Source organism: Triticum urartu, chromosome 2A (assembly GCF_056163025.1).
Source record: "Triticum urartu cultivar PI428250 chromosome 2A, HENAU_Tu73, whole genome shotgun sequence".
In the NCBI taxonomy this organism is placed as follows: Eukaryota; Viridiplantae; Streptophyta; class Magnoliopsida; order Poales; family Poaceae; genus Triticum; species Triticum urartu.
Window position 1 is genome coordinate 374,389,735 of NC_141874.1, and position 72,089 is coordinate 374,461,823.

Sequence of the window (72,089 nt, forward strand, 5' to 3'; positions counted from 1 at the left end):
AATTAAGCTTGGGGATGCTGATAAGTCTCCAATGTATCTATAATTTATGAAGTATTCGTGCTGTTATCTTATCATTCTTGGATGTTTTACAATCATTTTATAGCAACTTTATATCATTTTTTGGGACTAACCTATTGACCCAGTGCCCAGTGCCAGCTGCTGTATTTTTGCTTGTTTTTTACATCGCAGAAAATCAATATCAAACGGAGTCCAAACACCGCGAAACTTTTTGGAGATTTTTTATGGACCGGAAGGAACCCAATGGGGCAGAGCTGCACCTGGGGGTGCCCCGAGGGGGGCACAACCCACCAGGGGGCGCCAGGGCCCCCTGGCGCGCCCAGGTGGGTTGTGCCCACCTCGGTGGCCGCCCATACCCCTTCTTTGCACTATAAATTCTCAAATATTCCGAAACCCTTAGGGGTTGACCTATATCAGAAGTTTCACCGACGCAGGGCTCCGTAGCCACCAAAAACAAATCTAGACCCATTCCGGCACCCTACCGGAGGGGGGAATCATCTCCGGTGGCCATCTTCATCATCCCGGCGGCCACCACGATGAGGAGGGAGTAGTCCACCCTTGGGGCTGAGGGTTTGTACCAGTAGCTATGTGTTTAATCTCTCTCTCTCTCTCTCATGTTCTTGAGATGTCACGATCTTGATGTATCACGGGCTTTGTTAATATAGTCGGATCATATGGTGTTTTCCCCTCTCTATCCTGTTGTGATGAATTGAGTTTTTCCCTTTGAGATCTCGTTGTTATCGGATTGAATACTTTTATGGATTTGAGAACACTTGATATAAGTCTTGCAATTGAATACTCATGGTGACAATGGGGTATCGTATTGATTCACTTGCTATATGTTTTGGCACTCAACTTGCGGATTGCCGCGGTGACCTTGGGGTAATCTATGCATAGGGGTTGATGCACGTTCTTGTCTTTGTTTCTCTAGTAGAAATCTTGGGGCACTCTTTGTAGTTCTTTGTGTGGATTGAGTATTATGAATATGAATATGCTTTGGTGTTATTCTAGTATGAATTCTAGGGTAGATAGAACGGAAAAAATAGCTTAGCGTTATTTTAGTACGAACTCTTGAATAGATCGAATGGAAAGAATAGCTTTGAGGTGGTTTAGTACCCTACAAACAATTCCTATCTTTTGTTCTCCGCTAATAGGAACTTGGGAGTGATTCTTCGTTACTCTTTGAGGGATAATCATATGATCCCACTATGTTAGCATTGTTGAGAGATTGCCCTAGCGAAAGTACAGACCATAGGCCTTGTTTTTAAGCATTGCAACACCGTTTTTGTGCCCGTTTGCTATTTGCTACCTTGTTGTTTTTATTTATTCAGATTATAAAAATACATTTCTACCATTCATATTACACTTTTATCACCATCTCTTCGCCGAACTAGTGCACTTATACAATTTGCCATTGTATTGGGTGTGTTGGGGACACAAGAGATTTCTTGTATTTGGTTGCAGGGTCGTTTGAGAGAGACCATCTTCATCCTACACCTCTCACAGATTGATAAACCTTAGGTCATCCACCTGAGGGAAAATTGCTACTGTCGTACAAAACTCTGCGCTTGGAGGCCCAACACGTGTCTACAAGAATAAAGTTGCGTACTAGACATCAACTGCCCAAACCGCAAAAAAGCATGCCGACCCACCCCCTCCCGCAGGACCTTTTGCCCCGATCCACCCGATCCACCCGACCACCTCCCACTTGTGGCCATCGCCCCTGGCGCATCACCCGCCGCCGCTCCTCCCCCCGGCCGGACGTGCCTCCAGGCGCCGCGAGATCCCAGCACCGCCGCGCGTCGCTGGATCACCGGAATCCCGCGCGCTGCCATCGCCCACATGTATGCCCCGGGACCAATCCCACCACCACACGTCGGTGCGCGGTCTGTCGGATCTCCTAGACGCCGCTGCTACTCCTCACCGCCCCGCCAACCTCGTCCTCATCCGGCAGCCCTGCCGGCCGTCTTCTCCCACGGCCATGCGCCGTCCTCCTCCCATGTCCCCCGATCCACTGTCGGCCTTCTCCCACAGCCCCACCCAATCCACTGTCATGCGCGGCACCAAGGCTGGGAGGTACCCCATGCATCTGCAAGCTACTGCAGTTGGTCGTCGCCACCTCATCTACTCGCCGCTTCCATACGTGAGCACAACTGGAGAGCCCATGTACCTTCTATATCCGCCCACACATCCTCATGCTTTGCCTCCTCTCTCTGATTAGTTGACCTTCTCACGAGCGCCACCTCGACCTTCCCTGGACCAGCTAATTTTTAACTTCATGGTACGGATGTGTTCTTGTTTTGATTTGTATCCACTTGTAGGAACTAAACATGTATGCATGTGTTCTCCTTTTGATCAGTATCTACTGCTATCTAAATCTTATTATCTAGGTGCCAAAAAAATGTGCGCCTAGACGCCACCCCCGTGGTCGAACTCCTGTCTCCGCTTGGCTCCGTCCACAGCAGCACACCAACTCCCTCGCCATCCACCTGCCTGTGTTCATATTCTACAGGTGACCTTCTCTCCTCACGCTTACTGACCTTCCTCCTCCTGCCGCTTCCTCCTCTCCTTTAGGATGATTGAACTCTGTCGCATGGAGTAGTAGAACCGCTGGCGTGTCCTACTCTCATTCCTTATTTGTGCATCTTGGCTTTTGGCGATGCCATGATGAGAAACCAACCCGTCCAATTTTTGGATGGGGGATCACACAGTGGGTTTTGAGGGGTACTGAAGTTCAGAGTGAACATGGATTAAGGTTCAGAGATGTGTTTTTCAGTACATTCAGAGAGGGTTTCCCCACAGTTTTTCATTTCTTAGCCTCTTCATGATTTATCAGATAATTTCCGAGACTAACATTCCATTGTAGCTTATATTCTCATGTGTGTACGATTTTTTTGATCAAGTATACTCTGCATCCTTGAAAATACTCGAACCTAATCATAACTTGGTTAAGTCTTTGATATAGCGGAAAATTTTATAGCCAAACATATTGCTATCTGAAAATTATTATCTTTGTGTGAATAAGTTTTAACCCTATGCAGAAAAAATCTACGCAAAGCTCCACACAGGAAATTCTTGATCCCTAGACCAGTTCGATCAATTAGATGTGTGCAGAAAATATTACATGTAGTTCTTTGGGTTCCCTGCTTTCATTTTGGTAAAACTATTGATGAAAAAATGTACCTATACAGAAATGATGGTTCAGTTCAAGAAAAATGGATGTTTTCTAATTTTGCAGTCTAAAGTTTCTTTGTGTTTTTTTACAGCAGTTTGGATTGTATTTATATAGAAGAATAAAAAACAACAGCAACTGCACTGGAGCAGCAGGACGACACATCCTCCCAGCGATGGCACAGCAGCACATTCGCCGTCTGTGCACATGTGTGTGCAGTGCATTGAGGGAGCACTCCCTTGTTGCTATTCTGCACCTACGCCTCCCCATGGATCCCGTTCTCTTCTCTCCTTTTTGCTGTGAGTTTGTAAATTGAAGATCAGTCATAACAGGGGAAGAAAAAGCTTTAGAGAGTTTTTCGTAAAAAATCAGAGATGTTATTCAGATTGTGATTGACTTTTCGTACATGTTTATGCTAGTTTGTGCTCGTCTGTACTCTTTTTTTCTTACTATGTTTCAGAATTTGGTTTGAAGAAGTATGTGCATGTCGACAGAGACAATCTATACAAAGAAGTTCAAATATTATTGCCCCGCAGGTTCATGTCTTCACAAGATGTACCACTATTTTCTTCTCACCCAAAAAGTGTGTGTTTAGTTCTTTTTCTATCTCTTTTTGCCCACGGGTTTGTAATAATGTTGTGGATGCTCTAGCGATGCACATGTCGAAGATGGTGCATGTGTCCCAAGTCGTATGGCCGGGCTCTGCTCCAAACTTTATCCGGGACTTGATTGCCAGCGATCTTGCTGGGCACAGTGGTTAATTGAAATGAAATTTCATAGTTCAAAAAAGTGTGTTTTTTCAGCAAAACAAACAGATCCAATACCCCGAAGAAATTTGAGGGAAAAATATATAAAGTCCAAAGAGGTTGAGGACATAAGGGTTTCTATAGCGATTTTTTTATTCCTATGCGAAGTCCAGAGAGGTTGGTGAAGAGCATTTCATTCCCGTATACTCCCTGTTTTGAAAGAAATGAAGTTCAAATTGTTTAACTTTTACAAAAGACTGAGATACTTTTCTTGTCACTATGAGAATAAAAGGAAGAAGTTCAAATTAAAATAAATAGAGCAGCTCAAAATTTATAGGGAAAATAGATTTTCCCCATTTCTACAAAAAAGCTAGAGGTTCAAATTTAAATAACCGAGAAGTTCATTGTTTTTTTACAATACCAAGAAGGTCAAAATAAAAAAACCGAGCATCTGAAAAAGTTTATAAAACAGATTTTCCCTATTTTCAAAAGAGTCTTGAACGGTTCGATATTTATTACATAACTATGACTCTTCGTGTTACTAATGAAAAACACCAAGATTCATAATTAAAAAAATGAAGCTGGTTGAGGTTTATTAAAAAAACTCAAAATTTCCTCAATACTAAAGATTAAAATCAAGAAGTTCAATTTAAAAAAAACAAAGTAGTTCAATGTTTATAATAAACTTAGGTTCTCTCGTCAATAGAGAATAAAACCAAGAAGTTCAATTTGAAAAACCGAAGCAATTTGATATTTATTAGAAAAATCGGATTTTTCTAGTTACTAAAGAATAATACCAATAAGTTCAATCTCAAATAACGAAGAAGTTCAATGTACCTAAAAACCTCCAATTTTTCACATTTCTAAAAAGACACAATGAAGTTCAAATAAAAAAGGTAGAGCGGTTCAATGTCTATAAAAAACTCAGATATTTTCACGTTACCGAGAGAAGTTCAGATTGATAACTCCTAGAAGTTCACATACTATGCGGTGTGCATTTGTATGAAAAAAGAATGAAAAGATAAAGGCTAAAAGTTTTGTTGCTAGAAGTTCACGTGCTCGACGAGGGAAAGTTGGAAATTACTACCCACTTTATGCACACATAATTCTCTCTCCCATTTGTGTCTATGTTTTTACAAATAAATCAAAATTTAAAAAAATGTGGAGGGGGTCCAATATTTATGACAAAACTAGAATATTTTGATGCTAAAAGAAATAAACCAAGAAGTCCAAATTACAAAATAGAGAAGTTCGGTATTTATAAAGAAACTCAGATTTTCCTTGTTAGTAAAGAATAAAAACGACGAACTTGAAATTAAAATAGAGGAGTAGTTCGATGTATACAACTCAAATTATTGCCGTGTCTAATAAAAATAAAACTATGAAGTGCAATTTACAAAAAAATGATGCTTATTTAAAAACATATTTCCTTTCTAAGAATATGACTAAGAAGTTGAAATTAATATAACAGAGAAGTTCGAAGTATATAAAAAACTCAGATTTGTTGCAAGAAGTTCACGTGCACCTCCGTGCACGGTTCAGAATTTATATTGCGGGATATCCAACCTCCAATTACAAGTTTTAAAATGGCAAAAAATGATGTCCGACCTTAAGTTGTGTGTAATTCAACGTATATACAAAAATGTGACAGAAGTTCATAGTGAAAACAACGAGAAGTGCAAGTACGGCAATGAATGCATTTCAGGTGAGAATAAAAGTATAGAAAAATAAAATCTTAAAAGGTTTGTTGAAAGAAGTTCAAGTGCTATGTCAGGGGAAGTTCAAAAAATCTTATGAGAGAGGTTCACCTTGTATTTACATGTTCAAAAACACAAAAAATAAATTGTTTTTTGTATTTTAAAAGTAATTCTCTCAATCCACAAAGAAGTCTAGTTATTATTTGGGAGCAACTTGATTTCAAAAAGAAAATAAACAAAATCAAATTATAAAAACGGAAAAAGTTCATGTACTACATGGTCCGTGTTTAACATGAAAAATGAATAAAAAAGCATGGTCCAAATTTCTTGTTGCTATAAGTTCAAGTCCTCGGTCGGAGAAAGTTAAAAATTTATTGTGAGAGAGGTTTGTACAAAAGGAATATCATTTGTGTAACACTGACAAATGGATGAGAAAATTACAAACGAAAATATGTCACAGAAGTTCAACGCGAAAACAGTAGGAAGTTCAACTACTACACTGAATGAATTTCAGATGAAAAACTTTTAAAATCGTCGCGAGTATGAAAAAATGATCAAGACAGGAAAGTTGCGTGTTTACAACAGCTTTCCGTTGGTATATCACTTGCTCAATTTTGTTGAGTGAATGGACAACTACAAGAAAAAAAAGCACGTGAAAAACAGAGTGAAGTCCAAGTAGACATGCTTACAAGTTCAAGTTCTTCACGCGGTGCATGATCTTGTTGTTTTCAAAATTACTTGAAAACTGCCAGGAATCAGAGAAAACCATCAACATGAAAAAGTTTTGCATTTTCCGTAACTTTTCAACGTTAAATTCTTTGCCCCATTCCGATAAAGTTTGTAGAAATTATGGTGAAAATACGTTTTAGCCATTCCCAATATTGACTTAAAATCGTAAAGAATTGGGAGAAACAATATATACCAAAAAGTTTCGCATTTGTTCAATCTTTCCAATGCCATATCATTTGCTGCATTCGGACGTACAGTTAAAAAATTAACTCGAAAATACGAACTAGGTGGAACTTGTACCGTTTTTCTAAATTACTCTTAAACCGTTCAAAATTAGAAAACACTTTCAACATGAAAAAGTAGCATATTTTCATAAGCTTCCCAATGCAATATTATTTGCCTCAATTGGACTACCCGTTTAGAAATGCCATCGAAAATACAAACTCGGCTGTTCGGTTTGCGAAATTTTACGATTTCTGAAATTACTCTTTAACCATAGGGAATTAGAAAAAACTTTCAACATGTGGAAGGAGTGGTTTTGCAACAGCTTTCCAACATCATATTATTTGCCTCATTCCGATAAACAGTTTAGAAATGCGATCAAAAATACGATTCACATTTTTTGTATGAAGAAAAAACAGTTTTCGAAACTGCTCTTGAACCGCTTATATTTTGCCAAAACATTTAATTGGGTCATGATACTCGTGTCCATAGCTTTACAAACGGTATATCGCAAGCCCCATTTGGGCAATGTTTGCGGAAGTTCAACCTAGCACCGGGGGAAGTTCAGGTTGAACAATTCAGGCAGTAAAATTGCAACAGACACAAGTTCATCACGACCCGAGAGCAAAATCCGCCAATGAGCGAGATTTCTATTTAAAAGGGGCATTTAGTTGAAAAAAACCGTGTCCATGTTACACTTACATCACATAGAACACGATTGATCAGACTAATTTGCACGGGGTCACACGGTTGGGAAGATAGCCCGAAGGTCGGGTTCGTACAGAGGGAAGTTCTGGCTGTGTAACTCAGGAAGTTCAGGTTGTGATAAGAATAATATTCTGATCCCGTGATCAGAATAGTGTTTATATATATTTACTAGTACATATGCCCCTGCGTTGCAACAGTCTCCTCATCTCTGTTGTAACATCCCCAAAGGGTGTGGCAGCCTCAATGAGCACGTGACCCCTCCCTCCTACCACTCTACCGAACAATTCAACATAGGGGAATGCAACATCCAAAAGATGCCACTTGACGATGAGGAGACCAGGTCTTCCTCTGACTCCGGCCTCCATCTATCATAACAACCACCTGATGTTGCGTCATGTCATCATCTAAATAGTGCCATCCAAAATCATCTTTTTTGTATACTGGTCAAAAAGGGCATGATTTAGGTACGTAATCCCGAAACATGAGCTCACAAGTGGACCTAAAGACAACATGTGAAGAAACTTGAAGAAACTTCAATGCTAGTCCTTCACAAAGTTGAAAGAACTGTTGGATAGTTCATAGTGGACCTAAAGTATGGTTCTTGTAAAGATTTTGAAATACAAATAATATATGAGTAACACAAAAATATGAACATTATTAGAAGGTAGAATATAGCATCAAAAGGATTAAAAAATATGAGACAATATACTGTTCTCCAAGCTGAATGCAATAACCATCAATTTTACAAATATACACCCAACCTTGAGCATTGTATCAAAGAAATAATTCATAGTGTTCCAATAAAGGAATTTTTCCCACTTATAATATGCACCTATAACTTGATTGTTGTTCATCATAAAACATGTTCCTATGTTAGCATGCCTGCATGAATCTATGTTAGCATGCTTGTATCAACCTCTGTTAGCATGCCCAAATCACTGAATTATGTTGTGACCTTTAATTTTTCTAAAGAACCTGACATGACTTCTCTGAAATCTTCTTAATTAAGCTACAATCTACCATGACCAAATTAGGATCTTAATTAATTATTAGACTGAAGCGAGTTAGCTTCTTTGTTTCAATGACAAAATATATTATGGTGTTTTGCTAAATGAGTATATGGCAGGCAAGCTATTATCTAAACCAAAGAGGGTAAAATAAAATCTCCTATAACTAAATTCTAAATCCCATCACATTTTTTAGTTACTTCTCTAAATACTAACTAATATTACTACTCAAGTATTACCTTGTTCTCTCCTGGAAAAAAGTGGTTGTTGCAAAATCAGAACAAATAACCGCAGATTGCAAACGACAGAACTTACCCTGCCCTCATATTCTATCTACAGGCACAGAACACAAAATATCTTGTGAATTACATGCCACATGTATTGTAAAGAGGCCTCATTAAGTTGAATTTGTGAGTCGTGGCTTCTAAGCCCTCGCCATATCTGAAATGGAGATGCATATACATAGAAATCATGCCAAGATAGGTGTATGGCAGGGCAGCTGTTACCTCGTTCATACTGCAAATGGTCCAATTATATTCACTAGATCTTGTAGCACATCGGCCAAATAGTGCAATATAAAAACTCAATTTGCATGTATACTGAAGCAAAGCATGCACATTGAGTGTTGTACGGAGGAGCATCGGGAGGCTTTCAGTAAACCAATAGAAGAAATTCTGCATTTTTAGACCCTAGTCACAACCTGGATCTTAACAACACAGAAGAAGCCCAACTTTATCTGCTTTATTGCTATCCAGAAAAGCAAGAATGTGAATTAGCATGTCACCATTGCCTGAAATAACTTGATTACAAATAGAATTTGCAGATCCATCATCTATTACATTAGTCTGCAAAATATCCGTCTCATGAGAAGAGATTCATACATGTCCTTAAATACCAGTGAAAAAATAGTGTGATATTAAAAAATAGCGAGGCCTTCAAAATATGCTAGCACGCTATATCGCAGTATAGGGTCGTATTGGCCAGACAATGTGCATTGATTTATTTAGCAAGATATTTCTCAGAATGATATAGCATACTATTTGTGATGCTATGGCATGCTAGTTTTTTCACTGTTAAATCCTAAGGTCAGTCGGATGATATGTGATGATCAATTATAGAAATGCATACAACATCAACAATTGGTTTTAAGTTCTGAAGACTCAAAATCACGAGTCAATATGGTTAATCATATAATAAGATTGGAAGAGATCAAGAGAGTTAGGTAAATTATTTCATTTGCAAAAAAAGAAAGATGAGTATATTATACAGTATTATTATACAAGGATTAACCTATGGTTGTTTGTGTAACTCTCAGAGCTTTCCAAAGTAGTGTACATGGGAGCATGAGGCATTGGCGGGTGATACGTCTCCGTCGTATCTATAATTTTTGATTGTTCCATGCCAATATTATTCAACTTTCATATACTTTTGGCAACTTTTTATACTATTTTTGGGACTAACATATTGATCCAGTGCCCAGTGCCAGTTCCTGTTTGTTGCATGTTTTTTGTTTCGTAGAATACCCATATCAAACGGAGTCCAAACGGAATAAAAACTGACGGAGATTTTTTTGGGAATATATATGATCTTTGGGAAGAAGAATCCGCGCGAGACGATGCTCGAGGGGCCCACGAGGTAGGGGGGCGCGCCCTGGGGAGGCAAGCGCGCCCCTGACCCTCGTGGCCACCCTGTAAGGCGATTGATGCCCTTCTTTCACCGCAAGAAAGCTAATTTCCGGATAGAGATCGTGTCAAAATTTTAGCCCAATCGGAGTTACGGATCTCCGGGAATATAAGAAATGGTGAAAGGGAAGAATCAGAGAATGCAAAAACAGAGAGAGACAGAGAGACATACCCAATCTCGGAGGGGCTCTCGCCCCTCCCATGCCACGGAGGCCATGGACCAGAGGGGAAACTCTTCTCCCATCTAGGGAGGAGGTCAAGGAAGAAGAAGAAGGAGGGGGGCTCTCTCCCCCTTGCTTCCGGTGGCACTGGAGTGCCATTGGGGGCCATCATCAGCACCGCGATCTACACCAACACCTCCGCCATCTTCACCAACATATCCATCACTTTCCCCCCTCTATCTACAGCGGTCCACTCTCCCGCAACCCGTTGTACCCTCTACTTGAACATGGTGCTTTATGCTTCATATTATTATCCAATGATGTGTTGCCATCCTATGATGTCTGAGTAGATTTTCGTTGTCCTATCGGTGGTTGATGAATTGCTATGATTGATTTAATTTTCTTGTGGTTATGTTGCTGTCCTTTGGTGCCCATCATATGATTGCGCGCGTGGATCACACCATAGGGTTAGTTGTATGTTGATAGGACTATGTATTGGAGGGCAAGAGTGACAGAAGCTTCAACCTAGTATAGAAATTGATGCATACGGGATTGAAGGGGGACCAATATATCTTAATGATATGGTTGGGTTTTACCTTAATGAACATTAGTAGTTGCGGATGCTTGCTAATAGTTCCAATCATAAGTTCATAGAATTCCAAGTCAGGGATGACATGCTAGCAGTGGCCTCTCCCACATAATACTTGCTATCGGTCTAGTAAAGTAGTCAATTGCTTAGGGGCAATTTTGCAACTCCTACCACCACTTTTCCACACTCGCTATATTTACTTTATTGTTTCTTTATCTAAACAGCCCCTACCTTTTATTTACGTACTCTTTATTATCTTGCAAACCTATCCAACAACACCTACAAAGTACTTCTAGTTTCATACTTGTTCTAGGTAAAGCGAACGTCAAGCATGCGTAGAGTTGTATCAGTGGTCGATAGAACTTGAGGGAATATTTGTTCTACCTTTAGCTCCTCATTGGGTTCGACACTCTTACTTATCGAAAACTATTGCGATCCCCTATACTTGTGGGTTATCAAGACCTTTTTCTGGCGCCGTTGCTGGGGAGCAATAGCGTGGGGTGAATATTCTCGTGTGTGCTTGTTTGCTTTATCACTAAGTAATTTTTATTTGCTGTTCTTAGTTGTTCTTTATCTTTAGTTATGGATATGGAACACGAAATACCAAAAAAATTAGGTGTACTTTCTGCTCTTGGAGATGGGGAACCTCCTAAAACCCTCGATGCTGGTTATGTGAAAGATATTATGTACTACTTTAATAATCCCGAGAAAACCCCATTTAATTATGTAATGGGAGTAACGTTGGATCAACATGAATACTTTAGGGATTATCGCTTGACACATAAAGGGAAACTATTATGGGATCAAATTCATATATTGAAGTGGTATGCTTGGCAATTATGCGTGAGTTATGATTATACTTGTTGCTCTAGGATGAAGGCTCCACACCTTCCCTTTTCATGCAAATTTAATGATAATAAAACCTTAGCTTCTTATGCTAGAGGTATATACGATTACTAGGATGTGGAACAAATAGAAGAATTTGTTGCTTTTATGGGTGCTTATGAAATTGAATCTATGTGTAAGAGTTTGAAGATTTTGATGATGCTATTTATAGATCTGAAAATTTAGCTATCCTGAAATATTGTTATGAGAATTATGAATACAATTACGAAATTAATGCGCTTATTAAGAAAGTCTCCGTTGTCCAAGAAGAGGCTAATATTTTGTAGGAGTCTATGGAAGAAGAAATTGATGAAACTATGAGCTCATTGGATGAAAAAGATGAGGAAGAGAGCGAAGAACAAAAGGAGGAAGAGCGGATTGATCACCCGTTCCCACCTTCTAATGAGAGTAACTCTTCAACTCATACATTGTTTAATTCCCCTTCGTGCTTACCGAAGGATGATTGCTATGATGACTGTTATGATCCCTTGGATTCTTTTGAAATATCCCTTTTTGATGATGCTTGTGGCTAAGATGCCAATATGAATTATGTTTATAGAGATGAACTTGCTATAGTTCCTTATGTTAAACATGAAATTGTTGCTATTGTACCCACGCATGATAGTCCTATTATCTTTTTGAATTCTCCCAACTACACTATATCGGAGAAGTTTGCCCTTATTAAGGATTATATTGATGGGTTGCCTTTTACCGTTACACATGATGATTTTGATGAATATAATATGCATGTGCTTTATGCTCCTACTTGCAATTATTATGAGAGAGGAACTATATCTCCACCTCTCTATGTTTCCAATATGATAAAATTGCAAGAAACTATTTATACTATGCATTGGCCTTTACTATGTGTGCATGAATTGTTCTTTTATGACATGCCGATGCATAGGAAGATAGTTAGACTTCATTGTTACATGATATATATTACTTTGTTCTCACTACTAAATTATAAACCATTTTTAATTAAAATTGGCTTTGATATACCTTGGGATCCGGGTGGATTCATTACTTGAGCACTATATGCCTAGCTTAATGGCTTTAAAGAAAGCGCTGCCAGGGAGACAACCCGGAAGTTTTAGGGAGTCATTTATTTCTGTTGAGTGCTTTCATATAGTTTTAAAACAACAAAAATAAAGAGGGGAACCCAAAAATTTTTCAAAAAGGAAAGCGAAAGTGAGAAAGACAAGCATTGTTGAAGTGGGAGCTAGCCTTGAACTTTGTCCATGCTCACGGAAACTTTGTGAATCTTGATTATAGAAAATTTTCAATAAAAATAATTATCCCCTTGTACAATTCCATTGGATCATAAAAATAATGTGCCAAGGTTTGCCTTTAGGATGTTTACATTTGCTTGATGGTTTGTACGGTGCAGGACAGAAACTTTGGCTGTAGTGCGCGATTTTACATTTTATCTGGAACGTCAAATGGTTCTGATTCTTTTTGCACTGTCTTCCTACACAAATTTTTTATTTTTCGTAATTTTGGTCGAATTTTTCAAGTATCATAAGTATGGTGAATGTTCAAATTATTACAGACTGTTCTGTTTTAGACAGATTCTGTTTTTGATGCATAGTTTGCTTGTTTTGATGAAACTATCGATTCATATTAGTGGATTAAGCCATGAAAAAGTTATATTACATTATACACAATGCAAAAACAAAATATGAATTGGTTTGCAACAGTACTTAGAGTAGTCATTTGCTTCATTCTACTAACGGATCTTACCGAGTTTTCTGTTGAAGTTTTGTGTGGATGAAGTGTTCGATGATTGAGAAGGTTTCGATGTGAGAAGAAGGAAGAGAGGCAAGAGCTCAAGATTGGGGTGCCCGAGGCACCCCAAGTAAATATTCAAGGAGACTCAAGCGTCTAAGCTTGGAGATGCTGGGAAGGCATCCCCTCTTTCTTCAACAAGTATCAGTATGTTTTCCGATTCGTTTCGTTCATGCGATATGTGCAATCTTGGAGCTTCTTTTGCATTTAGTTTTCATTTTTATTTTATGCACCATGCTGGTATGAGATAGTCCTTGTTTGATTTATATAATGCTCTTTGCACTTCACTTATATATTTTGAGTATGGCTTTATAGAATGCTTCATGTGCTTCACTTATATCATTTGGAGTTTGGATTGCCTGTTTCTCTTCACTTAGACAACCGCCATTTGTAGAATGCTCTTTTGCTTCACTTATATTTGTTAGAGCGTGGGCATATCCTTTGTAGAAAGAATTAAACTCTCTTGCTTCACTTATATCTATTTAGAGAGATGACAGGAACTGGTCATTCACATGGTTAGTCATAAAATCCTACATAAACTTTTAGATAACTGAATATGATATGTTTGATACCTTGCAATAGTTTTGCGATATAAAGATGGTGATATTAGAGTCATGCTAGTGGGTAGTTGTGGATTGTAGAAATACTTGTGTTGAAGTTTGTGATTCCCGTAGCATGCACGTATGGTGAACCGTTATGTGATGAAGTCGGAGCATGATTTATTCATTGATTGTCTTCCTTATGAGTGGCGGTTGGGGACGAGCGATGGTTTTTTCCTACCAATCTATCCCCCTAGGAGCATGTGCGTAGTACTTTGTTTCGATAACTAATAGATTTTTGCAAGAAGTATGTGAGTTCTTTATGACTAATGTTGAGTCCATGGATTATACGCACTCTCACCCTTCCACCATTGCCAGCCTCTCTAGTACCGCGCAACTTTCGCCGGTACCATAAACCCACCATATACCTTCCTCAAAACAGCCACCATAGCTACCTATCATGGCATTTCCATAGCCATTCCGAGATATATTGCCATGCAACTTCCATCATCATCATATACATGACTTGAGCATTCATTGTCATATTGCTTTGCATGATCGTAAGATAGCTAGCATGATGTTTTCATGGCTTGTCCGTTTTTGATGTCATTGCTATGCTAGATCATTGCACATCCTGGTACACTGCCGGAGGCATTCATATAGAGTCATATCTTTGTTCTAGTATCGAGTTGTAATATTGAGTTGTAAGTAAATAAAAGTGTGATGATCATCATTATTAGAGCATTACCCCAGTGAGGAAAGGATGATGGAGACTATGATTCCCCCACGGTCGGGATGAGACTCCGGACTTTAAAAATAAATAAAAGAGGCCAAAGAGGCCCAAATAAAAAAAGAGGCCAAAGAAGCCCAGCAAAAAAAAACAAAAACAAAAAAATGAGAGGAAAAGAGAGAGGGGCAATATTACTATCCTTTTACCACACTTGTGCTTCAAAGTAGCACCATGTTCTTCATATAGAGAGTCTCTTGAGTTATCACTTTCATATATTAGTGGGAATTTTCATAGAACTTGGCTTGTATATTCCGATGATGGGCTTCCTCAAATGCCCGAGGTCTTCATGAGCAAGCAAGTTGGATGCACACCCACTTAGTTTCATTTTGAGCTTTCATACACTTATAGCTCTAGTGCATCCCTTGCATGGGAATCCCTACTCACTCACATTGATATCTATTGATGGGCATCTCCATAGCCCGTTGATACGCCTAGTTGATGTGAGACTATCTTCTCCTTTTTGTCTTCTCCACAACCACCATTCTATTCCACCTATAGTGCTATGTCCATGGCTCACACTCATGTATTACGTGAAAATTCAAAAGGTTTGAGAACGTCAAAAGTATGAAACAATTGCTTGGCTTGTCATCGTGGTTGTGCATGATGTGAGTATTTTGTGTGGTGAAGATGGAGCATAGCCAGACTATATGATTTTGTAGGGATAACTTTCTTTGGCCTTGTTATTTTGAAAAGACATGATTGCTTTATTAGTGGGCTTGAAGTATTATTGTTTTTATGTCAAATGATAGACTATTGCTTTGAATCACTCGTGTCTTAATATTCATGCCATGATTAGACATATGATCAAGATTATGCTAGGTAGCATTCCACACCAAAAATTATCTTTTTATCATTTACCTACTCGAGGACGAGCAGGTATTAAGCTTGGGGATGCTGATACGTCTCCGTCGTATCTATAATTTTTTATTGTTCCATGCCAATATTATTCAACTTTCATATACTTTTGGAACTTTTTATACTATTTTTGGGACTAACATATTGATCCAGTGCCCAGTGCCAGTTCCTGTTTGTTGCATGTTTTTTGTTTCACAGAATACCCATATCAAACGGAGTCCAAATGAAATAAAAACTGACGGAGATTTTTTTGGAATATATATGATTTTTGGGAAGAAGAATCCATGCGAGATGATGCTCGAGGGGCCCATGAGGTAGGGGGCGCGCCCTGGGGAGGCAGGCGTGCCCCTGACCCTCATGGCCACCCCGTAATGTGGTTGATGCCCTTCTTTCGCCGCAAGAAAGCTAATTTTCGGATAGAGATCGTGTCAAAATTTCAGCCCAATCGGAGTTACGGATCTCCGGGAATATAAGAAATGGTGAAAGGGAAGAATCAGAGAACGCATAAACAGAGAGAGACAGAGAGACAGATCCAATCTCGAAGGGGCTCTCGCCCCTCCCGTGCCATGGAGGCCATGGACCAGAGGGGAAACCCTTCTCCCATCTAGGGAGGAGGTCAAGGAAGAAGAAGAAGGAGGGGGGCTCTCTCCCCCTCGCTTCCGGTGGCACCGGAGTGCCACCGGGGGCCATCATCATCACCGCGATCTACACCAACACCTCCGCCATCTTCACCAACATCTCCATCACTTTCCCCCCTCTATGTACAGCGGTCCACTCTCTCGCAACCCGCTGTACCCTCTACTTGAACATGGTGCTTTATGCTTCATATTATTATCCAATGATGTGTTGCCATCCTATGATGTCTGAGTAGATTTTCGTTGTCCTATCGGTGGTTGATGAAATGCTATGATTGATTTAATTTGCTTGTGGTTATGTTGCTGTCCTTTGGTGCCCATCATATGATTGCGCGCGTGGATCACACCATAGGGTTAGTTGTATGTTGATAGGACTATGTATTGGAGGGCAAGAGTGACAGAAGCTTCAGCCTAGCATAGAAATTGATGCATACGGGATTGAAGGGGGACCAATATATCTTAATGATATGGTTGGGTTTTACCTTAATGAACATTAGTAGTTGCGGATGCTTGCTAATAGTTCCAATCATAAGTGCATAGAATTCCAAGTCAGGGATGACATGCTAGCAGTGGCCTCTCCCACATAATACTTGCTATCGGTCTAGTAAAGTAGTCAATTGCTTAGGGGCAATTTCGCAACTCCTACCACCACTTTTCCACACTCGCTATATTTACTTTATTATTTCTTTATCTAAACAGCCCCTACCTTTTATTTACGTACTCTTTATTATCTTGCAAACCTATCCAACAACACCTACAAAGTACTTCTAGTTTCATACTTGTTCTAGGTAAAGCGAACGTCAAGCGTGCGTAGAGTTGTATCTGTGGTCGATAGAACTTGAGGGAATATTTGTTCTACCTTTAGATCCTCATTGGGTACGACACTCTTACTTATCGAAAACTGTTGCGATCCCCTGTACTTGTCGGTTATCAGCGGGACCTATCAAAACATCGTTGCATGGCCCAGTTCGTATGGGTCTCATCTTACTCCTACCGCCGGCTCCTGGTTAAATGGGTATTGCATCCGGGAGTTGATGACCCACAAGTGTTGGGGATCTATCATAGCCTTTTCGATAAGTAAGAGTGTCGAACCCAACGAGGAGCAGAAGGAAATGATAAGTAGTTTTCAGTAAGGTATTCTCTGCAAGCACTGCAATTATCGGTAACAGATAGTTTCGTGATAAGGTAATTTGGAACAAGTAGCAAGTAATAAAAGTAAATAAGGTGCAGCAAGATGGCCCAATCCTTTTTGTAGCAAAGGACAAGCCTGGACAAAGTCTTATATGAAGTAAAGCGCTCCCGAGGACACATGGGAATTATCGTCAAGCTAGTTTTCATCACGTTCATATCATTCGCATTCGGTACTTTGATAATTTGATATGTGGGTGGACCGGTGCTTGGGTAATACCCTTACTTGGAAAAGCATCCCACTTATGATTAACCCCAATTGCAAGCATCCGCAACTACAACAGAAGTATTAAGGTAAACCTAACCATAGCATGAAACATATGGATCCAAATCAGCCCCTTACGAAGCAACGCATAAACTAGGGTTTAAGCTTCTGTCACTCTAGCAACCCATCATCTACTTATTACTTCCCAATGCCTCCCTCTAGGCCCAAACAATGGTTAAGTGTCATGTCGTCGACGTTCACATGACACCACTAGAGGGATGACAACATACATCTCATCAAAATACCGAACGAATACCAAATTCACATGACTACTTATAGCAAGACTTCTCCCATGTCCTCAGGAACAAACGTAACTACTCACAAAGAATATTCATGTTCATAATCAGAGGGGTATTAATATGCATAATGGATCTGAACATATGATCTTCCACCAAGTAAACCAACTAGCATCAACTACAAGGAGTAATCAACACTACTAGCAACCCACAAGTACCAATATGAGGTTTGGATACAAAGATTGGATACAAGAGATGAAATAGGGTTTGAGATGAGATGGTGCTGGTGAAGATGTTGATGGAGATTGACCCCCTCCTGATGAGATGATCATTGGTGATGACGATGGTGATGATTCCCCCCTCCCGGGGGGAAGTTTCCCCGGCAGAACAGCTCTGCCGGAGCCCTAGATTGGTTCCGCCAAGGTTTCGCCTCGTGGCGGCGGAGTTTCTTCCCGAAAGCTTGCTTATAATTTTTTCCTCGATGAAAGACTCCATACAGCCAAAGATGGGCATCAGAGGGCCACCAGGGGGCCCACGAGGAAGGGGGCGCGCCCCCACCCTCGTGGATGGTGGGTGGCCCCCCTCTGGTACTTCCTTTGCTCAGTATTTTTTATATATTCTAAATATAACTCCTGTGGAGTTTTAGGACTTTTGGAGATGTGTAGAATAGGTCTCTAGTATTTGCTCCTTTTCCAGCCCAGAATTCCAGCTGCCGGCATTCCCCCTCTTCATGTAAACCTTGTAAAATAAGAGAGAATAGGCATAAGTATTGTGACATAATGTGTAATAACACCCCATAATGCGATAATTGTCGATATAAAAACATGATGCAAAATGGTTGTATCAACTCCGCCAAGCTTAGACCTCGCTTTTTCCTCAAGCGAAAGCCGAAATCGAAAAATATGTCCGCATGTTTAGAGATAGAGGTGTCGATAAAATAAAATACGGACATGAGGGCATCATGATCATTCTTAGAACAGCAACATATAAATATATACACACACACACACATATATACATATACATATATATATATATATATTCTCATATGATTTCCCATTCTAAAGTAACAATTCATTCACATACTCAAGTATGAATCAGAAACTTCATTGAAAACTAACAAACTATAATTTCAGTCATTGAAGCAATTGCAATTTATCATAACATAGGAAAGATTCAATATAAGAGCTTCTCAGCAAGTACACATACTCAACCATCTTTTAATCTTTCATAATTGCTAACGCTCACGCGATATTTATGGTTATGAAGTTTTAATCGGACACAGAGAAAGACAGGGGATTATAGTTTTGCCTCCCAACGTTTTACCTCAAGGGTAATGTCAACAATAATAGTTCATGAAAACCCACATCCAATTAGCCATATATATCAGGATCCTTCCAACACATTGTGCTTGCCAAAGGGTAAAATGTAAAAAAGGAAAGGTGAATATCATCATGACTCTTTGCATGAAGTATAAGACAAGAATAAAAGATAGGCCCTTCGCAGAGGGCAGCAAAGGTTGTCATGTGCTTTTATGGTTGGATGTACGAAATCTTAATGCAAAAGAACGTCACTTTATATTGCCACTTGTGATATGGACCTTTATTATGCAGTCCGTCGCTTTTATTTCTTCCACATCACAAGATTGTATAAAACTTATGTTCTCCACACTAATAAGTCATACATATTTACAGGGCAATTCTTATTGCTTGCAATGATGACAACTTACTTGATGGATATTACTCAATCCATAGGTAGATATGGTGGACTCTCATGGAAAAATTGGGTTTAGGGATATTCGGAAGCACAAGTAGTATCTCTACTTGGTGCAAAGAAATTGGCTAGCAAGAGAGGGAAAGGGAAGCTCAACATGTTGGATGATCCATGACAATATAATTTATCTCAGATGTAAGAAAACATAACCCATTACGTTGTCTTCCTTGTCCAACATCAACTCTTTAGCATATCATACTTTAATGAGTGCTCACAATTATAAAAGATGTCCAAGATAGTATATTTATATGTGAAAACCTCTCTTTCTTTATTACTTCCTATTAATTGCAATGATAACCAAAACTATGTTTGTCAACTCTCAACAACTTTTATTCATCATACTCTTTATATGTGAGCTCATTACTCTCCATAAGATCCATATGATCTCTTTATTTCTTCTCTTTTATTTTATTCCCTCAAGATCATAGCAAAATAATCAAGCCCTGACTCAACACTAATCTTTATTATATAGCTCACGGACTCGATTACATAGGAAGATCATAAAGCAAAACTCACAACTAGATCATAGTATCACTAAAACTTTATTCTACTAGATCAAGATATTATCAAAAGGATCGAACTAAGAAAAACAGTAAAGATAAAAGTGATGGTGATACGATACCGGGGCACTCCCAAAGCTTGGCAGTTGCCAAGGGGAGTGCCCATACCCATGTGATTATATCTCTTTTACCGGTGAAGGAGATGGAGTTGTTGATGATGTAGGCTTGTTGTCCCTCTTCCAAGGCATAGGCCCACCATCATAGAAGGATGATGGAGTCTCCGGGATCCTTAAATCTGCAGCCAAACTCATCATCTTGAATCTATATTCATACTCACAATTTTGATTTTGCATGTCATAGATCTGGGCTTGGAGGTGCTCGATTTTCTCATGAAGCTTGAAGATGGCCTCCCCAATGTCCTTGGCATCCAGCTTGTGGTTGTTGGTGAACTCCGTGATCATTATGTGATTGGGGTTGATTCCACTCTCCACCATCTCCTGACACTTGAAAACTTGTTGCTCCATCGCCTCGAGCCTTGTCTCCACGCTTCTGGTCCTCCTTGGTCCCTCAACATCTCGGATGTGTAGCAACCCCTCATGCATCTCAATGGTTTGAGGATATTGCAACACTTCTGCGAGGTAGGGGTTGATGACGTTCTCGAAGAACTTGTCCTTGGGGGCACTTGGAGACGTCATGGTGATCTAGATCTGTCAGAAAAACAGCTCGAAACAAGAATAGAGGATATTTGCGTGGTACAGTGGTCAAACCCTTCGGGAGATTATATAATGAATTTTTACCGACCATAAGAAGTATCGTGCAAGAAAACAGAGTCCGGAGAGCACGCAAGGTGCCCACAAGGCAGGGGGCGCGCCCTCCACCCTCGTGGATGCCTCGTCTCCTTCCCGGAATACTTTTATTTTCCTATTTTCTTAAATATTCCAAAACAGAGAAAAATTTCCATTAGAACTGTTTTGGAGTCGGTTTACTTATCGTACCGCATACCTATTCCTTTTCGGAGTCTGAAACGTCCTGGAAAGTGTCTCTTATGTCTTCCTCCGGGGTTACCATTTCAATAATATTAGTTTCTACATTTATGGAATTACTTGAGATATAATGTTTGATTCTTTGACCGTTGACCACCTTCGGATTTGTGCCTTCGAAGTTGTTGATTTTTATGGCACCGGAACGATAGACCTCCTCGATAACGTAAGGACCTTCCCATTTAGAGAGAAGTTTGCCTGCAAAAAATCTTAATCGAGAGTTGAATAGCAACACATAATCACCTACATTAAACTTACGCTTTTGTATCCTTTTGTCATGCCATCTTTTAACTTTTTCTTTAAACAGTTTGGCATTCTCATAGGCCCGGGTTCTCCATTCATCAAGTGAGCTAATGTCAAATAACCTCTTCTCACCGGCAACTTTGAAATCATAATTCAGCTCTTTGATGGCCCAGTATGCCTTATGTTCTAATTCGAGAGGTAAGTGACATGCTTTTCCATAAACCATTTTATACGGAGACATGCCCATAGGATTTTTATATGCAGTTCTATAAGCCCATAATGCATCATCAAGTTTCTTTGACCAATTCTTTCTAGATCTATTAACAGTCTTTTGCAAAATTAATTTGAGCTCTCTGTTACTCAATTCTACTTGACCGCTAGACTACGGGTGATATGGAGATGCAATTCTATGATTAACATCATACTTAGCAAGCATTTTACGAAAGGCACCATGAATAAAATGTGAACCACCATCAGTCATTAAATATCTAGGGACTCCAAACCTTAGAAAAATAACTTCTTTAAGCATCTTAATAAAGGTGTTATGATCAACACTACTAGTTGGAATAGCTTCTGGCCACTTAGTAACGTAATCAACAACAACTAAAATATGTGTATACCCATTAGAGGAAGGAAATGGTCCCATATAATCGAAGCCCCAAACATCAAATGGTTCAATAACGAGTGAATAATTCATAGGCACTTCTTGACGTCTACTAATATTACCAATTCTTTGACATTCATCACAAGATAATACAAACTTACGGGCACCCTTGAAGAGAGTAGGCCAATAAAATCTGGATTGGAATATCTTATGCGCAGTTCTATCTCCAGCATGGTGTCCTCCATAAACTTCAAAGTGACACTTGCGTAGGATCTGTTCCTATTCATGCTCAGGTATACAACGTCTAATAACACCATCTACTCCTTCTTTATAAAGGTGTGGGTCATCCCAGAAGTAATGTCTTAAATCATAGAAAACCTTTTTCTTTTGCTGGTATGTGAAACTAGGTGGTATAAATTTAGCAACAATGTAATTGGCATAATCAGCATACCATGGAGCAGTGCGAGAAGCATTTATGATAGCTAATTGTTCATCAAGAAAGCTATCATCAATAGGTTGTGGGTCATCAAGAACATTCTCTAACCTATACAAGTTGTCTGCAACGGGATTCTCAGCTCCCTGCAAATCAAATTCTTGTAGTAGGAGAACCCATGTAATAAGTCTAGGTTTAGCATCTTTCTTTTCCATAAGATATTTAATAGCAGCATGATCTGTGTGAATAGTTACTTTAGAATCAACAATATAAGGTATGAACTTATCACAAGCAAATACAACTGCTAAGAATTCCTTTTCAGTAGTAGCATAATTTCTGTGGGCATTGTCTAGAGTTTTACTAGCATATTGACTAACATTTAATTTTTTATCAACTCTTTGTCCTAGAACAACACCTACAGCATAGTCACTAGCATCACACATGATTTCAAAGGGTAAATTCCAATCATGTGGCTAAACAATAGGTGCAGAAATCAAGGCTTTCTTAAGTATTTCAAATGCTTCTACACAATCATCAGCAAAGACAAAAGGAATATCTTTTTGTAATAGGTTAGTCAGAGGCCGGGAAATTTTTGAGAAGTCCTTAATAAACCTCCTATAAAAGCTGGCATGACCAAGGAAACTTCTGATACCTTTGATGTCCTTGGGACACGACATCTTTTCAATAGCATCAACTTTAGCTTTGTCAACTTCAATACCTCTTTCAGAAATTTTACGCCCCAAGACAATACCTTCATTAACCATAAAGTGGCACTTCTCCCAATTCAAGACAAGGTTAGTTTCTTCACATCTCTGCAAAACTCGATCATGGTTTCTCAAGCAATCATCAAAAGAGGATCCATAAACAGAGAAATCATCCATGAAAACTTCACAAATCTTTTCACGAAAGTCAGAGAATATAGCCATCATGCATCTGTGCGGCAAATTTCCCACCATGATGCTGCGGGTCCTTCAAGCTGATGTGCGGCAAATTTCACCTTCTCCGCATCTGTGCACCCTGCTGTGGTCAACTCCCTAGATGTCTTGCAGAGCCAATCATCTGCTACTATCAGCTCGGTGCTACTGGAAAACACCGGCGGATTCAGCATAAGAAAACGGGCTAAGTGATCAACAGGTGGTGGTGGTGGTGGGTTGTTGTTGTTCCCCTGATTCCGATTCTGGACTAGCAACTGCATTGATGTGTTCTGCTGCTGGATCAACTAGGTGAGCTCTGGTGGAAAGGTAAATCCGGGGTCACGTCTCGGAGGCATCTGAGGGTAGAAAAGATGAGATTTAAGAACAGAGAGGGGTCTAAAGAGAAAACACTACCCATATGCACATGAGGCAAAAACAAACAATTCACTTCATTCAATCAAACAAGGGCATACAATCGATCTAACTATCACAAAAGTGCTCGGACTACTGTATTTACATGGTGGACTACTACTGCTGGTGAGGTGGTCTACTAGAAATATTCTTCCGTTGCAGACTCCATGATATCTGCTCCGGCTTCATCAACATAGTCATCATCGCTGTCATCTGGGTCCAAGTCGGTGTCGTCGATGATGATGTAGTCTTCCGGGCGAATCTCCTTGGGTTCTTCGTCTTCATCTACTGGTGTAGGGCCTCCCATAAATATCACTACAACAAACACCCCCATATAGCAACACATATGTAGCAACGAACTGTAGCATGTGTTGTCTTTGGTTTAACCCTCCCACCTGGCCACCTCCCCACGAGCCACGAAGGCCTCTAACCTCATCCACCACCACCACCTCGTGCGCTAATATCATGCGTCTAAGGATGAAAGAAAAATAAAATCCTCTCCGCCAGCTCTCTCCCCGATTCCTCTCTCTCCACCACCGATTCCAGGGAACTCCGGCGCTCCCCTGCACTCCTGATCCCTGGTTCGGTTCCCTCTTTCTATTCTCCTCTAACCCGCAGCCCGCCGCCTCCCGGACATCGTATGCGACCCTGCCCATGCCCCCGCAGAAACCCTAGACCCCCACGGGTCACCTGTGCAGCTTTGGCACCTCCGGTTTGTCAGCTGACCACCCCGCCTCTCTGCACAAGCGGCTATCGTCTCGGGCTCAACGGTGTTGTGCTCCCTCGGCTACCTTGACTCCGACGCTGACGGTGCAGTAAGGCCCGATCCCCTCCGATCTTACCCTTGCTGGTATTCGGTGTGGCTTGGCCATCATGCCAAGGCTGTTTCTTCTCCAGCAATTTTGACGATTATCTATGCTACGTTGATCACTCGCCTGATCTATGCATCCATGCCACTCCATGGTCTGAGTTCTCCACTGTAGTTGTGCGCGCACTGAAATACCAGGTTGTAAGTACCAGGGAATCAGTGTGTACTTAATTAATTTATGGCTGTTTGTTTTTGCTAATACCAGCTTGATGACATGGCATGGATAGTCTGATATACTCTATAACTTCAGTTTTTTACGAGATTGTATTCTGTAACTTCTTCATTGTCCTTGGTAAAAGAAATTATCTTCTATGTTTACGCCACAAAACTTTGGATCTGTAAGTAATGCTAACAATGCCTAACAATTTCAATAGATTTTATTTGGGACTAATACACATTTTTTGTTGCTTCTTTGCACTGTTATATTATTTCAGTTTCCTAACATACAGAAAAGCCCCGATCTGTTATCTTCAGGTTGTAGTTGAGATTTCATTTATGCTGAGTATGCTGTAGCAGCTGAACATCGTCATCGCTCAAATGTGTAGGAGGTGCCTTTCTTTACAGACTTTAGTTCCTTATATAGTACTCCCTCCGTCCCATAATATAAGAATGTTTTAGACACTAAACCAGTGTAAAAACATTCTTATATTATGGGACGGAGGGAGTATCACTTTCTTACACCAACTGGGCATGCTTAATTTAAGTTGAAAGTTTTCAACCTTTAGGATAAATTCAAGTTTAACGTTCCATATGTGTAGTTTGTTATTAGCTGCATTGTTATTTAGCTGGCTGGTACAAAGTTCTAAAAGGCATCCTCCTTCCAGAGCTAAACTTCTTAAATCTTAGAGAAAGTAAATATTTAGTCAATATGCATGTAAATCTTGATCTCGACAGCTATATTTTACCTTTATATTGTGTCATTCACAGTTACATATTCAAGCTGGGTTTTATTATCTGTTCAATAGCAGAGGGGAAATTGTGAAATGTTGATACGACTCCCTGGATACTACCCTAGTATGTCCTTGCGTCTGAGTGATGATATATCCAAACATCTAGTATTGACTTGCACTTCTCGTGAATGAAATGTGACTGATTTTATCTTCTACAGTGCCTGCTTTCCATGATGTACTGATGTCATTGATGTGCCTTTTTTGGTGAGAAGATTACACAAATCTGGACCTGAGGTCTATTGAATTCTGCCCGAGAGTAATGTTATCCTACCTAACCCATATTTTTGGTTTCTAACGAAAGTAATTTTCATATAACAGATGAGAAAGGAACTAGGTATTGCAGATGATGTTACGGTGGTCATTTTCTACATTTGAGGACAGGTGGGCCAGTAACTTAGATGGGCATTCTGTTTTCTTAAGTGTCGATGCTTTACTTCTTTTTTTTTAGTTTAAATGATGGCAGCTAATTGAACATCTCTGAACTTGCTTCATGTAATTCTCTTGATTTTAACTTCGAGAACATCTGATTTCTTGAATTCTCTATACTTATTTAATTTTTTGACAAGCTGTCTACCAATCGTCACCCCATCTGAAGCAGCACAAAAGATGTGCCACCATATAGATAAGCTTCTCTCTCCCTGCATTGACATGTTTTCCCCTAGTTTTCTGAATGTGAAACAAGAATTGAACTTGATGCCGCTGAAGTTAAATTAAGTATATCCCTATAGAATAATCATGCACATCAATTGTTCAAGAAAAAAAATCTTATATGTTATTTTTTCCCATCCTATACCAATGATCAATGTTGTAATAAGATTATTCCGCAGTTCACTAAGATTTCAGTATATAAGAGAGACTATACAGATGTTTCTGTTTTCAATAATACATAGCATAAAATTTTCAAATAACTATGATAGAAATAAGTGTCCTGTACGTGGTTCCACAAGGACAAGTTTACACTGTTCTGCACTTACTATGATAGAAATTATCTAAATCCCTGAATAGCAATGAGTGTGCAAAGTATTTAGCGTGCCATGAATTGCCAAAATGATAGTACTAATTATCGGTGAAGCTATTCTGATTTAGCAAATAAAACTTAGCTGAATAAGCAATTTGCAAGATTAGATATCAAGCTAACAACATGTTCTTCTATGGCTATGTAATGCAACCAACCTAGCTCAGTAACCTTTCTAATGCTACACTAGAAAAATATGATCAGTTGATACGACCACTCAAAAATGTCAAAAGTAATCGTCATGCAGCTAGATTAGTTATTGCAAGGCCTTCAGCCTTTGTATGTTTCCCCCTCTTCTTAATTGGATTGCTCTATTGGCCAGGGTTTTTTCATTCTCTAATGGTACGTTACTCATGTCAGTTTTTATTTTTTAGATTGCCAAGATAAATAGAGGATGCATGGATAAGTTGTTTTTGGCAAGGCAGAGAATGGGACTACTACCAAGATAGTTTTACGTTAAGTTTTTAGAAAGCCATTTTCATGTTCAATGTATAGAAAATGATGTGATGTCATTTTCAGGGTCAATGTAAAGAAAATCATGTGTTTACTCTTTCGATTTTGTTCCATGTAATGCAACCAATCAGATTCAATATATGAGCTCTCCCTATTTACTGATTTTTTACTGTTGTGCACCATCAGTATTAACCCAATAATTGTTGTTGTTAATATATATAAAATATTGGCAATTGTCCATGTTATGCATCAACGCTTTCACTAATATGTTTCCATTCCAAATAGTACCGGGTGACCACCAACGCATATGAGGTGTTGTAAATTTCTAACTATATGCGTTGTTGCCTTGCAATAATTTATCACGTCGATTACCAACGCAATTATATGTGTTGTTGTAGGCCTTTGCAACGCCACCAATGGCAACGCATATACACCCGTTGGTATAGCCCTCGTCAACGCTTATATGGACATTCGACAACGCATCGATGCGTTGCTAAAGGGGGGGTTCTTGTTGTAGTGTATCTCGATCTTCTTGATCAGATCGTCATTCTTCTCCACCAATACTTCGATTTCCTCTTCATAATCTTCTCGTGTAGCCTTGAGTTCTTCCTCCAGTTCCTTGATTCTTGTCTTAGCCTTCTTCAGGTCTATCATGTCGGCGCACATCTGGTTCTCCTGTCATCGAATGTGCTGGTTTAGTTCCTGGATAAAAGCTGCAATTGATCTATCCTTTCTGGTGCTGATCATCTCCCAGTGCTCATCTCGGCGCCCACAAATCTGGTAGATAGTATCCTTGAGATCATTGCGGTGGACTTCTCCAATGCGTCCCATGGCGATGTGAGCTGCCATGCTCTTTCCTAGACTCCCAGTTGGTGCATCAAAAGAAAACTCTATGGCGGGTCAGCACATGGAATATGCTGGCAGAGTAACACATAGAGAGTAATGGAATGAAATAGCTATTCTATATGCATATTTGGCTGGTGGAAAGCTCTATGGTTACAGTTTTGCGTAAAGCCAATTTTTCCCTACTGCAAAGGAATAAATTTTAATTAACTATCATGGTAGTTGTTAAACATTGAGAATGGTTGATAGCATTCTCAATCCCAATTAAGCATCATCATTAAACAAAACCCAACAAAATTAATTTAGAGTAACATGTTGAGATTCACATGATAATCCAAGTACTAGATACTCAAGTTGTCCATAACCGGGGACACGGCTAACCATGATTAGTTTATACACTCTGCAGAGGTTTGCGCACTTTTCCCCACAAGACTCGATCGCCTCCGTTTGGTTTCTCGCACTACACGGTGTTTGAGAAGACGGATGACCGAGACATAGTTTTTCAGAAGCGTTAGCACCTTACGATGGATAGACCGTTACACCTACTTTCCCCTACATCTTCTAGTCTACCCTGTAAGAGTTCGCACGACTTAATCAACTATGCTAGAGCCCATAATAGCTTGTGGCTGCACACGGAAGTTTCTAGTATGAAAAATCTCATGATCCCTTTGGGCCTGGGTGGCGGTCCATAAAGAAAAACAGGCAATCCTGGAATACCCAGGTACCTCAATCCACCCAGATGTGTATTTAAGTTGCCACCTTAGATAAACCATTAATTAACAAACTCACATCTGTCATGGATATCACTCACCCAATTCCACGTCTACTAGCATAGCATGGCAATAGTAAGCAAACGTAGAAGTAACTCCCAAAGGTTTGATAATATAACAGGTAATAGGTACTACCTCAACTACTTCCCATCCCACAATTTAATTAGATCCTAATCATGCAATGTTTGAGGATTGATCTAATGCAATAAAACTGGGTAGTAGGAGGTATGATCAAAGTGTTACTTGCCTTGCTGATGATCCGCGAAACCTAGCGATTCGAAGTAACAGGCGGCGCACTCTGGGTATTCTATTGCAGACAAATAAACAAGCATACAATAAGTATTCATCTAATGCACATGTAAAACTCGAATAAGAGATCTAACCAGAAGGTTCAACTTAAGAACTCTGGTTTGCAAAAAGAATCAAATCAAACGAAGCAACGAAAGTCAAACGGCAAAAGAAACAGGCTTCGTTTACTATTCTGGATCTAGGGCAATTTTTACAGTGGCAAAAACTTGTTTAAGTTGGTTAAACGGATAGAGGGTTTCGAGACGAAACTCTAGGCGCTTGAATCGCCTGATTCCGATAACCGAGTGAAAAGTTATACTAAAACGAAAATTGGATCAGGAATCGCGATCAGAAAAATCGCGGATTAAAATCCGAGAAAAAGAAAAACGACGAACGTTCGCTAGAACGAACGAACGGATGAACGCTTGCTAAATAAATAAATCGTAAAAACCGATCTATTTAAAAAAACAGAAATAAAAAAACCGATGAAAACCGACGGGTTTTTTTTTCAAAAAAAAATACGGCGCGGAGATCGAGGCAACCTCGGGTGGCGGGTCGGCGGCGGCTCCGACGACGGCGGGGGGAGGCGGGCGCCGACGACGGATCGAGGCGCGGCTAGGGTTAGGGTTGGCGGTGGCGGGCGGGCTCTGGGCTGGTGGCGGCTCCGGTGGGCTGGGGTGGCTCAGGCGGCGGCTATTTAAAGGCTGCCCCCGGGCGGAGTCCCGCTTGGGTACGGCCCGGAGTCGGTTCGCGTTTTTTTAATAATTACGCGCAGAAAAACAAATAAAAGAAATACTAAACGGACTCCAAAAATCCCGAAATAAATTTTCCCGGGCTTCTAAAATCAAGCCGCACAAGGTGAACATTTATTTGGGGCCTAAATGCAATTTTGAAAAACGCACATTTTTCCTAAATTCAAATAAAATACCGAAAAACTCCGCCATAAAATCTTATTTGATTTTATTATTAAATCCTCAATATTTCTTTATTTTGGGAAAGTAATTTTATTCCCTCTTTCATATTTTTGTAATAGAACTAATTGATGATAAAATAATTAAAATCAAATGATCCTATTCTCAAAATTCGAGAAAACTCAAATATGAAAATAATGAAATCCCCAACTCTCTCCGTGGGTCCTTGAGTTGCGTGGAATTTCTAGGATCAAAACCAAAAGCAAATAAATTATGATATGAAATGATGGTCTAATGTATAACATTCCAAATTGAAAATTTGGGATGTTACAAACCTACCCCCCTTAAGATGAATCTCGCCCTCGAGATTCGGGTTGGCTAGAAAATAGGTGAGGGTGGTCCTTGAGCAAATCTTCCTATCGCTCCCAGGTGGCTTCATCCTCCGTGTGGTGGCTCCACTGAACCTTACAAAACTTGATAACCTTGTTGTGGGTGACTCAACTGGCATACTCTAGAATCTTAACTGGTTTCTCCTCATAGGTCAAATCACTGTCCAACCGAATTGCTTCCAGTGGTACTGTATCTCTCAGCGGTATGCCAGCCATCTCCGCGTGGCACTTGTTTAACTGAGAAACGTGGAACACATCATGAACTCCTGACAATCCTCCAGGCAATTCCAACTTGTAGGCCACTTCTCCCATATGTTCCAATACTCGGTATGGTCCTACGAATCATGGCGCTAACTTTCCTTTAACACCAAAGCGCTTTGTTCCCTGAAGTGGGGATACTCAAAGATAAACTCTGTCTCCAACTTCATAAACTGTCTCCTTGTGTTTAGAATCTGCATAACTTTTCTGCCTGGATTGAGCTACCTTGAGCCTATCGCGAATCAATTTGACCTTCTGTTCAGACTCCTTAATCAAATCAGGTCCAAACAACTGGCGGTCTCCAACTTCATCCCACAACAACGGTGTCCTGCACCTTCTTCCGTACAAGGCTTCAAAAGGGGCCATCTTTAAACTAGATTGATAACTGTTGTTGTAAGAGAATTCTGCATATGGCAAATTGTCGTCCCAACTAGATCCATAATCTAGCGCACAAGCTCTCAGCATCTCCTCCAAAATCTGATTGACTCTCTTGGTATGTCCATCTGTCCGTGGATGAAAAGCTGTGCTGAACTCTAGCCTGGTACCCAAAGTTTCGTGCAACTGATTCCAGAACTTTGAGGTAAACTGGGTTCCTCTATCTGATACAATGCTCCTTGGAACTCCATGTAAGCATACAATCCTGGTCATGTATATCTTTGCCAACTTCGCACTGGTATAAGTGGTCTTTACCGGGATGAAATGAGCTACTTTCGTCAACCGATCAACTACAACCCAAATCGAGTCATAGCCTGAACGAGTCCTGGGTAATCCCGTGATAAAATCCATGCCTAACTTATCCCACTTTCATTCGGGTATCGGCAATGGTTGTAGCAATCCTGCTGGCTTCTGATGCTCTGCCTTTACTCTCTGACACACATCACAAACTGCTACATACTCCGCAATATCTTTCTTCATTCCGGCCCACCAGAAAATATCCTTCAAATCCAAATACATCTTGGTATTTCCTGGGTGAATCGAATATGGTGAATCGTGTGCCTCTTGCAGAATCAACTTCCTGATCTCCGGGTCATTGGGCACATAAACACGGTCTTCAAACCATAGGGTGTCGTGCTTATCCTCACGAAATCCTTTAGCCTTTCCTTCGCTTATTTTCTCCTTTATAGAGGCAATCTCCTTGTCAGTCTTCTGAGCTTCTCTGATTCTATCCATCAAAGTTGACTAAATCTCCAATGCTGCTACATAGCCTCTCGGAACTATTTCCAAACATAACTCTCGAAGATTTTCGGCTAACTCCCTTGGTATTTCTCCCGTCATTAATGTATTGACATGGCTCTTACGGCTCAATGTGTCAGCTACTACATTAGCCTTTCCGAGATGGTAATGCAATCTCATATCATAATCCTTGATGAGCTCCAACCATCTCCTTTGTCTGAGGTTTAACTCCTTCTGCGTGAAAATGTACTTCAAACTCTTATGATCCGTGTACACCTCGCAATGGTTTCCAATCAGAAAATGTCTCCAAGTCTTCAGTGCATGCACTACGGCTGCTAACTCCAAATCATGCGTAGCATAATTCAACTCATGGGGCTTATGCTGTCTGGAGGCATATGAAAAAACTCTCCCTTCCTGCATAAGCACTGCTCCAAGTCCTCGACGTGAAGCGTCGCAATACACCTCATAATCCTTGGTCTGGTCTGGCAAAATCAATACTGGTGAAGTAACCAAGCGTTTCTTCAACTCCTGGAAACTAGCCTCACACTCCTCAGTCCATTTAAACTTGGTATCCTTCTTTAATAACCCCGTCATAGGCTTCACAATCTTGGAGAAATTCTCAATGAATCTCCGGTAGTATCCTGCGAGTCCAAGAAAACTTCGGATCTCTCCAACTGTTGTTGGCGCTTCCCAATTTGTCACAGTATCAACCTTAGTGGGATCTACTGCTATACCTTCTCCAGATATAACGTGTCCGAGGAATCCTACTTCCTTCAACCAAAACTCACATTTGCTGAACTTGGCATACAACTGATGTTCTCTGAGCTTCTCAAGTACCAATCGCAAATGTTCCTTATGCTCCTCTTCATTCTTCGAGTAAACCAGAATATCATCAATGAACACCACGACGAACTTATCCAAGAACTCCATAAACACTTTGTTCATCATCTTCATAAAATATGCAGGTGCGTTAGTCAGACCAAATGACATAACGGTATACTCGTACAACCCATACCTGGTGGTAAAAGCTGTCTTAGGTATATCCAGTTCTCGAATCTTCAACTGGTGGTATCCTGATCGCAGATCGATCTTGGAAAATACCTTAGCTCTTGCAATCGATCAAACAGATCATTGATCATTGGTAGTGGGTACTTGTTCTTGATGGTTACTTCATTCAATCCTCGATAATCAACAACCATCCTTAACGATCCATCCTTCTTCTCCACTAGAAGTACTAGCGATCCCCAAGGCGAAGAACTTGGGCGAATATATCCCTTATCCAATAACTCCTTAATCTGCTTCTTAATCTCCACCAAATCATTTGCAGGCATCCTGTATGGTCTCTTTGATATTGGCCCTGTGCCTGGCAATAGCTCAATCAAAAACTCAATATCTCTATCCGGTGGCATGCCTGGCAACTCTTCTGGAAATACTTCAGGGAAATCCCTTACCACTGGTACTTCCTCCTGCACAACTCCTGTTAAACAATTTACTTGAGTCCCTTTTGGCACATGTCGGGATACATACTTGATCCTTCTCCCTTCTGGGGTGGTAAGAAAAATTGCCTTACTGGCGCAATCGATGTTTCCTCCGTACATCGACAGCCAATCCATGCCCAGAATTACATCCAATCCTTGTGATTCCAAAATGATTAAATCCGAGGGAAATACATGCCTACCTATACTCAATGGCACTTGAAAACATCCTTGACTGGCCATATACTCTGCTCCTGGTGAGCTTACTAGCATAGGTGTTCTAAGAACCTTAGTGGGCAGGTTATACTTATCCACAAATCCCCTTGATATGTATGAATGTGATGCACCAGTATCAAAAAAGAACGAGTGCAGTAAATGACTTAACCAAAAACTTACCGATTACGGCATCCGACTGCTCTTCAACCTCCTCCACATTAACGTGGTTCACCTGTCCCCTATTGAAAGGGTTTGGCTTCTTCCCAGAGCTTCCATTGCCATTCTGGCCTTCAGGACATTCATTGGCATAATGTCCGGTCTTCTGGCACTTAAAGCAAGTGATTTGGCTCAGGTCCTTCTTGGCTGGGGTTGATGGGTTGGTGCGATTCTGGCCGTTGCTTCCTCCATTCCCAATACCATTCTTGGTGCCATTGTGATCGTGCGAGCTACTCCTCCATGGGTATGCTGAAAATGTCCTCCCGATCTAGGGGTAAAACGTGGCTTCTGCTGAGCTCCTGAATTGTACTTCACTTGTCCATACTTCGTCTTGCGGTTCTCAATCTGCTGCTGCTTCGCTTCAATCATAAGAGCACAGTCTACCAACTCCTGGTAGTTGTTGAAGGTTGCTACCATCAACTGCATGCTCAACTCATCATTCAGTCCTTCCAGAAACTTCTCCTGCTTAGCTGCATCTGTAGCAACGTCATCCGGGGCATATCGTGCTAATTTACTAAAGTCCTCCACATACTGGCCAACTGCCCATCCTCCTTGGCGCAATTTGCGAAACTCACGCTTCTTCATGGCCATAGCTCCTACTGAAACATGGGCAGTTCGAAAAGCCTGCTGAAACTGGTCCCATGTGACAGTGTCGATAGGGAAAGTGGTTGTGAAATTCTCCCACCATGATGTTGCGGGTCCTTCAAGCTGATGTGTGGCAAATTTCACCTTCTCCGCATCTGTGCACCCTGCTGTGGTCAACTCCCTAGATGTCTTGCAGAGCCAATCATCTGCTACTATCGGCTCGGTGCTACTGGAAAACACCGGCGGATTCAGCCTAAGAAAACGGGCTAAGTGATCAACAGGTGGTGGTGGTGGGTTGTTGTTGTTGTTCCCCTGATTCTGATTCTGGACTAGCAACTGCATCAATGTGTTCTGCTAGTGGATCAACTGGGTGAGCTCCGGTGGAAAGGTAAATCCGGGGTCATGTCTCGGAGGCATCTGAGGGTTTAGAAAAGATGAGATTTAAGAACAGAGAGGGGTCTAAAGAGAAAACACTACCCATATGCACATGAGGCAAAAACAAACAATTCACTTCATTCAATCAAACAAGGGCATACAATCGATCTAACTATCGCAAAAGTGCTCGGTCTACTGTATTTACATGGTGGACTACTACTGCTGGTGAGGTGGTCTACTAGAAATATTCTTCGGTTGCAGACTCCATGATATCTGCTCCGGCTTCATCAACATAGTCATCATCGCTGTCATCTGGGTCCGAGTCGGTGTCGTCGATGATGATGTAGTCTTCCGGGCGAATCTCCTTGGGTTCTTCGTCTTCATCTACTGGTGTAGGGCCTCCCATAAATATCTCGATCTTCTTGATCAGATCGTCATTCTTCTCCACCAATACTTTGATTTCCTCTTCATAATCTTCTTGTGTAGCCTTGAGTTCTTCCTCCAGTCCCTTGATTCTTGTCTTAGCCTTCTTCAGGTCTATCATGTCGGCGCACATCTGGTTCTCCTGTCATCGAATGTGCTGGTTTAGTTCCTGGATAAAAGCTGCAATTGATCTATCCTTTCTGGTGCTGATCATCTCCCAGTGCTCATCTCGGCGCCCACAAATCTGGTAGATAGTATCCTTGAGATCATTGCGGTGGACTTCTCCAATGCGTCCCATGGCGATGTGAGCTGCCATGCTCTTTCCTAGACTCCAAGTTGGTGCATCAAAAGAAAACTCTATGGGCTCAGTGACTGGCATGAACGTCCTTCCTGGAACTTGAACTTGAATCATCCAGCGCTCTTCTTCAGGTAAAGTGGCGTTGTAGGTTCCGGTGAAGCTTGGTACTCCTATGTTCAGGTATCTAGTGACTTCCTTCAAGTGGCGTCCAAAGGGTGTATCGTCATCCGGTTGCGTGAACTTGTTCCTTGCATCCGCCATCCTAAAGAATAGAAAAGAGGAGAGGTCAGAAGAGAAGAGAGTGAATAGTGTTCTAGGTCTTTAGCTTAGTGGTCGTGTCCTACAGTAAGCGTGTGCTCTGATACCATCTCTGTAGCGACCAGACCTCAAATGGTCTGATCTTTGTGCTCAGGTGTCATCCCTGGATCAGTAATTACATCGAGTGTCTTAATAGAGAACTTATTACATCGAGTGTCTTAATAGAGAACTTATTCAGTAAATATGGCTTAAGGCCATCTAATAACGATAATAACGGAAGGCTTGGAAGATAAGTGAGTCCATCAACTCCAACGGCATCACTGAGTATAGAACCACGAGCTAAAAACTCCTTAATCGTCGTCTGAAAAGTCTGCAACATTAACGTTGCAGCCCGAAACGGGTCAGCACATGGAATATGCTGGCAGAGTAACACATAGAGAGTAATGGAATGTAATAGCTATTCTATATGCATATTTGGCTGGTGGAAAGCTCTATGGTTATAGTTTTGCGTAAAGCCAATTTTTCCCTACTACAAAGGAATAAATTTTAATTAACTATCATGGTAGTTGTTAAACATTGAGAATGGTTGACAGCATTCTCAATCCCAATTAAGCATCATCATTAAACAAAACCCAACAAAATTAATTTAGAGTAACATGTTGAGATTCACATGATAATCCAAGTACTAGATACTCAAGTTGTCCATAACCGGGGACACGGCTAACCATGATTAGTTTATACACTCTGCAGAGGTTTGCGCACTTTTCCCCATAAGACTCGATCGCCTCCGTTTGGTTTCTCGCACTACACGGTGTTTGAGAAAACGGATGACCGAGACATAGTCTTTCAGAAGCGCTAGCACCTTACGATGGATAGACCGTTACACCTACTTTCCCCTACATCTTCTAGTCTACCCTGTAAGAGTTCGCACGACTTAATCAACTATGCTAGAGCCCATAATAGCTTGTGGCTGCACATGGAAGTTTCTAGTATGAAAAATCTCATGATCCCTTTGGGCCTGGGCGGCGGTCCATAAAGAAAAACAGGCAATCCTGGAATACCCAGGTACCTCAATCCACCCAGATGTGTGTTTAAGTTTCCACCTTAGATAAACCATTAATTAACAAACTCACATCTGTCATGGATATCACTCACCCAATTCCATGTCTACTAGCATAGCATGGCAATAGTAAGCAAACGTAGAAGTAACTCCCAAAGGTTTGATAATATAACAGGTAATAGGTACTACCTCAACTACTTCCCATCCCACAATTTAATTAGATCCTAATCATGCAATGTTTGAGGATTGATCTAATGCAATAAAACTGGGTAGTAGGAGGTATGATCAAAGTGTTACTTGCCTTGCCGATGATCCACGAAACCTAGCGATTCGAAGTAACAGGCGGCGCACTCCGGGTATTCTATCGCAGAAAAACAAACAAGCATACAATAAGTATTCATCTAATGCACAGGTAAAACTTGAATAAGAGATCTAACCAGAAGGTTCAACTTAAGAACTCCGGTTTGCAAAAATAATCAAATCAAACGAAGCAACGAAAGTCAAACGGTAAAAGAAACAGGCTTCGTTTACTATTCTGGATCTAGGGCAATTTTTACAGTGGCAAAAACTTGTTTAAGTTGGTTAAACGGATAGAGGGTTTCGAGACGAAACTCCAGGCGCTTGAATCGCCGGATTCCGATAACCGAGCGAAAAGTTATACTAAACAAAAATTGGATCAGGAATCGCGATCAGAAAAATCGCGGATTAAAATCCGAGAAAAAGAAAAACGACGAACGTTCGCTAGAACGAACGAACGGACGAACGCTCGCTAAATAAATAAATCAGAAAAACCAATCTGTTTTAAAAAACAGAAATAAAAAAAACCGACGAAAACCGACGGGTTTTTTCAAAAAAAATACGGCGCGCGGATCGAGGCAACCTCGGCTGGCGGGTCAGTGGCGGCGGCGGCTCCGGCGGCGGCGGATCAAGGCGCGGCTAGGGTTAGGGTTGGCGGCGGCGGGCGGGCTCTGGGCTGGCGGCAGCTGCGGTGGGCTAGGGCGGCGGCTATTTAAAGGCTGCCCCCAGGCGGAGTCTCGCTCGGGTACGGCCCGGAGTCGGTTCGCGTTTTTTTAATAATTACACGCAGAAATACAAATAAAATAAATAATAAACGGACTCCAAAAATCCCGAAATAAATTTTCCCGGGCTTCTAAAATCAAGCCGCACAAGGTGAACATTTATTTGGGGCCGCAATGCAATTTTGAAAAACGCACATTTTTCCTAAATTCAAATAAAATACCGAAAAACTCCGACATAAAATCTTATTTGATTTTATTATTAAATCCTCAATATTTCTTTATTTTGGGAAAGTCATTTTATTCCCTCTCTCATATTTTTGTAATAGAAATAATTGATGATAAAATAATTAAAATCAAATGATCCTATTCTCAAAATTCGAGAAAACTCAAATATGAAAATAATGAAATCCCCAACTCTCTCCGTGGGTCCTTGAATTGCGTGGAATTTCTAGGATCAAAACCAAAAGCAAATAAATTATGATATGCAATGATGGTCTAATGTATAACATTCCAAATTGAAAATTTGGGATGTTACAAGTATGTCCAATAGCAGCACGATGCTTCTTCAGAGTTTTCAATAATTTCTCTTCTTCATGCTCTGAAAGGTTAGCACTAATAATAATAGGATATATCTTCTTTTCGTCAAGATAAGCATATTTCAGAGTATCAGGCAATGGTTTAAGCTCAAACACAGGATCACCCTTGGGTGGAGGAGGATCCCCTAGGATTTCAACAGGCAAGTTGTGTTTCAGAATAGGTCCCTGTTTAAAGAATACTTCATCTATTTCCCTTCTTTCATTCATATACGTGTCATTTTCATGGTCTAGCAAATATTGTTCTAAAGGATCACTAGGAGGCACGACAATAGAAGCCAGACCAATAATATCATCTCTACTAGGCAATTCCTCATCACGGGTTTGTCTACTAAATTTAACAAAATTAAACTCATGAGACATATCACCCAAACCAATAGTAACAACATCCTTTTCGCACTCTATCCTAGCATTAACAGTGTTCAAGAAGGGTCTACCAAATATAATGGACAAAAGCTATCTTGTGGGGAACCAAGAACAAGAAAATTAGCAGGATATTTAACCTTTCCACACAAGACTTCAACATCTCTAACAATCTCAACCGGTGAAATAGTATCTCTATTGGCAAGTTTAGTGGTAACATCGATATCTTCTATCTTAGTAGGTGCAATATCACGCATAATTTCTTCGTATAAGGAATGAGGTATTGCACTTGCACTAGAACCCATATCACATAAGCCATGATAACAACGATCTCCTATTTTAACGGAAATAACAGTCATGCATACAATAGGTCTATGTTTATTTTTAGCATCAGGTCTAGCAATTCTAGAAGCTTCATTGCAGAAGTAAATAACATGCCCATCAATATTATCGGCCAAGAGATCTTTAACCATAGCAATTTTAGGTTCAACTTTAACTTGCTCAGGGGGTTTGTGTGTCCTAATATTACTTTTGTTGACTATAGTTGAAGCTTTAGCATGATCCTTTATTCTAACAGGGAAAGGTGGCTTCTCAATATAAGCAGCAGGAACAACAGGATCATCATAAGTGATAGTCTTTTCTTCAACTTTAATAGGAGCAACTACTTCTACCTCAGTGGGAGGATTATATTTAAACCACTTCTCCTTTGTGAGATCAACATGAGTAGCAAAGGATTCATAGAAAGAAGCTACTATCTCAGAGTCAAGCCCATATTTAGTGCTAAATTCACGAAAAACATCGGTATCCATAAAAGATTTAACATAATCAAACTTAGGTGTTATACCTGACTCCTTACCTTCGTCGAGGTCCCAATCTTCAGAGTTATGTTTAATTCTTTCCAATAAATCCCATTTTAATTCAATAGTCTTCATCATAAAAGATCCAGTACAAGAAGTATCGAGCATGGAGCGATTACTAAGAGAAAGCCGAGCATAAATTTTTTGAATAATCATTTCTCTTGAGAGCTCATGATTGGGGCATGAATATAACATTGACTTAAGCCCCCCCCCCAAGCTTGGGCGATGCTTTCTCCTTCGTGAGGCCAAAAATTATATATCACGATGAACAAGATGCATAGGATAAAACTTCGGATGAAATTCCAATTTCAATCATTTGTAGTTCCATGATCCCATATCATAACATAGCCTATACCATGATGCCTCTCCCTTCAAAGATAAAGGGAAGACCTTCTTCTTGAGAACATCATCGGGCATACCTGCAAGCTTAAATAATCCACAAACTTCATCCACATAGATTAAGTGTAAATCAGGATGCAATGTTCCATCTCCTGCAAAAGGATTAGCTAGCAGTTTCTCTATCATACCCGAAGGAATTTCAAAGTAAACATTTTCAGTAGGTTGAGGAGCAACTCTTTGCTCTACTGGTCGGGGTGAAGATACCCCGAACAAGCCCCTCAAAGGATTATATTCCATAGTAACAAGTGACAGTAAATTTCAGCACACTATATAAATTTTTCCTTACCAAATTCCACCTACCAAAGGCACTTCACTCCCCGGCAACGGCACCAGAAAAGAGTCTAGATGACCCACAAGTGTAGGGGATCTATCGTAGCCTCTTCGATAAGTAAGAGTGTCGAACCCAACGAGGAGCAGAAGGAAATGATAAGCAGTTTTTAGTAAGGTATTCTCTACAAGCACTGAAATTATCGGTAACAAATAGTTTCGTGATAAGGTAATTTGTAACGAGTAGCAAGTAATAAAAGTAAATAAGGTGCAGCAAGATGGCCCATTCCTTTTTTTAGAAAAGGACAAGCCTGTACAAACTCTTATATGAAGGAAAGCGCTCCCGAGGACACATGCGAATTATTGTCAAGCTAGTTTTCATCACGTTCATATGATCCGCGTTCGGTACTTTGATAATTTGATATGTGGGTGGACCGGTGCTTGGGTACTACCCTTACTTGGACAAGCATCCCACTTATGATTAACCCCAATTGCAAGTATCTGCAACTACAACAGAAGTATTAAGGTAAACCTAAACATAGCATGAAACATATGGATCCAAATCAGCCCCTTACGAAGCAACGCATAAACTAGGGTTTAAGCTTCTGTCACTCTAGCAACCCATCATCTACTTATTACTTGCCAATGCCTCCCTCTAGGCCCAAACAATGGTGAAGTGTCATGTAGTCGACGTTCACATGACACCACTAGAGGGATGACAACATACATCTCATCAAAATATCGAACGAATACCAAATTCACATGACTACTTATAGCAAGACTTCTCCCATATCCTCAGGAACAAACATAACTACTCACAAAGCATATTCATGTTCATAATCAGAGGGGTATTAATATGCATAATGGATCTGAATATATGATCTTCCACCAAGTAAACCAACTAGCATCAACTACAAGGAGTAATCAACACTACTAGCAACCCAGAGATACCAATCCGAGGTTTGGATACAAAGATTGGATACAACAGATGAACTAGGGTTTGAGATGAGATGGTGCTGGTGAAGATGTTGATGGAGATTGACCCCCTCCCGATGAGAGGATCGTTGGTGATGACGACGGTGATGATTTCCCCCTCCCGGAGGGAAGTTTCCCTGGCAGAACAGCTCTGCCGGAGCCCTAGATTGGTTCCGCCTCGTGGTGACGGAGTTTCTTCCCGAAATCTTGCTTATAATTTTTTCCTCGACGAAAGACTCCATATAGCCAAAGATGGGCATCAGAGGGCCACCAGGGGGCCCACGAGGCAGGGGGCGCGCCCTACCCACCTGGGCGCGCCCCCCCACCCTCGTGGATGGTGGGTGGCCCCCCTCTGGTGCTTTCTTTGCTTAGTATTTTTTATATATTCTGAAAATAACTCTCGTGGAGTTTTAGGACTTTTGGAGATGTTCAGAATAGGTCTCTAATATTTGCTACTTTTCTAGCCCAGAATTCTAGCTGCCGGCATTCCCCCTCTTCATGTAAACCTTGTAAAATAAGAGAGAATGGGCATAAGTATTGTGACATAATGTGTAATAACACCCCATAATGCAATAATTATCGATGTAAAAACATGATGCAAAATGGACGTATCAGGAGTCTTGTCAGCGTGTTGGCCGCTCGGAGAGCTATTATCCGATCTCAAGTTAAATCCTCCTCCTTGCGTATCTTCAGCAGCAGCTTCTGAGTGAGCGCCCTCCAGCGTAGGTGCCCCCGTTGCAAGGGTTGCCGCATCGAGGTGATTCGCAAGGGATGCGGCTTCATGCAATTGTGCAACCAGCAACAGTCGTGCTCTCCGATGAACAACGCGTCCCCATCCCAGTATCCGAACCGCCCGAGGATCGTCACCCATACCCGTGCGTCCGATTCCTCCATGATTCTCAACATCGGCTTAAGCAGGTACATGGAGTCTCACGTGATATGACCTCCTATGTCACTAGATGGAAGCGTACGATCTTCGTGCCCAGTCCTTCCTAGCTATGATGGATACGTTGCCCCGTCAGCGGCTCTCCGCACACCGGGCGAACGTTGAGCTCGCGGGTCGCACTGGCGACATGCAGAATCCTCCAGATCTTGCCTCGCCACCTTCCGATCGTGCACACATACAGGTCTTGATCCATGACGTTGATGAAGTCCTGGCTGCCATTGAGGAAGGAGAGGAGGCCTATCATGTCTTACGACTTGTTGTCCATGAACGTTCTCTTCAAAAAGAAACCCGATGCCAATGCTTTTGCAGACGCCACGGAAGCGGCAGAGGTCGCTCAAGCCATCACTCATCGCCCACATCAGCTATGAAGTCGACGTCCCTGGAGCCTCTCTATTATCCATAATAGACGCCCTAATCACACATCTCTCCCCACCCTGATAGAACGAGCACCGCCGACGTTGCTTCGCCGAGATTCAGCCTGGTGATCCTTCCTTCACTCGTGCTACGACCTTCTCCTCTGACGTGCGGCCTCGTTGTCGCCTCACCTGGGCCAACAACAATATTTGTTTGGTTCGGTTGCACTACTAAATGGAGACATGAGTTGCGTGGACTCCAGAAGGACAGGAAATGTGATATATTGGAATTAGAAATAATGGACCTTAAAAACAGGAATTAGAATTATGGGGAGATTGGGATGGAAGATGAAAACATGGGGATGCTTATGTTTTATGTCACCGTCTTTGTTTTCTTCCCTTTTGGGTCGGGATGAAATTTTCTCTTTGTTTGGACGGTGAATGCGGACAAAGACAGAGAGCCCAGCCGCATGTACGTGTCACGATTGTAGGAGTAGCTATGATTTTTTTCAGATGGACCACAGGTAACATATCTATATTCTAATCTCAGCCATCGATCTTTATGCTTAACATAAAATAAATGGACATGAAGGGATGATGTATGGAGAACTATGAAAGCCTCCGTCCTTTAATATTATATATATATATACATAAACACTATTCTGATCACGGGATCAGAATAATATTATGATCACAACATGAACTTCCCGAGTAACGCGCCTGACCTTCCCTGTGTGCTAGGTTGAACTTCAGCTAAAAGGTGTCCAAATGGGGTTTGCTATATGCCGTTGGAAAGATATGGACACTAGTATCATGACCCAAGCTAATTTTTTGGCAAAATGTAAGTGGTTTAAGAGCAGTTTTGAAAACCATTTTTTCTTCGTACAAAAAACGTGAATCATATTTTCAATCGCATTTTTAAACCGTTTATCGGAATGAGACAAATAATATGGCGTTGGAAAGCTGCTGCAAAACCACTCCTTCCACATGTTGAAAGTTATCTCTAATTCCCTACGGTTATAGAGTAATTCAGAAAATCGTAGAATTTCGCAAACAGAACACCCGAGTTCATATTTTTGATACTATTTCTAAACGGCTAATCCAATTAAGGCAACTAATATGGCGTTGGAAAGCTTATGAAAATGCGCTATTTTTTCATGTTAAAAGTTTTTTTCTAATTTTGAACGGTTTAAAAGTAATTTAGAAAACGGTACAAGTTCCACTGAGTTCGTATTTTCGAGCTAATTTTTTAACCGTATGTCCAAATGCAGCAAATGATATGGCGTTGGAAAGCTTGACGAAATGCGAAACGTTTTTGTATACATTGTTTCTCCTAATTCATTACGGTTTTATGTCAGTTTTGAAAATGGCTAAAAACGTATTTTTGCCGTAATTTCTACAAACTTTATCAGAATGGGGCAAATAATATACCGCTGAAAAGCTAGGGAAAATGCAAAACTTTTTCATGTTGATGGTTTTCTCTGATTCCTAGCCGTTTTTAAGTAATTTCAAAAACAGAGAGATCATGCGTTCTGCCTTTATCGCGAAAGAGATTCTTCGAAAATGCACCGCGTGAAGACCTGAACTTCTCGGCGCGTGTACCTGAACTTCACTCTGTTTTTCACGTGATTTTTTTGCTCGTAGGTCTCCATCCTCTGCTCGTAACTGTCCATCCACTCACTGGAATTGAGCAAGTGATATACCAGTGGAAAGTTGCTGTAAGCACATAACTTTCCCGCATTGATCGTTTTTTTCATACTCACGATGATTTTAAAAGTTTTTCATCTGAAATTCATTCAGCGTAGTAGTTGAAATTCATGTTGTTTTCACATTGAACTTCTGTGACATATTTTCGTTTGTAATTTTCTCATCCATTCGTTAGTGTTACACAAATGCTACTCCTTTCGTACAAACCCCTCTCACACTAATTTTTTTAACTTTCGCCGACCGAGGACTTGAACTGATAACAAGAAAACTTTTAGTATTTGCTTTTTTATTCCTTTTTAATACCAAATGCACACCGTGTAGTACGTGAACTTCTGGCAGTTATTAATCTGAACTTCTCTCGGTTACGTGAAAATATCTGAGTTTTTTATGAATATTAATCTGAATTTCTTAAATCCTTTTTTATGAAGTTTGAAGCGCTCTATTTTTTAAAAGTTGAACTTCTTGTTATTTTATTTTTGAACTTCTTGTTTCCATTCTTTAATAACGAGAAAAATCTGAGTTTTCTATAATCATCGAACTTCTCCATCTTTTTAATGTGGACTTCCTGGTTTTATTTCTCAATCCTTTTTTATGAAATTTTGAAGTGCTCTATTTTTAAAAGTTGGACTTCTTGTTATTTAATTTTTGAACTTCTTGTTTCCATTCTTTAATAACGAGGAAATCTGAGTTTTCTATAATCATTGAACTTCTCCATCTTTTTAATATGGACTTCCTGGTTTTATTTCTTAATTATTTTTTATTAAATTTTGAAACGCTCTATTTTTTAAAAGTTGAACTTCTTGTTTTTTATTTTTGAACTTCTTGTTATCATTCTTTAATAACGAGGAAAATCTGAGTTTTCTATAATCATTGAACTTCTATATCGAACCGCTCTAACTTTTTTAATTTGAATTTATTTTATGTATTTTTAGAAATATGAAAATTGTAGTTTTGTTGCAAACATCAAACTTCTTCGTTATTTTGAATTGAACTTATTTGTTTTATTCTTTAGTAACCAAAAAAATTTGAGTTTTTAATTAAATATCAAACTTCTCCATGTTAATAAATTGAACTTCTTGGTTTTATTATTCAGTAAGGAGAAAAACTCAGTTTTTAATGTACATTGAATTAATCTGTTTTTTAAAATTGAACTTCTTGATTTAATCTTTAGAATCAGGGAAATCCGAATTTAAAAAAAATAGGGAAAATCTTTTTAAAACTTTTTTTGTTGTTCCCTTTTTTAAATTTGAACTTATTAGTTATTCTTTAAAACGAGAATCTCATGTTTTTATCAACTTTGAACTTCTTTGGTATTTTAATTCGAACTTCTTAGTCCTATTTTTTAGAAAAAATATGTTTTCAATTAAGCATCAAACAAAGTTTTCAAAATTAGAATTTCCCACTTTGATTTTTCCTAGAAGCTGAAATAATTTGATTTTTTCGTATAGTTCTCTGTTATTTTATTTGAACTTCTCTATTTTTATTTGTTTAGCACGAAGGAAAATCTAGGTTTTAAAATTTGAACTTCCTAGGTTTATTGAACTGAACTTCTCGGGGATTTTTAAACGGTAAAAATCAAATGATTTGTTATTCTAAATTGAACTTCTAGGTTTTTATTAATTTTGAAAAGTAAAATTTTGGATTTTTTTAAACTTATAGGCTTTTGGGGTTTTGTCAACTTCTAGACTTACTTTTGGGTAAACTCTTTTTTGGTATAAATGCCTTTTCGTTTGTTTTTTAACATTAATTTTTCTTATCTCTTTTTTCCAACCTTCGAACACTTTGTATATGTATTTCTCGTCAACTATATGCATCCATTTTTGTGATTTAAAAAATAATAGGCACTGCCATGGAGGGTTAAATTTTGTCAATCACGAATTAGATGGACCTTGTCTAACGGAATAGTAGAACCTTGCGTACATCCATAGTAGAAGTTCACGGCCGTCGGCATGTAGCCGTAGTACAACTTCTGATTGGCCAGCGTATAAATGTAGAACTTGAATACAAAACAAAGCTCCAGGAGCCTCACGGCGACCTGTAATATCTCCTAAACATAAAGCTCATCTCTGAACCTTGTCCCCTCAACCTCTCTAACTACATTTCCTAATCAAAGATCTCTTTTTCTATAGGACTAGCAAGCAGCAAACTATATATGGTGCTATCTGAACGACCATTTTGAACTTTACTGAACAGCGCCTCGTCGGGCCTTTTGCTCGATGCAGAGGAAGAACGCTACTGCTGCTTTGAAGAGGAAGACGAATGGGTCCAGGCACAGCTGGTTGAAAGCAAACATGATGGAGCTCGGAGGAGCAGGACGGTTGCTCTACCTCGTGCAGTTCAGAGAAACCGTGAGCTCCAGCCAAGCAAGATTATGGCCCACCCTGGCCTGTCAAGAACAATTGCCTTGAGTGTGCGTGGAGACACCACTCAGAAAAAGAGTGTGTGGAGATTTCAGTGGAGTGGGGAATAGTAGCGCTCAAATCTGGCGGCGGCGCCACCGCGAAGAGACCGCAGCCACCGGCAGAAGATGGCGAGACCGGCCAGGACGACCACCTCTCGGCACTACTGGAGCCGCTACAACAGCACATCCTGACCTTCCTCCCGCTCAGGTCCGCCAACCTCCCCTCGTCCTTCTCTCACGCCTGGTGCGGCCTCTGGGCGCGCCGCTGGGAGGACGACGGGAACCCGTCCCCCTCCCTCCACCACCACCCCCGCCCGCACTCCACTCCCTCTTCCACCAAGCTCCTCGAGGCCCTCGAGCTGCGCCAGTCCCAGGGCCGACGCGGGCGAATCCACCGCTACTCCCTCGTCATCGACACCCTCTCGATCCGCTCCCGTGGGCTCGGCCGCTACCTCGTTGTCGCCGCCCACTGCGGCGTGGAGGACCTCCGCGTCGAGCTGCGGAGGACGAGGTCGGACACTCCCCTCCTCTTCCCCTTCCCGACGGCGGCCGGTCCCGCCCTCGCGCGCCTCTCGCTGCGGGTGTAATGTCCTCGATGTGGCTATATCTCAAACGTGTCGAGGCACGACTTAGAGGCATAACCACATTGAAAGCAATGTCGCAAGTTAGGCAATCATCACAACATCCAATGTAATACATAATAAGGGGAAAAGTAACATAGTTGGCTTACACTCGCCACGTCAATCAAAGTACATAAATAGCATTACATCATCCAATCACTCATGGCCCGACTATGGTGCCAAAATAAAAGACCAACCCAACATGCGACACGGTCCCGATCGCCCCAACTTGGCACCACTACTGATCATCAGGGAAAGATACATAGTAACGGCGTGAGTCCTCGTCGAACTCCCACTTGAGCTCTAACGCGTCATCTGGAATGGAGTCGTCTGGCCCTGCATCTGGTTTGGAAGTAAACTGTGAGCCACAGGGACTCAGCAATCTCGCACCCTCGCGATCAAGACTATTTAAGCTTATAGGAAAGGCAAGGTAAAATATGTGGAGCTGCGGCAAGCGACTAGCATGTATGGTGGCTAACCTATTCGCAAAAGAGAACGAGAAGAGATAGCAAAGCGCGAATGAGTAACTAGAGAACAACCTGCGGCAAGCATTACTCCAACACCGTGTTCGCTTCCCGGAATCCACGGAGAAGAGACCATCACGGTAACTCACACAGTTGATTCATTTTAATTAAGTTAAGGTTCAAGTTATCTACAACCGGACATTAACAAATTCCCATCTGCCCATAACCGCGGGCACGGCTTTCGAAAGTTCAATCCTTGCAGGGGAGTCCCAACTTAGCCCATGACAAGCTCTCACGGTCAATGAAGGAATAGACCTTCTCCCGAGAAATTCTGATCAGACTCGGTATCCCGGTTCTAAAGACACTTCGACAAGTTAAAACAAATCCAGCAAGACCGCCCGAATGTGCCGACAAATCCCGATAGGAGCTGCACATATCTCGTTCTCAGGGCACACTCAGATTGTCCAAACTTCCGGTAGGCCAGCCCAGAGTTGCCCCAGGTGGCCACCGGCGGCTCACGAGGTGGACCAACACTCGGAGGAGCACTGGCCCGGGGGTTTAAAATAAGATGACCCTCGGGCTCCGGAAACCCAAGGGAAAAAGAGGCTAGGTGGAAAATGGTAAAACCAAGGTTGGGCATTGCTGGAAAAGCTTTATTCAAGGTGAACTATCAAGGGGTTCCCATTATCACCCAACCGCATAAGGAACGCAAAATCCAGGAACATAACACCGATATGACGGAAACTAGGGCGGCAAGAGTGGAACAAAACACTAGGCAAAAGGCCGAGCCTTCCACCCTTTACCAAGTATATAGATGCATTAAGATAACAAGATAATATAGTGACATCCCAACAAGTAAATAATGTTCCAACAAGGAACGATCTCCAATCTTCACCTGCAACTAGCAACGCTATAAAAGGGGTTGAGCAAAGCGGTAACATAGCCAATCAACGGTTTTCTAGGACATGGTGGGTTAGAGGTTTGACATGGCAATTTGGGAGGCATAAAAAGCAAGTGGTAGGCATCGTAGCATAGGCATAGCAAAAGAGCGAGCATCTAGCAAAGCAAAGATAGTAGTGATTTCGAGGGTATGATCATCTTGCCTGCAAAGTTGTCAGAGTGGGCTGGATCCTCGAAAGCAAACTCAACGGGCTCCTCGTTAGCGAACTTGTCTCCCGGCTCTACCCAAACAAGACAAACAAGCAAAAGGAACGCAATCAACCACGTGCAAAGCTCAAACAACATGATGCAAACATGGTATGCTATGCGGGATGCGATATGTGATGCATATGCAAGATTTGGCAAGGAATGAGTGAACCTGGCTTCAACTTGGAATTACAGGTGTGCCACTAGAATGGTGAGAAGATTCCGCTTGAAAACGATATAAAGAACGCCGGAATCGGAGACACGGTTTGGAAATGGCGAGCAAAACAAATATGGCACCGGTCTGCGATATACAGCAAGTGACCATCTAAATGCAACAAGATGAACATGCTACAGCACCCAAACATGGCAAACAAATACATGGCAGGGATCCATTCATGATGCTTAACAAAATAGGAACACTGAGCTACAGCCAATTCATCCACTAACAGGTTCAAACAAGCATGGCAAAAATGCAATTGGTAAACAGATCTCACACTTAGTGAAATTAACACTTGTCTGGTATTTCAGATCAGGTAGCGCACTTTGGAGCATGAAAACTATGTGCTACAGGGCCTGAACATGGCAAAGTAAAGCATGGCATGGATCTACTCAAATTGGTTAACAAAAGTCCCTTAGTGACCTTGAGCCAAAAGGGATCAGAAAATACAATTGCAAGCATGTGAACATGGCAAAAACATAAACAGATCACAGACTTAGAGAAAAACTGGAGCATGCAAAATCAGATATCAAGTAGGCATGTTTACGATCTCGATGCACTCACTACAGAGCAAGGCATGACAATCTAAGCAATCACCCAACAAGAATACACATAATACAAGCTAGACATGGCAAGAACAATAACATAGCATGCACGGATCAACTACAACATCCTCGGCAAAATCGCTAACAAGTAGACAATCTGCCCAGATTCACGAAATAGCAAAAGTAGAGCTCGATTGACTCAAGCTAGAATGCTCCATAATTGCAAACAAAGACATGTATGGATAGAGCACTACAAGATTAACAAAACATCCTTACTGATCATCCTCAAAAGAGGCACGGATCACTAGGAAACAACATGAACATATGGCATATTGATAAGAAGAGCTGAAGGACTTAGTGGAAATGCTAAGTCCCTGAAATCAGCATTAACGAATGCAACACTTTGCAAGCTTGTGCTAGTCACCACACACATCACAAAAATTCATGAATGGCACCACTGGAAAGATGACAAAGCATATGACAAAACACATGTAGAGCTCATGGGCATATCGTGCACACAATAATCATGGCAAAAATGACAAATATCTAATTGGAGCAGCAGATCTGACAATTATCTCAAATAGCACTCTTCCAACAGCAATTCGGGCATCAAGATGAACTCAAATGAAAATCATGCAATGAGATGAAATGATGTGCTCTCTGAGGCGAACATTTTGATATGCTATATGCCCAAAATGGAGCAACGGATGCAAAGTTACGGCACGATGAACAAGGGCAAAATATTAGGGTTTCGGGGGAAAAGTCAACCGAGGTGGATCTCAGATCCAGATCCGGATCTCGCCGGAGTTACTGTTCATGCACGGAAGCCGAGGATCGTCGGGGAACTTGGAGCTCGCCGGAGACGTTGGAGGGCGCCGGAGGAGGGGAAGAAGGCCGGGGCGGCGGTGGCGATGGCGGTGGCCGGCGATGGTGGTGGACGGCGCGGCAGGGCGCCGGCGAGGACCTCCGGCCGGGCCTTGCGCCGGCGAGCTGGAGCGGCGCGAGGGGCCTCGGGGCCCGGTCGGGCGGAGGAGAGGGCCGACCCCGGGCCTCGCGGGCCGGCGGTGGGAGGCGGCGCGGTGATGCGGTCCCCGGGGACACGTGGCAGCGTGCGATTCGTCGCGGGCGGCGGCGGACGTGTCCTGCCGCGCGGAGAGAGGTGGATCTAGGGTTTCGGACGAGGGGATCCGCGAATTTTGAGGAGGGGGTCTTTAAATAGGCATAGGAGGAGCTAGGAGAGTCCAAATGAGGTGCGGTTTTCGGCCACGCGATCTTGATCGAACGCTCTAGATGATGGAGAGGGTTTTGGTAGGTTTTGGGCCAAATTGGAGGGGTGTTGGGCTGCAACACACACGAAGCCTTTTCGGTCCCTCGGTTAACCGTTGGAGCATCAAACGAAGTCCAAATGGTACGAAACTTGACAGGCGGTCTACCGGTAGTAAACCAAGGCCGCTTGGCAAGTCTCGGTCCAATCTGGAAATGTTTAATCCCCACACATGAAAGAAAGGTAGAAATTACCACCGGAGGAGAACGGAGCGCCGGAATGCAAAACGACAACGGGGAAAATACTCGGATGCATGAGATGAACACATATGCCAATGCAATGCACATGATGACATGATATGAGATGCATGACAGCGACAACAACACACGGAGACAAAACCCAAACCCGAGAAAATAAAATAACTTAACGCTGGAAACGGCAAGAGTTGGATTACATATTGGGTAAATCATATCCAGGGTGTTACAACACTCCACCACTATGAAAGGATCTCGTCCCGAGATCTAGGACTGAAAGAACGCCGGGTACTCAGAACGAAGGTGATCCTCGCGTTCCCAGGTGGCTTCACGGTCAGAATGGTGTGACCACTTGACTTTGAGGAATTTGATTGACTTATTGCGAGTCTTGCGTTCAGTCTCTTCAAGAATAGCAACGGGGTGCTCACGATAAGAGAGATCTTCTTGGAGCTCAATGTCTTCGAAGTTGACGGTGCGGTCAGGAGTCTTGAAGCACTTGCGGAGCTGAGAGACATGGAACACGTCATGCACATTTGCAAAGTTTGAAGGAAGCTCGAGTTGATAGGCGATATCGCCTCTCTTGCTGACGATCTTGAAAGGTCCCACGTATCTAGGGGCAAGCTTCCCTTTGATACCGAAGCGACGAGTACCTTTCATAGGAGAGACGCGGAGGTAAACATGATCTCTGATCTCGAAAGCCAAATCACGGTGCTTACTATCATAGTAGCTCTTTTGGCGGGATTGGGCTGCTTTGAGGTTATCTCGAATGACTTTACACATCTCTTCTGCCTCTGTGATTAAGTCATTTCCCAGAAGTTTACGTTCACCGGTTTCGGACCAGTTGAGAGGGGTACGACACTTCCTGCCATACAGAATTTCAAATGGGGCCTTCCTCGAACTTGCTTGAAAACTGTTGTTGTAGGAGAATTCAGCATATGGAAGACAATCTTCCCACTTCATGCCGAAGGAGATCACACAAGCCCTGAGCATATCTTCAAGAATCTGATTTACACGCTCGACTTGACCTCTAGTTTGAGGGTGGAAAGCTGTGCTGAAGCAGATGTTGGTGCCCATGGCCTTCTGAAAAGAATCCCAAAACTTTGAGGTAAAGATGCTGCCACAGTCTGAAGAGATCACCTGTGGAATACCGTGCAGCGAGACAATCCGAGAGGTATACAGCTCCGCTAATTGAGCTGCAGTGATAGACTCTTTGATAGGCAGAAAGTGAGCCACTTTAGTGAGTTTGTCGATGACAACGAATATAGCATCATTGCCATGCTTGGACTTTGGAAACCCAGTCACGAAGTCCATCTCAATGTGGTCAAACTTCCATTCTGGAATGGCAAGAGGTTGGAGGAGACCAGCTGGCCTTTGGTGTTCTGCCTTCACTCTTCTGCAGACATCACATTCATTCACGAACTGAGCAATATCGCGCTTCATTTGAGTCCACCAATAAGCCTGCTTGAGGTCCTGATACATCTTCGTGCTCCCAGGGTGGATGGAGAGGAGAGAATTGTGAGCCTCGTTCATGATCACTTTACGAAGGTCACCTTTGGGCACGACAATACAATCCTTGAAGAAGAGAGTATCCTTGTCATCAAGGCGGTAGCACTTGTACTTGGGTTGACTCTTGGCAATCCCAATCTTCACCTTCTTCACCATAGCATCAATAAGTTGAGCTTGGCGAATCTGATCTTCCAAGGTAGGAGATACTTGAAGGTTGGCGAGGAAACCTTGAGGAACAACTTGCAGATTAAGTTTGCGGAAAGCTTCACAAAGCTCGGGTTGATAAGGCTTGAGAATCAGGCTATTGCAGCAAGCCTTCCTGCTCAAAGCATTAGCAATCACATTGGCCTTGCCTGGAGTATACTCGATACTCAGATTATACTCTTGAATCATTTCGACCCATCGAGTCTGCTTGAGGTTGATATTAGGCTGAGTGAAGATGTACTTGAGACTCTTGTGGTCAGTGAAAATGTCCACTTTTCTTCCCAATAAGAGATGTCTCCAAGTCAAAAGAGCATGCACAACTGCCGCCAACTCGAGGTCATGAGTGGGGTAGTTCTTCTCATTGGGCTTCAACTGGCAAGAGGTATCAGCCACAACTTTCTTCTCTTGCATCAAAACTGCACCAAGACCTTGGAGAGAGGCATCGCAAAAGACCTCGTACGGTTTGGATTCATCAGGAGGAGTCAGAACTGGAGCAGTGACCAATTTCTCTTTCAAAGTGTTGAAAGCAATGTCATACTCCGGAGACCAAACGTACTTGACGTGCTTCTGGAGAAAATTTGAAAGGGGCTTCGCAATCTTAGAAAAGTTCTCCACGAACCTTCGACAATAGCTTGCGAGACCGAGGAAGCTACGGAGTTGCTTCATGTTCTGAGGTGGTTCCCAATTAACAATTGCAGACACCTTCTCAGGTTTCACCGCAATGCCCTTGGCAGAGATGATATGCCCAAGATAAAGAACCTCATCGAGCCAAAATTCGCACTTTGAGAACTTGGCGTAGAACTGGTGTTCCCTGAGCTTATCGAGCACCAAACGCAAGTGCTTGGCATGATCTTCCTTGTTCTTCGAAAAGACTAGAATGTCGTCGAGATAGACCAAAACAAAGTCATTGGTGTAGGCGTTGAAGATGAAGTTCATCATGCGAGAGAAAGTTGGAGGAGCGTTGACGAGGCCAAAAGACATGACAGTGTATTCATATGAACCATAGCTTATCCTGAAAGCCGTCTTGGGAATATCTTGTTCACGGATACGAATCTGGTGATAACCCGTGCGGAGATCAAGCTTGGAGAATACTTGGGCACCTTTGAGTTGTTCGAACAGCTCGTTGATTTTGGGAAGTGGATACTTGTTCTTGATAGTCTTCTTGTTCAATGGACGGTAATCAACACAAAGTCAGTCCGTTCCATCCTTCTTCTTCACAAAAAGAACTCCACAACCCCATGGAGAAGAACTATGTTGGATGAGACCCATTCTCTCTTGAATATCGAGTTGCTTCTTCAGCTCCTTCAACTCTTCATGTCCGAGCTTGTAAGGACGCTTGCAAACAGGTTCCGTGCCAGGCTCAAGATCGATGACGAATTCAACTAGCCGGTGCGGAGGCATTCTTGGAAGCTCTTCTGGAAAGACGTCTTGATATTCGCAAACGACTGGAATTTGAGAGATGGCATCCGGTGCACCCTTCTCATTGAGAGAAAATAGACGGATTGTATTATCCCGAGCGGCAAAGACAATTACATCCTCAGACGAATGAGTCAATTGGATCTGCCTGGCTGCACAGTCAAGCTGAGCCTTGTGCTTAGAAAGCCAATCCATTCCGAGAATAAGATCAATATCCGAGTTACCAAGAACCATTGGAGAAGCCAGAAACTTGAAATCACCCATCATGATAGAAATATACGGAATCTCGTGGTTAGCGAGCAAACATTTACCCAGAGAGACAACTGCTAACGGTTTATGCATAACTTGGGAAGTCAACTCATGCTTAGATGCAAAAGGTTTCGAGATGAAACAATGCGATGCACCAGTGTCAAAAAGAACTTTTGCGGAAACATCATTAACAGGAAGGTTACCCATGATGACATCTGACGATTCCTCTGCCTGAGCTGCATTCATCAAATTGACCTTGGCGTGCTTGGGATTATGCTTGACCACAACTGTACTTGCCGATCTCACAGGAGGAGGAGGAGGAGGGAGACGCCTCTTATTGAAGCACTTGTTGGCATAGTGCCCCTTCTGTTGGCACCTGTTGCACGTGACCTCTGAAAGCGGACGGTGGTACGAAGCACTCGATCTTGGAGCTTGAGACGAAGTCTTGTTCTGAAAGCCAGGGTTGGGTGGGTGGGAAGACCCACTGCCACCTTTGCTCTTCTGATACGGCTGACGAAACGGAGGAGGAGGAAGCCAATACTTCTGCTGCTTGGCCACTTGAGTAGAGGAAGACGAAGTAGCATCTCTGACTCGCTTCTTGGAAGCATCACACCTCAGTTGAGCAGCCTCTTGCTTCAATGCCATGTTGTAGAACTCATCGTACATCAAGGGCTCAAAGAGAACAAGAGCTAGCTGGATTTCTTCTCTGAGACCACCCCTGAACTGATATATCATGCTCTTCTCGTCAGGGACGTCCTGCTTGGCAAAGCGGGCGAGCTTCTGAAACAACTTGTTGTAGTCATAGACAGACAAAGAGCCTTGCTTCAGGTTGCAGAATTCCTCACGCTTGCTTTCAACCACGCTCTGAGGGATATGGTGAGCTCTGAAATCTTGACGGAATTCATCCCAGGTGATAACACGTCCACCTCTGGAATCCTTGTACTGCTGGAACCATTCTGCAGCTTGATCTTTGAGTTGGAAGGAAGCGATATTGACAAAGTCCTCAGGCCTGACGTTACTGCACTCGAAATGCTTGCACAGATCCACAAGCCAATCGTCAGCATCGGTTGCCTCAACACAATTGCTGAAAGTCTTTGGCCCGTTAGCAAGGAACTGGTTGAGTGTAGCAGAGTGATTCTGGTTGTTGCCATGGTTGCCTTGATTCGCTTGATTGCGCTCTTGAAGAATTTGCATGATCAACTGCGTGTTTGCATTAATAGCGGCCATCACAGCTTGCCATGCCTCCGGAGGAGGTGGAGGTGGTGGCAGATCCTGATTCTGATTCTGATTGCTGCTCTTAGCGGGAGCCATCCTGAAGAGGGTGGCATCCGTTAGCACATTGATAGACAAATATTGAAGCTGAATCGAACGGAATGAAATTGCAACATATAGTCTTCACATCCGAACAAAATGAACGAATGCATTCCAGTATAAATGGTCACATATCCATAAATTGAGAAGCCACTTAGAATTTAGGTAGAGAAATAAATCAACAAGGTACGGATCAAGAACGAATACTCGGTAAGAAATCCCAATCTCAAACCAAATATCCGTGGAAGAAGAACTAGAGCTACAAGAATTCCCACCTATGAAACTCCCGAACCTTTCCGGTTATGCAATCAGGTGTTGGGGATACAGGGGAAGCATAATATCTCACCCAAATCTAGCAAATCCTACATCCAGCTGTATCCATCCTTCAACACATAACCTAGAAAACTTCGAAAACCATCTACCTCAACCTTCGAAAAGCATCCGTTATACAAGTTATGGCAATACTCCCGAACTCCCGCCCCAGTACTGGGTGGCATCGAGGTTATCTCACCAACGAACTGCATAAAAGAGATTTTTGATGTCGGCGTACTAAACTCAAGTATTCCAGAACTGCAACGATAAAATTGTGACGACAACACCTTGGAGCTCAACTCCCCAGAACACTGCCACAACCCCTAAAGACAGGAGGCACCAAAAACAATGTTCTCGTCACAAAACCATCGGAACGATTCCAAGAAACCCGCGTGATCCTAAATTTTTTTTAGTGAAATTTGAGAAGAGAAGAGTCAAAACTCTACGTTAGGATGCCTTACCAGAGCGATGAGGAGACTGGGGAGTAAAAAGAATTCCTAAACTCTCCGATATATAATTCCTAAATAACTCAAAACATTTTCTAGACTCAACTCGGCCGCTAACAACGATCAAGCAATGGGGCTCCTAAGGTCGGGAAGGCTTTGATACCAACTTGTAACGCCCTCGATGCGGCTATATCTCCTACGTGTTGAGGCACGACTTAGAGGCATAACTGCATTGAAAGCAATGTCGCAAGTTAGGCAATCATCACAACATCCAATGTAATACATAATAAGGGGAAAAGTAACATAGTTGGCTTACACTTGCCACATCAATAAAAGTACATAAATAGCATTACATCATCCAATCACTCATGGCCCGACTATGGTGCCAAAATAAAAGACCAACCCAACATGCGACACGGTCTCGATCGCCCCAACTGGGCACCACTACTGATCATCAGGGAAAGATACATAGTAACGGCGTGAGTCCTCGTCGAACTCCCACTTGAGCTCTAACGCGTCATCTGGAACGGAGTCGTCTGGCCCTGCATCTAGTTTGGAAGTAAACTGTGAGCCACAGGGACTCAGCAATCTCGCACCCTCGTGATCAAGACTATTTAAGCTTATAGGAAAGGCAAGGTAAAATATGTGGAGCTGCGGCAAGCGACTAGCATGTATGGTGGCTAACCTATTCGCAAAAGAGAGCGAGAAGAGATAGCAAAGCACGAATGAGTTACTAGAGAACAACCTGCAGCAAGCATTACTCCAACACCGTGTTCGCTTCCCGGAATCCGCTGAGAAGAGACCATCACGGTAACTCACACAGTTGATTCATTTTAATTAAGTTAAGGTTCAAGTTATCTACAACCGGACATTAACAAATTCCCATCTGCCCATAACCGCGGGCACGGCTTTCGAAAGTTCAATCCCTGCAGGGGAGTCCCAACTTAGCCCATGACAAGCTCTCACGGTCAACGAAGGAATAGACCTTCTCCCGAGACATTCCGATCAGACTCGGTATCCCGGTTCTACAAGGCACTTCGACAAGTTAAAAAAAATCCAGCAACACCGCCCGAATGTGCTGACAAATCCCGATAGGAGCTGCACATATCTCGTTCTTAGGGCACACTCAGATTGTCCAAACTTCCGGTAGGCCAGCCCAGAGTTGCCCCTGGTGGCCACCGGTGGCTGACGAGGTGGACCAACACTCGGAGGAGCACTGGCCCGGGGGTTTAAAATAAGATGTCCCTCGGGCTCCGGAAACCCAAGGGAAAAAGAGGCTAGGTGGAAAATGGTAAAACCAAGGTTGGGCATTGCTGGAAAAGCTTTATTCAAGGTGAACTATCAAGGGGTTCCCATTATCACACAACCGCGTAAGGAACGCAAAATCCGGGAACATAACACCGATATGACGGAAACTAGGGCGGCAAGAGTGGAACAAAACACTAGGCAAAAGGCCGAGCCTTCCACCCTTTACCAAGTATATAGATGCATTAAGATAACAAGATAATATAGTGATATCCCAACAAGTAAATAATGTTCCAACAAGAAACGATCTCCAATCTTCACCTGCAACTAGCAACGCTATAAGAGGGGCTGAGCAAAGCGGTAACATAGCCAATCAACGGTTTGCTAGGACATGGTGGGTTAGAGGTTTGACATGGCAATTTGGGAGGCATAAAAAGCAAGTGGTAGGCATCGTAGCATAGGCATAGCAAAAGAGCGAGCATCTAGCAAAGCAAAGAGAGTAGTGATTTCGAGGGTATGATCATCTTGCCTGCAAAGTTGTCAGAGTTGGCTGGATCCTCGAAAGAAAACTCAACGGGCTCCTCGTTAGAGAACCCGTCTCCTGGATCTAACCAAACAAGACAAACAAGCAAAAGGAATGCAATCAACCACGTGCAAAGCTCAAACAACATGATGCAAACATGGTATGCTATGCGGGATGCGATATGTGATGCATATGCAAGATTTGGCAATGAATGAGTGAACCTGGCCTCAACATGGAATTCCAAGTGTGCCAATGGAAAGGTGAGATGATTCCGCTTGAAAACGATATAAAGAACGCCGGAATCGGAGACACGGTTTGGAAATGGCGAGCAAAACAAATATGGCACCGGTCTGCGATATACAGCAAGTGACCATCTAAATGCAACAAGATGAACATGCCACAGCACCCAAACATGGCAACCAAATACATGGCAGGGATCCATTCATGATGCTTCACAAAAGAGGAACACTGAGCTATGGCCAATTCATCCACTAACAGGTTCAAACAAGCATGGCAAAAATGCAATTGGTAAACAGATCTTAGACTTAGTGAAATTAACACTTGTCTGGAATTTCAGATCAGGTAGCGCACTTTGGAGCATGAAAACTATATGCTACAGGGCCTGAACATGGAAAACTAAAGCATGGCATGGAGCTACTCAAATAGGTTAACAAAAGTCCCTTAGTGACCTTGAGCCAAAAGGGATCAGAAAATACAATTGCAAGCATGTGAACATGTCAAAAACATAAACAGATCACAGACTTAGAGAAAAAAACTGGAGCATGCAACATCAGATATCAAGTAGGCATGTTTACGAGCTTGATGCACTCACTACAGAGCAAGGCATGACAATCTAAGCATGCACCCAACAAGAATACACATAATACAAGCTAGACATGGCAAGAACAATAACATAGCATGCACGGATCAACTACAACATCCTCGGCAAAATCGCTAACAAGTAGACAATCTGCCCAGATTCACGAATTAGCAAAAGTAGAGCTCGATTGACTCAAGCTAGGGTGCTCCATAATTGCAAACAAATACATGGATGGATAGAGCACTACAAGATTAACAAAACATCCTTACTGATCATCCTCAAAAGAGGCACGGATCACTAGGAAACAACATGAACATATGGCATATTGATAAGAACAGCTCAAGGACTTATTGGAAATGCTAAGTCCCTGAAATCAGCATTAACGAATGCAACACTTTGCAAGCTTGTGCTAGTCACCACACACATCACTAAAATACATGAATGGCACCACTGGAAAGATAACAAAGCATATGACAAAACACATGTAGAGCTCATGGGCATATCGTGCACACAATAATCATGGCAAAAATGACAAATATCTAATTGGAGCAGCAGATCTGACAATTATCTCAAATAGCACTCTTCCAACATCATTTCGGGCATCAAGATGAACTCAAATGAAAATGATGCAATGAGATGAAATGATGTGCTCTCTGAGGCGAATATTTTGATATGCTAAATGCCCAAAACGGAGCTACGGATGCAAAGTTATGGCACGATGAACTAGGGCAAAATATTAGGGTTTCGGGGCAAAAGTCAACCGAGGTGGATCTCAGATCCAGATCCGGATCTCGCCGGAGTTACTGTTCATGCACGGAAGCCGAGGATCGTCGGGGAACTTGGAGCTCGTCGGAGACATTGGAGGGCGCCGGAGGAGGGGAAGAAGGCCGGGGCGGCGGTGGCGATGGCGATGGCCGGCGATGGCGGTGGACGGCGCGGCGGGGCGCCGGCGAGGACCTCTGGCCGGGCCTTGCGCCGGCGAGCTGGAGCGGTGCCGACGAACGGCGGGGCGGCGGCCGGCGATGGGGAGGAGGCGGTGCGGCCCAAGGGGCCTAGGGGCCCGGTCGGGCGGAGGAGAGGGCCGGCCCCGGGTCTCGCGGGCCGGCGGTGGGAGGCGGCGCGGTGATGCGGTCCCCCGGGACACGTGGCAGCGTGCGATTCTTCGCGGGCGGTGGCGGACGTGTCCGGCCGCGCGGAGAGAGGTGGATCTAGGGTTTCGGACGAGGGTATCCGCGAATTTTGAGGAGGGGGTCTTTAAATAGGCATAGGAGGAGCTAGGAGAGTCCAAATGAGGTGCGGTTTTCGGCCACGCGATCGTGATCAAACGCTCTAGATGATGGAGAGGGTTTTGGTAGGTTTTGGGTCAAATTGGTGGGGTGTTGGGCTGCAACACACACGAAGCCTTTTCGGTCCCTCGGTTAACCGTTGGAGCATCAAACGAAGTCCAAATGGTACGAAACTTGACAGGCGGTCTATCGGTAGTAAACCAAGGCCGCTTGACAAGTCTCGGTCCAATCTGGAGATGTTTAATCCCTACACACGATAGAAAGTAGAAATGACCACCGGAGGAGAACGGAGCGCCGGAATGCAAAACGGACAACGGGGAAAATACTCGGATGCATGAGATGAACATGTATGCCAATGCAATGCACATGATGACATGATATGAGATGCATGACAGCGACAACAACACACGGAGACAAAAACCCGAACCCGAGAAAATAAAATAACTTAACGCCGGAAACAGCAAGAGTTGGATTACATATTGGGTAAATCATATCCGGGGTGTTACAGCGGGGCATTGGGGTTTCTGGCCTCTACAGTAGGGCCGGAGGAGGCGGGGGCAGCGGCACACCGGATAGGCGGGTGAGGCCTCCCGCTGGAGGAGGTGGGCGGCAGTGGCGCGCCGGAGAGGCGAGGGAGGCCTCGCGCTGGAGGGGACGGGAGCGGCATCGAGCTGGAGGGGGTGGGGCGACGGTGCGGCAGAGGGAGCGGGGGCGGTGGCGCCGCAGAGAGGCGGGTGCAGCCTCGAGCCGGAGGGGGTGGGGGCGGCGGCGCGGTAGCATGAGGGGGTTGGGGTGGTGGGATCGAGAAGATGGTCGTGGGGTGGATCAGAGAAGGTCGTGCGAGGTGTGGGGTAGTTGGTCTGATATTTTTTTTGTCCGGGAGAACCTAATCGGGCCTTATATAGGCCTGACGTGATCCAAATAACTATTCTAATCCCAGGATTAGAATAGTGTTGTCCTATATATATATCCCAGGATTAGAATAGTGTTGTCCTGGGATTAGAATAGTTATTTGGATCACGTCCTTCAAGTGCGTACTTGTTGCTGAAAGTGTTGTCCACTGGGAATTATATTTTGAATTACTCATGTAGCCTACAAAGTCTGTCGCACAACCTTGTAACTTCTTACTCCATTTCTAAATTGGTACTAGTCCTCTATACCGTATATTTTGCTACTCGTACTACTACATCCCTCCTGGTTTATTGGTCCCCTTCGTAATTTGTGTCAAATTTTGACCATAAATTTTACTAACTAAATGTTAATGCATGTCACAAAAAATTATATCGTTTGATTCATATTTGAACATAGTTTCCAATGGTATAATTTTCGGTGACATGCATTGACATTTTGCTAGTTAAACCTATGGTTAAAATGTGACACTAAATACGACTAGTAAGTAGTACAGTAGCAGTACTAGTATACATCCGTCAAATTATTCATCATGTCCTCACATTGAATTGACGTGACAACACGCTGCGTGTGAGGTGGCACAAGAGTCCCAGCGGCGTGTTCGGGTATTGCGGACTTCAGATTTGGATTACCACTTAGCTGTCGAAATGTTTCATCATTCACTTAAAATAGTCGATTGGTCATACATTGAGTACCATATAACTGGAATTAACCGATGCAAGTCCAAGAAGGATTGGCCGGTTCTGTCGGCTAGCGTCAAGTTCGATCCCACGGATCAAGAACTGATTGAGCACCTTGAGGGCAAAGTGAGTGCTGACAGCGTGAGATCTCACCCTCTCATCGATTTGTTCATGGCAACCATCGACAGCGAGCACGGCATATGCTACACCAATGCTGACAAACTTCCAGGTAAGACAACGATCGGCCCTCTACTTGAACAAACAAATTCCTTTGTTTATAGCTCTATTTTATTTTTAGACACAGACCTAATGAAGCAATTACAATTTGACAGTTAATAAAAAGTGAAACAAGTGACTGCAACATGCCAAAGATGTTATGAAAATGCCAAGTACGCACACTAAAACCTGTATTTGACAATACTGCAGGTATCACACTGAGTGGCCTAAGCAAGCATTTCTTCCAACGCAACTCCAGGAAGTTCAAAAGGGGCACATGGACGCGTAGCAATATACAATCAGAGTGCGGCATGCACGCGATGTGGCACAAGACCGGCAATACCTTGCCGGTGATGGTCAACGGCCGGCAGACGGGCAGCAAAAAGGTTCTGGTGCTGCACACCAACAAGAACTTCGACCAGGAGAGGACCATCTGGGTGATGCACCAGTACCACCTCGGGGACCTGGAGCAAGAGAAGGAGTGGGAGATGGTCCTCTGCAAGATTTTCTACCATACGAACACTAGGGCCAGGACTAAAAAGATTATAAGTTAATTTGTTATTGGTACTTGTACTACCTGGTCGTCTGCAAATTGGTATTGTTTTTAGCGATCTTTCGGTATGAACTTGGCATTTTCCTCCAACCGTCATGCCGAGGGTCGACGTGGATATAAAGCTGAATCATTTGTTTCGAAACGAATTTTCAGGCACCTGATTTTTATTTGATGGGTAGCATAAGCACTTGCCGTTCGAATTCTCAGTTCTCCAATTTTTTCGAAACAAGTGCATATTATCACGATGTAAAAACAAAATACCTGCTGGATCCTAGTTATCAATCTATACTTGCAGAATTCTCTCATTTATTGAGCAGGTATATTGGTTTTTCAGGTCGAGCAAGTTTCAGCTAGGCTGTAGACTGCACAGGCTTGGTTTTGTTTTTAACAGGCCCAACCCATGACGACAATGGGGCACAAAGATCCAGAAGGTATCTACTGGCCTCTGGCCCGCCAGCGTTAGTTATATTTTGTCTTAGAACATGCGCAGGCAGTTTTTTTACTCAATCAAACACACAAACCAATTCTATTTTCCTCTTGAAATGCCATGTCCTACTTCCGTTTTCTAATCTCTATCGATAGGTTTACTAGTTCATATACACGTATCATTATATTGAAAATACATAAAGTTCCCTTTTCATATTTACATCCTTATTTTTTTTGTTTTCCCTCCCAGCACTGATTTTTTTACCACCGGTTTTCCCTTAAACCAACTCAATTGTCCCACGTCTTATTTGCATACAAAAACAAAACGGTTTTTTTGCCAAATCAATAAGTTCTTAAAAAATAAAAGTTTATCATTTCGGGATTACAATAGTTCAGACTCCACCGAAATATGCAAAATAAGGTTGAACTTTTTGACCGTGGTCCTGGGCAAAAAATGGGCTGTAATAAATTACTTAAGAATTAGCAAATGGGTTGCAAATTATTAAAAAAATAGCAAATTGGCTCTATGTTGTCTGCCACAAATTTGGAGGCTGACTTGTGGGCCTACTAAGTTCATGTCATCTCAAAAAAGAAACTTAGTCAACAATTGACTCTACCAGCGTCACACCATTAGATGTCAATCTAACGACAATCGTGCTTCTTCAGTCTCTGATCTTCCTGCTCCAGCCACCCAAACCAGCGCCGGCGGCACCGCCTGCTCCCGCCTCCCGTGGCCGCTGTGTTGTCGGGCAGGCCTCACGGCCCCACCATACTTGCATCCCTGGCCTGGCTATCCCTCTACTCACTCACACCTCCTATTATTTTCTGGCGACGGCAGCCGAACCAGTCAACCCTCGTACCCCCCACCGCGTGGGCAACCACTACCGTGTCTTCCCCGGCTCTATGTCATTCCCTTCATAGGCCTCGCCGTCGTCCACCGCCCTGGTGCTCTTGGTGTGGCGTGGTCAACATTGTCAATGAAAGACATCCATCAGAAGTGGACTGTACGTGGAGAGGCTGATAGCTGGGTCCATGGCCGCGCATAAGGAAATGCCTCTTTTTAGGCGCAAAATAATGATTCCTCCACCTGACATCTGGGACCCACTGGAAGGGCCTCTGTATTTCACGAAAAAAGCATTCCCCCCGCTGACAGCTGAGACCCACCAACTATATCTTTGCACGCAAGAAAGTGCATCCATTTTACGCACAAAAAATGAATACTCCCCCTGCTAGCTAGGACCCACCATAGTGGGAGGTGCCACCTCTTGAGCACTGCGCTGGTTTTCCCTTGAAGAGGAACGAGTGATGCAGAGTTTTTGAGAACCAAGGTATCAATCCAGTAGGAGACTACATGCAAGTCCCTCGTACCTGCACAAACAGACAAGAACCTCGCAACCAACGCGATAAAGGGGTTGTCAATCCCTTCACGGTCACTTACGAATGTGAGATCTGATAGAGATAATAAGATAAATTGTTTTTGTATTTTTATGACATAGATTGGAAGTAAAGATTGCAAAGTAAAATAGATTGGAAACTTATATGATGGAAAATAGACCCAGGGGCCATAGGTTTCACTAGTGGCTTCTCTCAAGATAGCATAAGTATTACAATGGTTAAAAAAATTACTGTCGAGTAATTGATAGAAAAGTGCATAATTATGAGAATATCTAGGCATGATCATGTATATAGGCATCACATCCACGACAAGTAGACCAAAACGATTATGCATCTACTACTATTACTCCACACATCGACCGCTATCCAACATGCATCTAGAGTATTAAGTTCATAAGAACAGAGTAACGCATTAGGCAAGATGACATGATGTAGAGGGATAAACTCAAGCAATACGGTATAAACCCCATCTTTTTATCCTCGATGGCAACAATAGAATACGTGCCTTGCTGCCCCTGCTATCACTGGGAAAGGACACCGCAAGATTGAACCCAAAGCTAAGCACTTCTTCCATTGCAAGAAAGATCAATCTAGTAGGCCAAACCAAACTGATAATTCGAAGAGACTTGCAAACATAACAAATCATACATAAAAGATTTCAGAGAAGAATCAAATATTGTTCATAGATAATCTTGATCATAAACCCACAATTCATCGGATCTCGACAAACACACCGTAAAAAGAATTAAATCTAATAGATCTCCAAGAAGATCGAGGAGAACTTTGTATTGAGATCCAAAGAGAGAGAAGAAGCCATCTAGCTAATAAATATGGACCCGAAGGTCTGTGGTAAACTACTCACACATCATCGGAGAGGCTATGGTGTTGATGTAGAAGCCCTCCGTGATCGATTCCCCCTCCGACGGAGCTCCGGAAAAGGCCCCAAGATGGGATCTCTTGGGTACAGAAGGTTGCGGCGGTGGAAATAGGGTTTCGTGGTGCTCCTTGATGTTTTCGGGGTATATGGGTATATATAGGAGGAAGAAGTACGTCGGTGGAGCTGCGAGCGGCCCATGAGGGTGGGGGGCACGCCTGCCCCCTAGGCGCGCCCCCTGCCTCGTGGCCTCCTTGCTTCTTTCTTGACGGCTACTCCAAGTCTCCTGGATCAAGTTTGTTCCAAAAATAACTCCCCCGAAGGTTTCATTCTGTTTGGATTCCATTTGATATTCCTTTTCTATGGAACACTGAAATAGGCAAAAAATAGCAATTTGCACTGGGCCTTTCATTAGTTGGTTAGTCCCAAAAATAATATAAAAAGGTAAATTAAAGCTCATTAAACATCCAAAACAGATAATATAATAGCATGGAACAATAAAAAATTATAGATACATTGGAGACGTATCAGGAGGCTGACTCATCGGCCTACTAAGTTGACGCGGACGGAGGGCTTTGTCAACTTAGTCAATATGAATGATTCTAGCTGCAGTGACTGTACGATGTCCATCCAACGGCCGTAGTGCTTCTTCAACCTCTGGTCTTCTTGCTCCAGCCACCCAAACTAGCGCCGGTCGTGCCGCGTGCTCCTGCCTCTCGTGGTCAGCTATGTTGCTGCAAAGGCCTCACCGCCCCCTACTACTCCGACCGCTGGCCAGGACCTGCGGCGACGGCAGCCTCACACCGCAGCCGAACTAGTCAACCGTCGTACTCCTCTCCGCGTGGGCATCCACTGCCGCGTATTCCCCGGCTCCATGTCGTCCCCTTCCTAGGCCTCGCCGTTGTCCTTTGCCTTGGTGCTCTCAGCGTGGCATGGTCAATGTGGTCAAGGAATGACTTCCATCGGAAGAGTACTGTATGTGGAGAGGCTGATAGCTGGGTCCACGGCCGCAGCAAGGAAGTGCCTCCTTTTTACGCGCAAAATAATGATTCCTCCACCTGACAACAGGGACCCACCGGACGGGCCACCGTATTTCATGAAAAAAATGTTTCCCCCCTGACTGCTAGGACCCACCAGCTACATCTTCGCACGCAAGGAAGTGCCTCCTTATCATCCTTGACAGTCGGGACCCACCTGGTCGAAGCGTACGTAGCATTGTCATTCTGGTCGCGAACATGTATGTAAATACGATTGGTCTGTCTGCAGGCTGCAGCGAGGAAGGGCACGTGTCGTAGTATAGGTGCTCACGTGTCGTAGTAGAGGCGCGCACATATCATGTCACGCAGTCCCATTAATATCGTGTACACGTACGTACAGCCAGGCTGCAAGAAAGTAAATACGGCCACGTACGTACATACGGGCGGGGTCTCGAACACCTACTCGCGCATACGTACGGCCAGGGCTCGTGTACATGCCTGGGTCGGAATAGAGAAACTGCATTGTCGTGTTCATCGGGCGGAAACAGAATGCGTCGTGTTCATCAGGAGCTAACCAGGTTGGACGGAACAACCGATCGAAATGAGGCCTGGCGTACTGCAGAACGGAGGAAACGACATTGTGTTCGACCGGCCACGGTCGAAACGCGATCCTGTTCATCGGGAGGGGTCTGGCATACCGCAAAATGGAGGAAACGGACTTATCTTGGACATCCTACGGTCGAAACGGGGTTCTGTTGATCAGGAGGGGTGTGGCGTACTGCAAAGCGGAGGAAACGGACTTGTGTTGGAGCGCTACAGTCAAAACAGGGGTCCTATTCATCGGTAGGGGTGTGGCATACCGTAAAACGGGACTCCACGGGCTAGTGTTCATCTCCACCGTCGACCTCCTCCAGCCTCCATGGGCTACTATTCATCCACCGTCGACCTGCTCTAGCCTCCACCTGTGACTGTTCATCCACGGGCTCATGTTCATCCAGCCTCCATCGCTCCTCGACCGACTACTGTTCAACTAGCCGTTTCCACGGTGTCCTGTTCCACCACCCCTCCATGGGCTACTATTCATCCAGCCCTCCACCGGCTACTGTTCAACCAGCCCTTCATAGGGTCCTATTCATCCAGCCCTCCACGGGGTCCTGTTCATCCACCCCAACCGGCTCGATCAGGGTCCTTTTCATCCAACGGCAACGGCCTCTACTACCACGGGTCCTGTTCATCCAACCCCTCACAAACTGTTCATCCCACCCCCAACAACACTCACTGTTCATTAATGGAAGGAGGTAGCAGGTTCGATCGGCTTTAGTTACCAGTAGTAGCGAAGGAATCGCTCGATCGAGTTTAGTTAACAGCTAGATCGATCGATTGCTCGGGTTTAGTAACGTGTAGCCTGAAGTGCAATCACTCGAGTTCAGTAGGCGAACGCCTCCTCGGGTTTAGTTAGATCCAAACGCTTCACACCCACGCGTGTACGTGTATGAGAGAAACGTGCATCGCTCGGCCGCCGACCACCCACCGTAACCGGGAACTCCCCGATATTTTCCAGTCCCTCGCTTCTACCATGATTTTTTCCATCATGGACGGCCCAAAGAATGCCATGCAGCTACGTCTCTGGCCCGCCTAGGACGAAAAGCCCATTTTTTTCATGATTTTTTGTCATAGAAGTAGGAGCCCACCACATCTATGATGATACCGGGTTTTGTCACAATTATCGTCATAGAAGTGTCCTATGCATGACAGAAAAAAATTCGTTCAGCCCAAAATGTCATGGATGTGTCTTTTTTTGTAGTGCTGCTAGCTCTCGAGATGAGGTAAACACGTGCACGCTAAGAAAACACCTCGTAGTTTTCATAGAAGGCACCGAGGGTGGCCTCGATAAAATGCCACAAACTGTCGTTTAAAGTAGACAACCACGTTGCGGCGTCGGCGCGCGAGGCGTCAACGGTGGCCTCGACAGCGAGGTGCTCCTCCAAGATCCGGGGGTCGACACGAATGGCAGCCATCGTGACCTCATTTGCACGTACGTCTGCGATTTGCTTCTCCGCTACCAAATGCTCCTTGAGATCCTGGCTATACTGCGTGCATCATGACTTAGAGCGGCGCTTATTTTGTGGAGGGGTCAGTGATTTGGGTGGAAGGTGTCATGCCGATGGTCGAGGCATGTGGGATGTGAAAGGAGGAGGATGGGGGTCAGGTGTGGATTACCTGCCTGGATAGGCGAGGCCGAGCAGCGTGAAGGAGGGTCGCCAGCAAGGAGGCGGCGCTGCAAGCAAGGAGTGAAGGTTTCAACTTGGAAAGGAAGGTGGAAACAGGGGAAATGTGGCTTTTGGTAAGGGGGAGGGGGAGGTAGATATTTCCGCAGAAGCCAAAAATTTGGAATCGCTTCAACGAAAAAATTGGCGCACAACGTGTCATTAGACACGGTCCCCTATTGAGAGTGGGCTGTGGACCGTAGCCGTCGCACCTTCTTGCGTAAGCCGTAGGTGTACTATACTCCGACGGTGCTCCAAGATATTTTGTACTGCATCTCACACGGTTGGTGATAATAAACTACGTGGGATCTACTTGATTTTTCGTCTTGATTTGCATTACATAATGGGGTCACAGCGGCAATGGACGGTGTTTGAATTGCTAGACCTTTTATCTACAGTGAACATGCAACTATGGGTGTCGTAAAAAATTGGAATTATTTAGGGTTCATTTGGAAATTTTATACATTAAATTGGTTTTCTAGCCATTTCATGTGCACAATTCAAAATTCAAGCACATGCACATGCTCCGGTGCACCAACATGTGTTCTAAAATCATATATGTGTCCATGGGTTTATGCTTATGTCCCATGCAAGAAATGGGAATGAATTTCGAACACCACGACACAGAGGCTCTCCAGCAAATCTTGAGGGACTTGCTTTTGTAATTCTAGTAAATCCAAAACCCATCTGAAATTCATGAACCTTGGCATGCTATCATGGAATGGCATCAATATGCTGGGGTAAAAAATATTGTCCCATTTGGAGTAGGTTGTGGTATAAGCTTCTCACAAAGCAGAGCTTCTCACAAGAAAGCCTCATGGTTCCGTTAGGGAAACGTGCCACCTTTGTGGACAAAACGATATTCGTTGCCTCTTCTTCCTTTCAAATTTTTTCCTGGTGTCAACATAGAACAACATGAGTGTCTTGTTAAATTTTGGATTGTTTGGGGATCGTTTGGACATTTTTATACGTTAATTGAGTTTTCTAGGCATTTATTTGCATAATTGAAAATTCAACTACATGCAGATGCTCCAGTCCATAAAACGTGTTTCAAAATCAAATGTTTGCCCTTGGTTGCAAGATTAGGTCACATGCAAGAAATGAGAACGAATGTCAAAGACCTTGACATTGTCGCTCGGCCACTAACATTGAGATACATGGTTTTAAAATTCTAGTAAATCGAAAAATCGTCTGAAATTCATGAAACTTGCCATGATGTGATGGAATGGCACCGACATGCTGTGGAAAAAATATTGTCCCATTTGGGGCAAGTGTGGGTATAAGCTTCTCAGAAACCAGAGCTTCTCTCACCACAAGCCTTATGGTTTCGGTAGGGTACGTGCCCCCTTGGGGGACAAAACGATATTTGTTGCCTCTTCTTACTTTCAAAATGTTTCTCATGTCAACATAGAACAACATGAGTGTTGTGTCAATTTTTGGGATTTTTCGGGGTTCGCTTGGACATTTTTATACATTAACTGAGTTTTCTATGCTTTCATGTGCATAATTCAAATTTGAACTACAGGAACATGCTCTAATGCATATAAATTAGTTGAAAATTCAAGTATGTGTCCTTTGTTGCATGCTTAGGTCCCATGCAAGAAATGGGAATGAATGTCAAACACCCTGCCACCGTCACTCGGCCGCAAACATTGAGATACCTGGTTTTTAAATTCTAGTAAATCCAAAGCTCGTCTGAAATTCATGAAACTTGGCATGCTATCATGGAGCGGCATCAACATGCCATGGTAATTTTTTTTTCTCATTTAGGGCAGGTTTGGGGATATGCTTCTCTCAAACCAGAGCTTCTCACAACAAGCCTGATGGTTTCAGTAGGGAACGTCCCACCTTTGGGGATGAAACGATATCCATTGCCTCTTATTGCTGTCAAAAAATTTCTCGTGTCAACACAGAACAACAGGAGTGTTGTGCTCAATTTTGGAATTTTTCGGGATTCATTTCGACATTTTTATACATTAACTGGGTTTTCTAGGTATTTTATGTGCATAATTCAAATTTTAACTACATGCACATGCTCCAGTGCATATAAATTGGTTGGAAAATCAAATCTGTGTCCTTGGGTGCATGCTTAGATCCCATGAAAGAAATGGGAATGAGTTTCAAACACCAGGGCACCGTTGATTGCTGGCAAAACATTGAGATACTTTTTTTTTAAAATTCTAGTAAATCAAAAACTCGTCTGAAATTCATGAAACTTGGCATGCTATCATGGAATGGCACCCGACATGCTGTGGTATTTTTCGTGTCCATTTTGAGACAAGGTGCACTCGAATAACGACCAACAAAGGCATTTTGAAAAAATAGCTACCACTTTAATATCTCAAATGTTTGTATAATTCAAATCGTGTATGTTTTGTTAACCATTCACGTGACACCACATGTCTTCGTTCTATAGGAGGTGTCATGCGGACAGCTACTTGACTGAACGGGAGGCATGTGAGCGGAGTCTGGTGCACAGGCTGACCGAGAGGCGTGCAAGCTGTCCTCCAATGCGCAGGCTCACTGGGAAGCATGCGAGTTGTATGCTGCCCAGGCTCACTAGGAATCAAGCCCTTTGACTTTGATGGCCGCCCACTTTCCTCTCCATTAATGGCGCCCGAGCTGCTGTTTAATACGGGCAGCCTTACTGTTCGCCTCTCATTCCCCTCCCTCCCGCAGACCTCCACCAACGCCATCGCGCAGAATGATCATCTGCCAATAGTCTTCAAGTTTGGTGAAGTCGACTCCGAGCCGGAGGAGATAAAAAATAAAGAGGAATGGGTCCTCATGGACATGGCCCCGAACGAGCCGGCCGCGGCCATTGCTGCCCCCACTCCCGTCCCAGCTCCCATCCCCACGCCCGCGCCAGCGACCATCCCCGTAGCATTAACGGGCTGGTCGTCGAGCACTATCGCAAAGATGGAAGCCGTGGGCGTCGATGAGGTCTCCGCGGACACGCGCGAGCTCGTGTACATGCCAGCGCCAACACCCGTGCCTGTCCGCGCCCCTCCACCCACCGTGGCGCCTGTCCCCGTGCGTTTGGTTGCACCCGCCACGCCCGTGCTCGTGCCCGTGTGCGCCCCTCCACCCACCGCGGCGCCGGTCCCCGTGCATTTGGCTGCACCCACCGCACTCGTGCCCATGCACGCGCCCCCCTTAGCGGCATGGGACGCTACCGTCAACCGCTACCTCTCAGCAGCACCAGTTGCCATCCTCTCACACAACAAATAACAAAGCAATGAAATGAACTTTAGCTCAAGCAATCCTCGGTGTTGGAAACACTTGCTTTGAACCATAACTGATTCTCTGGGAAGGGCCAACTACTGTCAATCTCGAGACCAACGCAGCACTGATCATCCAAGCTGAAGCGGCCTATATCAGGATGCATATTGTGATAGACAGGGTAGGGAACCATAGCAATGTCCGAGGT

At 42.9% G+C, this 72,089-nt stretch overlaps 1 protein-coding gene across 1 annotated transcript; it reads left to right on the forward strand.

The window, feature by feature from the left end:
- Positions 1 to 1,864: 1,864 nt before the first annotated feature.
- On the forward strand, positions 1,865 to 47,121 carry LOC147985156 (uncharacterized). The gene is made up of 3 exons (XM_087541437.1): positions 1,865 to 2,184; positions 46,327 to 46,481; positions 46,565 to 47,121. Exons 1-3 carry the CDS (start codon positions 1,865 to 1,867, stop codon positions 47,119 to 47,121), a joined length of 1,032 nt encoding a protein of 343 aa, XP_087397563.1.
- The last annotated feature ends 24,968 nt before the right edge of the window (positions 47,122 to 72,089 follow it).

Bases quoted from the DNA above. Each gene is read 5' to 3' on its own strand.
- LOC147985156 (XM_087541437.1), top strand. From the start codon at position 1,865: ATGCCCCGGGACCAATCCCACCACCACACGTCGGTGCGCGGTCTGTCG. The intron at 2,185-46,326 runs GTACCTTCTATA...TTTACTGAACAG, and splicing joins AGCACAACTGGAGAGCCCAT to CGCCTCGTCGGGCCTTTTGC. The intron at 46,482-46,564 runs GTGAGCTCCAGC...GACACCACTCAG, and splicing joins TCGTGCAGTTCAGAGAAACC to AAAAAGAGTGTGTGGAGATT.